Below are 72,089 nucleotides of genomic sequence, written 5' to 3' on the forward strand. Positions count from 1 at the left end.
TGATGTAGGGGAGAAGGGGAAAACCTATTTAACCCCATTGTCACTGTTGAAACTCTTTGAAGGACCCTCAAGAATTCATGATGTATCCTTTATTTTCTCATATAACATGTAGACTATTTCCCTACAACTATTTCAAATCTCCATTTCTGTTAACCTGTCCCATAGTTCTTCCTCAATATGTCATTTAAGACCTTTTTGAAATAGAAAAAATGACACTCTAATTTTTCTCTTTTGTTGTCCCAAGTATCTCTTATTTTATGCCTAAGTATAGGACAATGGTTAATGGTGGAGTGTTTTGGTAAAAAATCAACCTTTTCCTTTGAATATTTTTCTCTTTTGCTCTACCCATTTACTCAAATTTTCTCCATAATCCCTCCTACAATTGTCACAAACACTAGCTTGATCCTAATGGTTTTGTAGTTCCCCCAAGTTGTTTTTGTCTCCTCCTTTGAATAAGGGAAAATTAGGTTCATTGTTCAATTACTTAGGAACCTCTATTTGACCATCCTATTGAGTGTGATTGTGATATGTTGACTAAGGGAATACTTTTGCCATTTTAGGAATTCTCCTTGCATCTCTTCGACTCCTTTCACTTTTTCCCAAACTATCTTTTTGACACGTCTTGCACATCCTCATCCATGAAGTCATCTTTCTCTATGCAAATTTTCAATAATTTACTTTATCTTTGCTAGATGTTCATACATATTTATCATATGAGATAGTCGTAAAGTCTGGGTGATACCATCGACTACCTGTTATTTTGGGGTTTGAAGTTCCTTCTAATTTATTTATTTATTTTACCTTTGGTGTCTTAAATATTTTTATTTTTGCCTTGACCTCACAAATTTACCTTTCCATTTCTTTAGAATTAACTTATATAGAATTATATTCTCTTTTTTCTCATCTCTCCTCTACATTGTCAACCACCTTACACTCTTCCTTGAATATTGAATTTAGTGCAAAATTGTTTTACATTTCCCTTCCTTTCCCTAGATTGTTAGTTTTACCATTTGTGATACTATTTAGATGTTGTCCATAAGTTTCTTCAACAAATCCATTTTTATCTTGATTTTGTTCACCAAACTTCTTTTTTTGTTGTTTTTTTTGGGGTTGGGGGAGTGTTGGTGGTGGTGGAGGGTTTGTTCGTTAAGTTTCCGCTTTGAATATTTCTACATTTTCTATGATAAAAGCTATTACTTCTTGTGGTAATTGTGTAAGCCTCATGGTTAATGGCATTTCCTCGTTGTAATTGTGGATTGTGAAAATTGTCATCGTGTCTATATATCGGTTGAAATCAATATGTAATCTATTAAACTTTAATCATTATGTGTATGATACACACTGAAAATTTGAAGGATCCATAACTATTTCAAGGTGTAGAAATGTTGGTGAATCTTAGTAACTCTTAATATGGCAACTATAATGGTGATTTTTTTATAAAAATATTGAAATTTCTATAGTTTGTAGAAAATTTTGATGGTTTTTAAATTAAAATGATTTTATCTCATATAATTTGCAAATTATTTAATAAAATAAATGGAATTGATGAATCTTTTGTGGGGAAAAACGATAAATTAACCCAATAGCACAATATAACCCCCAATATGTTTCATGGACTAACAAATGGCCTTCATTGGCCCTTTCCATTGAATGCCATGATATATAATATTGCAATGTACATGACACAAGTGTACAATATCTTCACCGAAGTGTGAGACTTCCTTGCTTGTATTAATTGATTCCTTTTTACAAATGCCCTCATCTTTAGTCCACTAAAGGGAGGTAAGTGTTTTCTACAAAATTGTTCATTTAAAGGTTCATCTTTCCTCATTGAATTTTCCTACTAACATTACACAAACCACCTCTTTTTTAAATTCAAATATATTTCTTAGTAAAAAAATTAGTAGCATTATCCCTCTTTTCTCATTGAATTTTCCTATAATATTCAATAATTTTTTTTATCATTCTTTAAATAGGTAAAATAAAATATTATCCAAAAATATTTGTATATTTTAATTTAGATATATTTTTTTTACAATTTTTTCTTTATAATACATCTATTCCCTAATATCCTCCATAATTACTTAATCCTTGTAGTAAACAAACATATTATAATATAACATATTTTACCCAACCTTTTTTCACACCCCAACTTTATCATTATAATATACATAATTTTCTCTATAATTACTTAATCCATTATGAAAAACATATTAAATAATAAAAAAATATTCTCACATTAAATAAAAAAAAATGTCCTACCTAGACTTTTTTTTAAGTGTTTATATACATAAAACAATAAATACTTACTTGAATAACCTCAATTATTGCACTAACCTGTAGCTTGAAAATAAATACTTATTTGAATCACCTCAATTATTGTACCAACCTACAACTTTACATATATAATTTATATATATCATGTCATGATTGCAGGAATCTACAACTTTTTCTAAAGTTTCTTATCCATTTCCACAAATCTGCCTCACGTACCCCAGTTTCTTCGACATTTCAATATTATTCTCCCATCACGTACCCCTTTAAATAAAGTGCCTCTGTAAAACAATAAAAATATTGTTACATGTCATATGAATGACATGCACTTTCATTTCAAATGTCCTCCATCATTACGCTTTATATAAAGTTTGATGCGCAATTTGAAGTTTTTACTTGGAACGACAAATTTATTCAGTTATTTATCTCGAACGACAATTCTTGTCGACGCATAATATAAATGAACTGTTTTTTTGTACGTATTGGTTCCATGTAGACTTAGAAATCAGTTTTATGATTTATTTATAATGTTACGATAATTAGTTAATTGGAAAAGATAAGGTTTGTTAATTGATATTCAGATTAATAGATTCACAATTATAATTAATTAAGTTATTGTTGAAGGCCTTTTATTTTAGTGGATGAGGATTGTTGATTTTTTATTTTTATTTTTTTAATTGAGGATTAGATTGATTTTCAAGGGAATATGTTCAACATATGCTTAGTCTTAATGCTTATTAATAGTTGTAGTGTATTAAAGAGTTTGTTAGGTTGCATTGACTTTTAATAAATTTAAAAAATTAGATTCATGCCACATGGCTCCCCACCCATTAATTTCTTAGAGATTTGAGATTATTCCAATTCTAATAAGTTCCTCCATGATAAGTTTCTCATTATTATTTATAACATTCATTTACAATTCTTTTTTTTCTTAAGTTAAATTTGACGTATAACATTTTTATACATGGTTAATCAAATAAATGTGTGCATTAGTAAAACATTCTTCGTGTTGCAATAATATTTTTGATTATATTTATGTTTATGAAGCCTTAGTTATATCAACTACATTAATATTTTTAATGTGATTGTACTAGTATATTAATATTTCAAAATATAATCTATATATTAAATAAATATCAAAAAAAAATTAACATCATTTTTTTTTACTTAATTGAATTTCATAACATTAAAGTATTGCATTGCTTTATCCTTATTGCTTTGTCAAACATATTTGATAATACTAATATGAATTGACTATGTTGGATAATTTTAAAACATTTTCTTAGACTACTTTCTAAAAATTAATTTTAAATTTACTTTCCAGGTTTTAAAGACTTTTTGTTTAATATTTATTCATTAAAGTTTAAATTGTTGAAAAGGCAGAGGGGTCGAAACACAAATTTCACACAACACACACTCGACTCTTCTATTCATTACACAAAAACTTGATTATTACATTGAAACCCATGAAAGGTATTTAAACTTTTCTATTGATCACACAAAAACTTGATTATTACAATGAAACCAATGAAAGATGTTTAAACCTTTTAGACTAGCGATTGGCCTAAAATAACTTACACACTTAACTTAGTTAACTTACACTCTAAATATAAACTACGCTTAACTTTTCATCTTTCACTCCTCTTGAATCAATACGGAATTAACTAACTCTCACTTAACTAATTCTCTAATTTTAACCAACTCCTAATTACAATTTCTAATAAATTAATAAATAATAATTCAATCTTTATTTTTTAGCACTCATTTCAAAATTATATCATTCAATACCTTATATATGCATCGTCATCTCGCGTTCGAAACACTGTATTATGCGAAAGTTTTTAACACGTATTGGAAAACATGTCTTCCATTCCCATTTGAAGTTTTTGGAAATTCACATCATGTCATGAATTTTTAAAACATGGAATGTATTTTAGCCCTCACTACGTGTGCGCAAGTGGATGGTTTGTTGATTATGAACTTGAATTAACTGTACTTTCTTCGGCGTTATCTGAATCTCTGTTTTCACGCATCGGATTCTTTTCGATTGATGTTGTCGAACACTTCAATTGTGGCGGACCACTTCATATGTGACGGCGACTGCAGTCACAATGAAATATACTTTAATCGACTCTGAATTTCTTCTCGAGAAGGACGTGGCACTGAATTGTGTGTTGCAACTTGCGATACACCTGTTGTTGAATGGGATGCCCAATATCGCCTTACATTGGATTTCGTCTCCAGAGATATTCACTTTACATGTATCGATCAGGAAACTCACGTTAACATTAACATTGTTTTTTGACTTTTATTTTTCTTGCAGGGTGTTAAGTGTGAAGCCAAATTCACGCAGGATTCTAGATCTTTCTAGATCAGAGCTTTCTAGATCTCCACACTGCCATTAGTTTCTAGATCTCCAGGATTCTAGATTTTTCTACACTGCCATTAGTTTCTAGATCATCCCAGATCTCTATTTAAATCACATATAGGATTCTAGATCCTTCTTCTGCCTCCATAAATTTGTAATTTCTCTGGCCAAGAAAAGCAAGCCAAGGCCCAAGCTTGTTATGTAATGCAAAGTGATATCTGTTCTCCAGTGACTGTTTTATCTATTCCGAGTAATCTTGTTGTTTCTCCATTTCTCTGTATCTGAGTATAAATCCGCTGTGTGTTATGTATGCTCTGAACTAACAACTGGTATCAGAGCTAGGGTCGAATATCCACTGTGCAAGCCACTTAGTGCCTTATTACATCTGGAATTATTGAAAGATATGTCCAGGAAATCGCTGAGGAACGCTGGAACTAAAAGGTCATGGATCTATGTTGACTGGAGTTTGAAACGTGGAGATCCATGGAGTTTGGAGTTGAAACGTGGTGTTCGTACGTTTTGGAACTAAAAGGTCGTGGATCTATGTTGAAACGTGTTGCTAGAGTTTGAAACGTGGAGATCCGTGGAGTTTGGAGTTGAAACGTGGTGTTCGTAAGTTTTTTTTTTCACATCAAGCTTGCACGTATACGTCAAGTTTTTTCTCAAACCAACATATGTATGTGTGAAATGTGAAAAGGTTAAAACATTATATATGTTTTTATATTTATTATGAAACATATATAATTATATGTTGGAATTTTGAAAAGCATATTTTAAAAAGGAGCACGAATTTTGAAAAGGGTATTTTAAAAGGAGAAAGAGTAATAATTAAAGTTTTATTTTTAAGTGGAGTTTTTGTGTTTTACGGCGTGAATTTGATTGAAAAAGGAGACAACAATTACAGATATGGAGAAGTTGAGCGGGGCTAATTTTTCCCTATGGAAATCACAGATGGAGGATATACTGATTTTAAAGGATCAGTATTTGCCGATTGAAGGCACAACAAAGAAACCCTCATCAATGACAAATGAAGAATGGAATAAGTTAGATAGAAAGGCGATTGCAACAATCCGCTATTATCTAGCAAAAAAATGTGTATTTCAATGTGTCTGGAGAAAAGACGATAGAAAGATTATGGAAGAAGCTCCATGATCTATATGAGAAGAACACAACATCAAATAAAGTGTTCTTGATGAAGAAGCTTTATAATCTCAAAATGAAGGAGGGTGCTTCAGTTGCTGAGCACTTGAATGCATTTAATATTATTACTAATCAACTTGCCTCTGTTAAAATCATTTTAGATGATGAAATTAGAGCCGATGTGTTCTATGTCAGACAGTTGGGAAAATTTAACTGTAGCTATGAGCACTTCAGCAACTACAAGGATCCTGAAATTTGATGATGTCAGCAACAGATTAATGAATAAGGAACTGCGGCGCAAGTCAATTGCAAAAAACCAGGGAGGAGAAGCTCTAGCTCTCGCTGATGGTGGTAGGAGAATGGATCGAGGCCGACAAGGGCGATCAAGATCGAGAGGCCGATCAAAATCAAGGAGAGGCAGAATCATCTGCTTTCATTGTGGCAAACCCGGGCACATGAAGAAAGAATGTCGATTCTGGAAGAAAGGACAAAAGGATCAGAGACCGTCCAATACAAATCACAAGTCATCCAGCACAAATGAAGGTGAGACTACTGCTGTAGCCATAAATGGTGATGTGTTGTTTACTATTTCAGTAGAGGATGCATGTGTATATACATCTAGCAGTAGCTTTGATTGGATCCTTGACTCTAGGGCATCTCACCATGTAACCCCATGCAAAGATAGTTTTGTTTCATATAATCCTAGTGATTATGGTAGAGTGCATTTGGAGATAATCATTTTTGCAGTATTGTTGGAGTGGGAGATGTCCAGATCAAGATGAAAGATGGACAAGATATATTGTTGAAATAGGTCAGGCATGTACTAGAAATGCGCATGAGTTTAATCTCTATGGGACGACTGGATGATGAAGGATATTCGACAAGCTTTGGAAAATGAGGCCGGAAAATTAGCAAAGGTTCATTGGTCGTGGCCAAAGGACCCAAGACATGAACATTATACACATTGAAGACACTGATAGGAAAATCAAATTTGGCTGCTGTCACAAAAGAAGGAAATTCAACAGATCTATGGCATAAGCATTTGGGTCACATGAGCGAGAAGGGCTTAAAAGTCCTTGTTGGTAAAAATTTATTGCCAGGTTTGAAATCCTACAATCTTGATATTTGTGAGCATTGTATATATGGTAGACAAAGAAGGGTTTCATTCCTTAGAGGTGGTCATGACAGAAAGAAAAATGTGTTAGAATTGGTACACTCAGATGTTTTTGGGCCTGTTAACGTCAAATCATTAGGAGGAGCATCATATTTTGTAACATTTATAGATGACGCATCTAGGAAGGTTTGGGCATATCCTATGAAAAATAAAAGTGAATGTTTGGAATATTTCAAAAATTTCATGCTGCTGTTGAAAGAGAGACTAACAAATTGCTGAAGTGTTTAAGAACAGATAATGGTGGAGAATATTGCTCAAATGTATTTAAAGAATATTGTAACAGGTTTGACATAAAGCATGAGAAGACTGTGCCTGCTACTCCTCAACAGAATGGTGTTGCAGAAATGATGAATCACACCATTATGGAAAAGGTGCGAAGTATGTTGTCTAATTCTGGTTTGGAGAAGAATTTTTGGGTTGAAGCAGTCAAAACCGCTTGCTACCTCATAAATAAATTTCCAACTATAGCCTTGGGTGGCAGTATCCCTAAAGAAGTTTGGATTGGTAAGAATTTGAATTATTCTCACTTGAAAATATTTGGACGTGAAGCATTCGTACACATTCCCAAAGAAAATAGAACTAAGCTAGATGATAAATCTATGAAATGCATTTTTTTGGGATATGTGGATAAATATTTTGGTTATCGTCTATGAGATCCAGTCAAACATAAAATTATTAGAAGCATGGATGTTATATTTAATGAGTTAGAAATGTTCAAAAGCACTGTAGGTGAGTTGTAGGTCAAGAAGGTTATTGACAGGTTTTGAAGAGCAGCAGAAAAACATACCACCAATACAAGAAAATGAACAGCAAATTCAGGAGCATGAAGAACAACAAGTGGAAATGATGAACAACAAGAAGAAGGAATCTTGCAGGAACCTTTACAAGAGATTCAACCTGATAATGCACCACCACAGTTGGTTCGCAGATCTTCTAGGCCTCATAAGCCTTCACAAAGGTATCCTCCTTCAAACTATATTTTGTTGACTGATGAAGGTGAACCTAATTGTTTTCAAGAAGCTTGTAAAGTCGAGCACAGTAAATAATGGAAGAAAACAATGGAAGAAGAAATGAACTCTTTGCAGGAAAATAAAACTTGGGAGTTGGTAAACCTCCCAAAAGGTAGAAAGGCTCTACAAAACAAATGGCTGTACAAGATTAAGCATGAAGGTGACGAAAAGAATGAGAGATATAAAGCAAGGCTGGTGGTGAAAGATTTTGCCCAAAAAGAAGGTATTGACTTCACTGAAATTTTCTCACCTGTTGTTAAAATTTCATCCATTAGAGTCATTCTTGGTCTAGTTGCTGCTTTAGACCTAGAATGTACACAGTTAGATGTAAAAACTGCATTCCTTCACGGTGAATTGGAGGAAGAAATTTATATGGAGCAACAAAAAAGCTTCATAGAAAAAGGCAAAGAAGGCCCCTTTTGTAGGTTGAAGAAGAGTCTCTATGGGTTGAAATGGGAACCTCGACATTGGTACAAGAAATTTGATTCATTCATGTTGGAACATGGTTTTCAGAGGTTGGAAGCTGACCATTGTGTCTATATCAAGAGGTATGATCAAGGAAAATATATCATATTATTGTTATATGTGGATGACATGTTGATTGTTGGGCATGATAAGAATAAGATCAATAGGTTGAAGAAAGATTTGGGTAGAAAATTTGCAATGAAGGATTTGGGACCAGCACAATAGATATTGAGCATGCGGATTATGTGTGACAGGAAAAACAAAAGGTTGTGTTTGTCACAAGAAAAATATATCAAGAAGGTGCTTGACATGTTTAATATGAAGGATGCCAAGCCAGTTGGTACACCCCTTGCAACCCACTTCAAGCTGAGTACTGAATTATGTCATAGTGATGACAAGGAGAAAGAAGAGATGACCAATATTCCTTATGCTTCCACAGTTGGCAGTTTGATGTATGCCATGGTATGTGCACAACCAGACATTGCATATTCAGTGGGAGTAGTGAGTAGGTTTCTTGCCAATCCAGGAAAACAACATTGGCAAGCAGTAAAATGGATTTTGAGGTATCTCAAGGGTACTAGTCATTATTGTTTATGTTTTGGTCATGATGAGATTGTGCTTGAAGGATTTACAGATGCGGATATGGCTGGAGATATGGATACCAGAAAGTCCACTACAGGTTATTTGTATACATTTGCAGGTGCAATAGTATCTTGGGTGTCAAGGCTACAAAGAATAGTAGCCCTCTCTACAATAGAAACAGAGTACATAGCTGCAATAGAAGCTTGTAAAGAGATATTGTGGATGCAATGATTCCTAGGAGAGATAGGAATAAAGCAAGACAAGTATGTGTTATATTGTGATAGTCAGAGTGCCATTCACTTGGCAAAAAACCGAACATTTCATTCAAAAACCAAGCACATTGACTTAAGGTACCATTGGATCCGGCATGTGTTGGAGGAAGAACAATTATCCTTGGAAAAGATCCATACAGATAGGAACCATGTTGATATGCTCACTAAGATTCTACCACGAAATAAACATGAGTTATATAAAGGCATGGTAGGACTCGGTGTGACTTGATGACTCTTATTTGGCTTGAAGTGGGAGAAGGTTAAGTGTGAAGCCAAATTCACGCAGGGTTCTAGATCCTTCTAGATCAGATATTTATAGATCTCCACACCGCCATTAGTTTCTAGATCTCCAGGATTCTAGATCTTTCTACACTGCCATTAGTTTCTAGATCATTCCAGATTTCCATCTGAATCACATACAGGACTCTAGATCCTTCTTTTGCCTCCATAAATTTGTATTTTCTCTGGTCAAGGAAAGCAAGCCAAGGCCCAAGCCTGTTATGTAATGCAAAGTGATTTCTGTTCTCCAATGATTGTTTTATCTATTCCGCTGTTCCTGATTGAGTAATCTTGTTGTTTCTCCATTTGTCTGTCTCTGAGTATAAATCCGCTGTGTGTTATGTATGCTTTGAACTAACACAGGAGGTGATGGAGATCTAGTACATTCCTTCTCTTTCCGTTTGTAGTATGAGAATGTTCCTGTTACTTGTTTGTTTGTTTCTCCTTGGCATTCCCTTTGGGTTTGCCACAGTTCGATTATCTAATGGTTCCGGTGCTCATCTAAGCAATGAAACCGACCAAGAGGCTATGCTTGGATTTGTGTATGTAATCAGGACTTATGATCCCTCCCAGCGATTAGCCACCTCCTGGAAGCCAAATGTTTCAGTCTGCGAGTGGAAAGATATCAGATGTAGTGGTCACAGAGTGGTCTCCCTAAATGTTTCGAACATGGGATTAGAAGGTACAATCTCTCCTCTTCTCGGAAACCTCTCATTTCTCGTCATACTCGACCTTAGCAGTAACAACTTTCATGGTCACTGTTAGCTCTGCTACAAGCTTCAATGCTTAAAGGTCAAATTCAAGTCTAGTGGTTGGTTTGTACCGAAAAGGTGCTTGGAGCAATCTTCTCCTCCTTCCTTCTTCCCCGTATTCTCCTCATACTCTCTTAATTCCTGCTTAATCCCTTAAACCCTGCTATCCCTGTTTTACCCCGAAATTCAACCTAAACCCATATTTACTTAACCCCCTGCTGCATGCGTTTCCCCCGTTTCACTTCTATTTTGTTTTGAAAGCCTACGTTTTTTCGACCCCCGAGCGCCACTTCTAAACCGCCATATGACTGTAGTAGCATAACTGCGCGCCTACCTCACTATCCCTCTGTCCTTCGTTAACCTGCACCGTCGATCGCATCACGATCCGACGGTTTCCGCTTTGTTTACCGCACGTTAAATCGTGTGTAGTTTCCTTGCCTTCCGACCATCTGTCGCGCCCTCAGACGACTGACGCTTCCCCCGATCGCGCGACCTGCGCACGCGTTAACCTACGGGGGTGGTGGTTTTCAACTGCCACGTGTTGCTTTTTTATTCGATCACGGTGGCTTATACGGAAACCACCGAGCCTTCGTAGGTGGTGCAGGGAATATCGCCCGCCCACGAAACCACCGTGTCCTGTGCATTATCATCCGCGCATCTTCCTCGTGCGATGGCCGTCGGATCCACCGCACCCTGATCTAATGACTCTCGTCTATCCCGATTTTATAACCTCCCGATACTCCTTATCAACTGATCCCCACCGTCGATCTACGCAATCTGACGGTGGAGCTTCGTTCCTCCATTCAAGTCTGCTTCGCCATACTGTCTGTAATTCTCCCGACTGCTCTCTGCTGCCAAAGAATTAAGGCAATCAGCCACCCTGTACCTGCATAGTTAATATCTCAGCAACCGCATTTAACAAGCAGCATGGCCGAGGAAGAAAAGTACAAGAAAGAGCAGTTAAAAGCATTTAGCAGGCATGGAATTTCATCCATAATTCACTCTAGCTTCCCGAGAAGGACATCAGAATATCAGAAAAGATCAGATTTGTCCATTAAAACTAGCAGATCGTAGCAGAGGCCCATTTCAGATTGTAAATGTGGTTGGTGGTCATTTATGACCCTCCACGCATAGGTTAGCAGAGATTTTTTGTAATCAACCTCCATATATACCCAGAACCGGAAGGTTGATGGTTGATGAATGTTATTTTGTTGTAAGGTTCAACTTCTGGAGACTATAACTACTGTGATACCTGCAGCGTCTGGTCTTCAGTTTCAGCTAATGCAAGCTTCTTTTGCTGTTAATTGCTCACTTTCCACTTTTTCTTCTTTGTTCCAGGCTATGCCTATTATGCATTTATTAATGTGCTGTAGATTTTTAGCATTAGAGGGGCTGTCATCCCACATCTGTGTTAGAATCTAGTATGTATCACTGAATTTGTATGTAGGTTTCTGTTGTTTTAATGCCAGAGAGCTGTCATCCTGTCTGTGCATTAGGAAATATATTTACAGACCTTTTAATTGGTTGCAGCCGGCCATCACAGGGTCCTGTGCATCTACTGGTGTGGTTAGTCTTCTCCATCATCACATTTTCCTTAAACTATGAGTAATTGGTGGTTTAAAGCCTTGTAGTCTGGGGGTGTTCACCCATGTCTGGGGTTAAGCACAGTAGAAGTGGTTATCTGTCTTGAATATGCAGCATTTCTTTTATTCATCCACCATTTTCCAACATTTTTGTTGAGTTTGTAATGTTCCCGAGCATCCCTAATATACAACCTAGGAGAGTTTCTTGGGGTGATAACATTAATTGGCGCTGTTACCAGGAAGAGGGGAATCGAAGCTTAGCTTCCCTGGGAGAATGACACAGTTCCAAGCTTTGATGATAGACAAGGTTTGGACACATATTTTGGTTGTAATCATCTATCTAGCGACTCCACTGGAGGAAGACCATCATTTGGCGACTCCACATTGCAGTTCTGGCGCAGCTGGTGAGGTATGCTTGGAGAAATCCTTAGAAACCATCAGCTGAATCAGTGCTTTACCCTAAGAAGATCGTTAAGCAGAAGAAAATATCGCAGTAAGGAGCATCAGGATCAGGTAAACCTTAAAAGTTCCATGTATCTCTGTTAGTGAATGTCACCTTTAGAGATTTATAAAGCTCCTTAGTCATTCATTTCCCTTTCGGATCTCAGTCCAAAGAAACCATCCCTTACTATTAATTCATATTCATCTGTGTCTGTCATCCATTACATCGATTCATATCACTCAGTCTACCAGTATCTTTTCATATACCCCAGTCATGGCAGGTCAACAAGCTCTCACAAAGATAGAACGAATTGTTGCTGCTAGGTATGGACCTTTGGTCTTGCCTGTCCCTTTGAAAGCCATGCCTGCAGGATACTATCAAGAATACATGCCTAAGTTTACTGTTACAGAAGGAGTATCAGCTGAGGAGCATCTAGAGCCTTTTTATAATTATGCTGATAACTTAGATATTTATGAAGAGGATGTATGGATGAGGGTTTTTGTCCAGAGCCTAGAGGGAGAAGCTAGAAAATGGTTCAAAGAATTACCCCCTAGGTCTATTGCAGACATTGAGGCCCTTGATGATATGTTCTTAAAACACTGGGGGAATAATAAATATCTGCTCTACTATCATACTGAATTTGGGAACTTGCAGAGAGAAGATGGTGAGCTGCTGTCTGATTTCAACAAAAGATTCAATCAGATGTACAACAGAATTCCAGCTGACATAAAGCCTACCCCTACTTCTGCTATGATTACTTATGCCAATGCCTTCGATTCTCAGTTCTGCCTACTGTTAAGAGAAAGGTGATGCACTTCTTTGGTTGATATGTAAGATGTAGCCTTTGAAGTTGAATCAAACATCATAGCTGCAGAGAGGCTCGAAGGTGATGCTGAAAGGAGAAGATAGGGGGGTGAGTCCTCATCATCCTCAGATCTTAAGATCAATATATTGGCCAGGATGATAGAAGCATTAGCCTCTGAAGTTTCTAGACTAGAAGCTGAGCAATATTCTGAAGAAGCAGGAGCTCCAAATACCTTTGCTCTTCCAACTCCAAATCCATTTAGAGGAGCACAGCAACAAGTGCAGATTTTGCAAAAAAGAAGAGATATAAACGAAGACAAAAGGGTGAAAACCCTTTTTCAGAATATAGTCATGGAAGAAGAGCTATATGAAGAACAGGAGGAGTTCCATGGTTTGGAAGATGTCCCTTTCCTAACCAGAGCTGCCTATGAAGAAGCATTATCAAGAGGCACTGCTTGTCAGTTTGTTGTGCCTGCAGAACAACAAGCTTATCAACAGCAGTAATCAGCAGCTGACCCCTTTATCCTCTAAGAATCTGTGCTTGAAGCTAGCTCAGTGTCACATGGCTATGAAGATCTGCAAATTTTACAGCCTATTTTGGTCCCCAGTCTAGTGATTAAAGAGGGAGAGGAATGCTCCCCATCATCTTTTGCTTCTCTATCTGCTCAAATGACAATCCCTCAAGGTTTCCCCTGGAACACTGAGGTAGAACAAAATTCAATGCTCAAGGCTGAAACTGATCATCTCAGTCTTGATATTTTGATACCTGCTCAGTTGGCCCCCACACAGAATAAAAGGGCAGCTTATCAGATGACAGAGGAAGAGGATGCACAGTTTTGGGACCCCTCCTTGGATGTGGACTGTTTTAAGCAAGATGCAAGAGTAGATGATGTCTATGAGTCCTCCACACAAGAATACATTGGTTTGCCCTTCATATTAATTGTGCAGGCCACATAATACACAAAAAAGTGCACAGCAATCATGGTTATTCAGTAGGTGTACAAAGGCTCCCATGAAGAACGTCCAAGCAGGAAACTACACAGAAAGGGGATGAAATTTGATCCATATCTACCTATTAAGCTCAAATGTCCTAAACTGTTTGAGGTAGATGATCAAATAAATCCAGTTTTGCTGATCTATGATGAACCAGCTGATAGACAACAATTTTGGTGGCCCATCAGTTGGCCAATTTTTGAATAATTATGTTGTCTAAGGTCCTCTGGCCTTAATGATTGTAAGCAGTTTTTTTTACAGGTTTTAGGAGTAGGCTTAATTTGACTCCATGCCCAATGGATACTAGGAAAATGGTTTTTAACGCTGATTTTGTACGAAGGCATTGGTCTGCAGGTTCTTGAGACCTCACAGGGAGGATCTCATCCCCAGAAGGAGCCAGTGTTAGCTCTGCTACAAGCTTCAGTGCTTAAAGGTCAAATTCAGGTCTGGTGGTTGGTTTGTGCTGAAAAGGTGCTTGGAACAATCTTCTCCTCCTTCCTTCTTCCCCGTATTCTCCTCATACTCTCTTAATTCCTGCTTAATCCCTTAAACCCTGCTATCCCTGTTTTACCCCTAAATTCAACCTAAACTCGTATTTACTTAACCCCCCACTGCATGCATTTCCCCCGTTTCACTTCTATTTTTTTGAAAGCCTACGTTCTTTTGGCCCCCGAGCGCCACTTGTAAACTGCCATATGACTGCGGTAGCATAACTGCGCGCCTACCTCACTATCCCTCCATCCTTCGTTAACTCGCACTGTCGATCGCATCACGATCCAACGGTTTCCGCTTTGTTTACCGCACGTTAAATCACATGCAGTTTCCTTGCCTTCCGACCGTCCGTCGTGCCATCGGACGGCTGACGCTTCCCCTGATTGCATGACCTGCACACGTGTTAACCTACGGGGGCGGCGATTTTCAGCTGCCACGTGTTGCTTTTTTATTCGATCGCGATGGTTTATATGGAAACCAACGAGCCTCCGTAGGCGGTGCGGGGAATACCGCCCGCCCGGGAAACTGCCGTGCCCGCGCGTTATTGTCCGCGCATCTTCCTCGTGCGATGGCCGTCGGATCCACCGCGCCCTGATCTAACGGCTCTCGTCTATCCCAATTTTATAACCTCCCGATACTCCTTATCAACTGATCCCCACCGTCGATCTGCGCGATCCGACGATGGAGCTTCGTTCCTCCGTTCAAGTCTGCCTCGCCATACTGTCTGTAATACTCCCGACTGCTCTCTGCCGCCAAAGAATCAAGGCGATCAGCCACCCTGTACCTGCACAGTTAATATCTCAGCAACCGCATTTAACAAGCAGCATGGCCGAGGAAGAAAAGTATAGGAAAGAGCAGTTAAAAGCATTTATCAGGCATGGAATTTCATCCATAATTCACTCCAGCTGCCCGAGAAGGACATCAGAATATCAGAAAAGATCAGATTTGTTCATTAAAACTAGTAGATCGTAGCAGAGGCCCATTTCAGATTGTAAATGTGGTTGGTGGTCATTTATGACCCCTCCACGCATAGGTTAGCAGAGATTTTTTGTAATCAACCTCCATATATACCCAGAAATAGAAGGTTGATGGTTGATGAATGTTATTTTGTTGTAAGGTTCAACTTCTGGAGACTGTAACTACTGTGATACCTGCAGCGTTTGGTCTTCATTTTCAGCTAATGCAAGCTTCTTTTGTTGTTAATTGCTCACTTTCCACTTCTTCTTCTTTGTTCCAGGTTGTGCCTGTTATGCATTTATTCATGCGCTGTAGATGTTTAGCATTAGAGGGGCTGTCATCCCACCTCTGTGTTAGAATCTAGTATGTATCATTGAATTTGCATGCAATTTTTTGTTGTTTTAATGCCAGAGAGCTATCATCCGGTCTGTGCATTATGAAATAGATTTAAAAACCTTTTAACTGGTTGCAGAAGGCCATCATAGGGTCTTTTGCATCTGCTGGTGTGGTCAGTCTTCTCCATCATCACATTTTCCTTAAACTGTGAGTAATTGGTGGTCTAAAGCCTTGTAGTCTGGGGGTGTTCACCCATGTCTAGGGTTAAGCACAGTGGAAGTGGTTATCTGGCTTGAATATGTAGCATTTCTTTCATTCATCCACCATTTTCCAACATTTTTGTTGAGTTTGTAATGTTCTCGAGCATCTCTGATATACAACCTAGGAGAGTTTCTTGGGGTGATAACAGTCACATTCCCTACCAATTGGGAAACCTCTTTGGTTTATATATGCTTATCCTCCATATGAATAAACTCCAAGGTTCCATTCCTCCTAGTCTGGGTGGGTGTCGCAATTTAAGGAGCTTGTATATGTCCACTAACAATCTCATAGGAAACATTCCCTCATAACTATGTACTCTCTCTGAATTACAATACTATAACTTAGGAGAGAACTATTTGTCGGGTACAATTCCCACCTGCTTTGGAAACATGTCCTCTTTGGTCTACTTAAATTTGCAAAGTAACAACCTTCATGGGCGCCTTCCTTCTGATTTGAGTATGCTAAGTGGTCTCAGCAACATCAATTTTTGGAATAACAATTTGATGAGGAAAATTCCTTCTTCCTTTTCAAACTCCACAAATCTCTGAAATTCGACTTTAAGTGACAGCCATTTGAGTGGATACATTCCATCGGAATTGTGTACCAGGCACACCCAATTGGTGGGATTATATCTATATGGTAATCATTTGAGTGGAAGCATTCTTGCTACCTTATTCAATTGTACGAAGCTTCGAGTCATCGAATTTGGGGCAAATAAGCTCAGTGGGGTAGTGCCCATGAAGTTGGGTAAGTTGACACAGCTCCGACGCCTTCACATGGGCTTTAATCAGCTGATTAGCAACAGCAACACGAGCTTTACCATTCTTACTGCTCTAATAAATTGTACCTCCCTACGAGAACTTGTTTTATACTCTAATAATCTCACTGTATGTTTGTCCTCTTCTATTGGCCAGCTCTCTAAAAACATGAGTATGCTAAACTTGTGTTACAATGATGTAACATGCACAATACCTCTGCATATTGGAAGCCTAACTAGTTTAATGTACCTTGACCTAGGGGCGAATCATTTTACTGGAGCAATTCCTTCTTCACTTAATAGGCTTCAAAGGTTGGAGAGGTTATATCTGGGTTCCAACAATCTGAAAGGAAACATTCCGATGGAAATCTACAAACTCAAATGCCTAGGGATCCTATCTGTTGGGGGGAATAATCTCACTGGAAGAATCCCCAAATCTATTGGCTACCTCCAGCAGCTAGAATATCTTAATCTCATAAATAACTAGTTATCAGGTACTATCCCTGCAACTTTAGGGAAATGTGTGAAGTTGCTACTTTTAGACCTATCATATAACAGGCTCAAGGGCACATACCTCCAGAGTTGGGAAGTCTTGTAAATTTGGCTCATGGTTTCAGGATTTCAAACAATTTATTAGAAGGCACAATACCTTTGGGACTAAGCAAAATAATTATGGTTAAAGTTGTAGATCTTTCTTGCAACGCACTTGAAGGTTATATTCCAGCTTCACTTGGTGAGCTTCTAAATATTCAATATACAGATTTTTCTTCCAACAATTTGTCAAGTGAAATACCTATGTCTTTGAAAAAACTTAAAATACTCTCCTACTTAAATTTTTCTTTCAACAAGTTATCAAGAGAAGTCCCTAAAGATGGAATTTTCAAAAAGCTCAGTGCCACTGCATTTATGGGAAATGTGGGCATATGTGGAAGTTTGGTAGGATTGCCACTCTGCTCTTCTCGTGAACATAAAAGTCATTTTCATGTGGAAAGGGTTATCATATCTGTTGGAGCAGTTTTTGCTATCGTTATATTGTGTTGGTTTTTGGGTATCCTATGGAGACGAAATCACAAGGGACTAATGGCTATAGTATCTTTAAAATTGGGTCATCAAAGAATTTCTTATAGGGAGCTTGTCACTGCAACAGATGAATTTAGTGACTCTAATTTGTTGGGGGTTGGGAGTTTTGGTAAAGTGTACAAAGGGGTTATGTATGATGGAAAAATTGTAGCAGTTAAGGTTCTCAGTTTGGAAAATGAAGGGGAAAATAAGAGTTTTGAGAGAGAGTGCAATGTTTTGAGTAGAGTTCGACATAGGAATTTGATTAAAATTCTAACTTGTTATTCAGACCTGGATTTCAGAGCTATAATATTTCCATTCATGGAAAACAAAAGCTTAGAAAAGTGGTTATATCCCAATGGTGAAGAAGGTTCAAGTGCTTTGAGTTTGATTCAGAGGTTGAATATAGCAATAGACATTGCACATGGTTTGGCATATCTCCATCATCATTGTTTCATGCAAGTGATTCATTGTGATCTAAAACCCAACAATGTGCTTCTTGGGGATGATCTCACAGCATATATAATAGACTTTGGAATTGCTACCATATGTTTTGCAAATTTCAATGAATCAGCGTCCATTTCTACATATGCACTCAAAGGATTTGTAGGCTACATTCCTCCAGGTATAATTTGAACTAGATAACATATTTTGTCTTTAGTTTTCTATTTTTATTGAAAATTGTGAATATTAAAACTTAACAGTGTCTATGAAAATACAGAATATGGACAAGGAAGACAGGTCACAACAAAAGGTGATGTTTATAGTTATGGAATAGTGTTATTGGAGATGCTCACAAGAAAGAAACCCACCCATAACCTGTTTGTAGAAGGAATGGGTTTGAAAAAAATGGGTGAGTGATAGTTTTCCAAATCAACTAGAAGAAGTGGTAGACAAAAGTCTATTGAAAACTAGTAACACAAATACCACTGAAGAAGATAAAAAGCTAATGTGCCTGGCTCAACTCATAAGAATGGGTTTGCTATGCACACAATTGTCCCCTCAAAGAAGACCTAATATGATGGATGTTGTAGACACATTAGAAAGCATTCGAGACACTTTTCTTGAAGCTACCCCAAAGTCAAATTCAAATCAAATATCATATGAAAAATTATTGGGCAGTTCAAGTAACAGTGCCAACAAGGCTGGTACAAGTGCTACTAGCAACAATGCTGGCAACAGTGACAGTTCATCATTCTAATGTATTGTAAATAATTGTGTACCAATGTACATAATGTATTGTAAATAGTTGTGTAACAATGTTTGAACAATCTATTATATTGTATATATCTGTGTGACCAAAACATGAAATGATGTAAACCTGTTAATTCCATCTCATACTAAATGATGGAAACTTATACTTGTGTGACTAAAACTTTGGAATAACGCGAGCTTGTTGATTCCATCTAATATATTATGCTGCGGAAACTTTGACTATATTGTGAAGTAAGCTATGCTGCTTCGAATTTGTTTGAAATCCCGGTCATTCATTTTTAAGTCTTGTTTTATGTAAGAATTTTCTAACTATTCGTCATTGGTTTAAACTTGTCTCACTGCCTATGAAATGCGTGCCAAGGATTTTATAATTATGGTGAAATTAAATATGGTTTGTTAGGTTGGAATTCTATTAAGTTATACCATAAAATGAAAGTGAAAAGGAGATATGAACATTCAAAGCTCACAGTGAGTAAGAAAATGGTCGTGGTATATATTAGAGTTCACAGCCGTGTCTTGCGCGCATGTCACACAACGATTCACAAAAGGATAAAATGTGAGCATCAATGTAGTTCAATGGACTGGAGCTTGAGCTTGTATTCATGGATTTAGTGTTTCAACATAATATCAAAGTTGGGGTTTAATCACTTTAAGCGTGTTGGAATGCTAATTGACAACCAGTCTGGCCAAATTTTCAAGCACAAAGATTCCAACGGAGATAATATGAGGCTAATCATGAAGAGAACAAAAGGAAATACATGAAAAGGTAATAAACGTCTAGATCATGGACCATCAAACAATTTTGTTGACTCAATTAGGACAGGCAGTGCAAGTTATAAATTAGTATTTATTATAACTGAATTATATTCATACTGTAATTGTTGACACAAGCTGGTAGCCGCTCACCCTATCGCTAGGATGAATCAATTGCTACAAGTAAATAAGTTATAAGTTCAGCTTCATTGTAATTGAATTTTTGGCTTCTATTAATATTAATGACTAGTAAATACATAGCAATTATATCAAAAACTGCAGAGTGTCGAAACCCAATAATGCATGTAATCCATATACTTATACTAGTAGCAAATATCCAGATAAAAAGACTATGATACTGATTGTCTCTACAGAAATGGTATTCAAAAGTAGGAAATCAGAGTTCCAGAAAGTATCAATAGGGCAGGTTGACTTCATTAGAATGCGCTGATCTACTATGTGAGTTTGAAAGACATGATTCCATATAACCCTAGAAGGCTTGCCTTGGAGAGCTTGTTTGCTTCCACATTGAACTCTCTGAATACATGTTTCATAGAATAGGAAGTAATCTACTATGTGAGTTTGAAAGGCATGATTCCATATAACCCTAGAAGGCTTGCCTTGGAGAGCTTGTTTTCTTCCACATTGAACTCTCTAAATACATGTTTCATAGAATAGGAAGTAAGGGAGGCCAGTACCTGTTGTATCATGTTTATCCATCCAGCAAGTAGAGGTGGATGGAATGTATGGTGACCCAGAATACCTCCAATGAGGGATTGTGAGTCTTCATAAATATTAATTTTGTTCAACTGCTTTTCATTGGAAAACCAGAGAAGCCCCCAAAAATCCATGGTTTCTGTTCTAGTGTTGGTGCCAGGACCCCATTCTAGTGTGGGATGTAACTAATATTGTTCTCAGGTTTGAAAACCTTTTTTCTTGTGAAGCTCCATCAAACCATCTTGCTGGTAGATTGATTGTAGGAGAAGATCTAATCTTTACCAAGTTTCGATTTGAATATGTAGGTGAAGGAGAGGCACCCACCCAAGTGATCACTTTGTAGCAGATTCTGTTTGTGTCAATTGGAATGCCTTCAAATATGTTTTTATTTCTAGGATTCTAGATCTCCCAAATTGTATATAAAAGTGTTGCAGAATCCCTAGCAGTGCATGCAGTCCATTGAGAAATTAATTCTTCCAGATTTGTAACTGAGAAGTGTGGTATGTTCAATAAACATGCAATCTTCCCCCAATTTCAAGCAGTGGAAGAACAATGGAAGAAAATGTGATTTGTAGATTCTAAAGATTGTAATTGAATTACCATCAAGATGTAAATTGTAATTTTATTTTAATTGAATTAATGTTTATTTAGAATATGTTTTGTAAATTTTTAATTTAGTTATTATGAAATAAAATATGGATAGTAATAATTTGACTTTTACTAAAAAAAATTAGTAGTATTTAGGATAGAGGATTGAGATATGTAGTTATGACTTTTTATTAGCACAACCACATTATTAAATATTATTGTGTTATAAACTATTCATTTTATAAATCTATCTATTCACACGATATCATTTCTTATGCAATAATTTTCATGGTAACTTCATAATTGTATTACATAAAAGTGAAAAGGTAAACAAGTATTCACATGATTCAATTTGCTATTTGATAATTTAAATTGTAATTGTATAATTGTATTAGATAAAGGTGAAAAGATGAACATGTATTCACATGATGCCATTTGTTATTGAGTTGAGAGGCTCATTCTACAACCCAATATGAGGGGATGTGTAAGCTCAAAATTAGTCTTTTTTTTGTTATTTTTTATTTATTTATGGTTAAATTTTTTATTTGGTCCTATATATGTTCTATTTATCATTCAAAAATACAATTTAAACAATGAAAAATAACACATCGATTTTGCCTTATAAAAAAGTTTGCACATGAAGAAATTTGATCCTTCTTGGCTCATGTTAGATCCATACTTAATGGATCTATGTTGGTTTGATAATTTGCATGGTAATTTATAAATTGTATTAGGTATATGTGAAAACATAAACATAGATTTAGAGATGTAAGTTAGTTAATATTTGGAATTCTATCCATTGATATAGAGTGGAAGAGAATATGCCAACAATTTTCATTTATGACCCTAAGATAAAGATTTGTATTAAAGGAGAGATTAAACCGTCAATATTCAATAGAGGGATGTGTCATAATTAAAAAACTGTTATAAAATTAAATATATATATAATATTCAATAGAGGGATGTGTCATAATTAAAATAAAATAAAATAAATAAATAAATAAAAGTTGTTATAAAATTAAATTTATATGTATAATATAATATTTTCACTGTGAAATGACTTTATGTCTTTTTGCATATGGTATTGATAAGACATGGTATTCAAAGCTTATTTATAGGTTAAGAATTTCCATGGTTAAAAATATTGTTACGTGTTTTTTTAAATGTGTGTGTGTGTGTGTGTATATATATAGATATAGATATATAACTCACACACAAACACATATATGTTTCTTTTTTGTGAATTAAGATTGTATTACTTCAAAATTTCAGTATACATCATCAAAAATATCACTTTTATGTAATGTTCGGTCTCAATTTACCTTTAGGGAAACCAAATATGTTCAGTGTTAATTGAAGTTAAAGTATCACAAAATATAAACATCTGATGCTTAAAACTGCTAAAACTACCATATAATGGACTACACAAGGAAGTAAAATAGTTTCCATAAGGCATATCCTAATATCAAGAGTTGAAGAAGTGTTTGGAGTTGCGTCTTGAGCACTCATACGAGGAGGAGTAGGAGGTTTTATTTCACATTGAAGATGTCATTCAAGTGAGCTAGAAGAGCATCCAAGCTAGTTAGATAGGAATGTTGATATCATTGCACCACTTAATTTCATTCAAGGAAGAGATGGCATCATTGTGGATTTCATGCTTCTCCTTCAAGACCCCACCCATAAGAGTTTTCATTAGCTATTGAAGGGTGATAGAGTTTAGGTACCTACTCCATATTCTCCTAGTATGGTTGGGGCCAAGAACCAATTGGCTAACTCTAGGATTTCAACATTTCAATAAGCTTGACAATCATTAGTGGTAGGGCCTTTGTCACATGGGTTAGGTTCAAATTCGAGTTTGACAATGATTAAGTTCGGTTCAAATTTGAATTTTCTAATAAAGTTTGAATGGGGTTTGACATTAAATTCAATCATATAATTTTTATTTCTTATAATATATATATATATATATATATATATATATATATATATATATATATATATAGATATATATTCATTATATACTATATATATAATATAATAATAATTCTACATCAATATAAAAAAACTGTGAAATAAATTATCACTTCATATAAAAAGATATAAGTTTATATATAAAAAATTTATGTCATAAATTATATATTTATGTAATATATTTTCATCTTATAAGTTTGATAGTGGTGACGCTACACCATGGTCATGTCCAAGAATAACACCTGAATAGGATAGAGAATTGAATTAGTGACTTAACATCTAAGAGTGCCTTAACAGCGCACTCGATCACCATCTATCCAAGACCCCATGGAAAATTATGCACTATAATTTATTAGCGTACTCGATAATATATTTAACTATCACTTATTAAAATATATAGATCAAAGTGATAGAGTCCCAAGAAAGGGCCCCAACTATTCGACAAAAAAATTTAAAGGTTTCTCTTCTTGAATATAATACTTGGGTTGATTCTCACCCCTCACAGTGTTTGCATCTTGGTCAATACGAAAGGAGGTAGGCCCTCGACTCGAAAGCATTATTATTTATTCAATCCAAGATATATTGTGCATCTAACACAAGCAACGACCACTTCACAACCTCTTTAAAACAAATCTCATATATATATATATATATATATATATATATATATATATATATATAGATATATATATATATATATTCTAAAATGTAATGGGTAAACCACATAAGTTAAAGCTCATTTGTGTGTTCGTAGAGGGGAATGATAATTGGCCATGTCTCTCGGTTTAGTAATGCCTAGAGTTCTCTTATATAAGGTGTTTTTGGACAAATCCTCCAAACTCCACATTTCTCCTCCTCTTTAACAAAAAAACCTTCAGGTGAGATCTTTACCATAAGTCATTTTCTTTTATCTTTAAAAGGTTGGTTCCTAGTTCATGAGTCATTAAAATTCATGGGAAAGTTTGGATAATTTTCATGTCCTTCATGATGCATTTGGGCATATAAAACACATGCACGATAGGAGGATCTACAATAACCCATCACAATGTATATATAAACCATGAAGGCACAAATAATGTTGATATTCACTCTGGATCTCTTCTCTTCCCAAAGTGAAATTGGAAGCTTAGAATTTTCTCAAAGATATGCATGTAGATAACCATCAAGCTAGACTTGACACTGTACAAAAACATGATTAGGGAGAAACTATTGGCTGCAAAAAACTAAGGGTTTGAGGTTCTTTACCTATAGAGTAGGGTTTTAGGTTCACACACATATTTCTAGGCCGACTTACCTTCTTTTAGAGTTCAACAAGGTTGAACTACACATAGAAATCAAACCTAAAGTGAACTTGAGATGAATCTAATCTTTGTTGGAGGTTCGTCGAACTTCAAACCTCAAGGTTTAAGGTTGGAGGTGAATGCATGAAGATGGGTTACACTTTTGGGCCAAATGTGACGATGAAATTTCAAAATTTTACTCTTTTATCAAATTGAAGCCCTCAAAAATCATATAAGAATTGTGAATTTTGATTCAGAGTTAAAAATACAATTTGTGGATAATTATGTTGATTTCCTAACAATATTTTTTACAAAAAAAATTAGTGTCATATAATTTGTCAATCTTCCACCAAATGAAATGCTTATCTTTGCAATTTTTTTGCACATCTTAACAGGTATGTGTGTGTTCATGTAACATAACTTAGTCTAAAATGTATAAGTTTTAAAATATATATATATGAGCATGATATACACGAAGAGAGCTAAGTTTTTCATATTAAAACTTCATTTTATTTTTTTATGAAAAAATTTATTTTTTATTATTTTTCAAAGTTGCGAATTAATATTTGATTTACATTTTCCATACACATTTGTTCATGTAGTATTTTTCTTACTATTTAAATAAATTCAAAAAACCAAGAGTACCCTTTTGAAGAGGAATCATAAATAAATATGGTGGCATATATATATATATATATATATATATATATATATATATATATATTATTATTATTATTATTTTGAGTTATTGATTTTTAATTCAACCCCTTTGAAATTGTCCAAAAAAAAATTCAAGCATAATGTTTAAAAAAAAATAGATGAAAAATATCATATAACTTTAAAAATGTGAAAATCATATGCCATTGGATAGAAGATTCCTTCATGAATCCAACATGATCAACTTTGCCAGCTAAGGACAAATGCTACCTTAACTCCGATAGGCTAGAAAATGGTGTTGCAAAGAAATCTACAAAAGGTGGGCTAAAAATATATATTTTTAAGGCTCTTAGTAGCGCTATCAAGAACTTAAAACACTCTATCGAGCGTTTAATATAAAAATTTACCTAATTGGATCAAAGGTTTTAGAAACCCTTGATTGAGACCTTAATATGGTTAAACAATGGCTCAATCAAGCCACCTTTTTAATTCCGTGCCCATGATGTATTGGCAGGGAATTTAAAAAAAATGGCTCCATCAAGCCCCTTACCTAAGGTTGCACACAAGCTCGATCGAGGGTTTTTTTTAATGCTTTATAAAGAAATCGTTAAACCCTCAAATAGCTCAATTAATGGCTTAAAGATTGCTCGATCGATGACTTAACAAGGCTTGATCAAGCTAATTTTTTTCACCCATAACGCACCCTCGCATGCCAAAAATGTAACCCAGCTCCATGTATAGACCCTCGACAAACCATATGACATTACCTGGGGGCCTCTGCCCTTAGCTCCCTCATGACTGCGCATTCGTTGTCAAGGCATATTGCACCAAAATAATGGTTAGGAAAGAAATCTTGCCCATAAGACCCTAGGACTAAAAGGAATGAGGCCGAGAAAGCCAAAAATAAATAAAAACCAAGGGGTTTAGGGAATAAAGGGTGGTCCAGGCCAAAAGAAAAAGGAGGACCAATGGAACAATAAGGAAGATGAAAAAATCCCAGCAGAGGCTAGATCTGACCAGGAGACATCGTAATGCAAGCCATAACCCACCCTAGTAGAGCTTAAATCATAATCACCAAGCTTCCACTAGTAAGAAACAAAACCCGAGAATAAAATAACTGAGGTAGAAGATTAAGACAATACCCTAAATTGTCCAACCTACCAAGCCTAGATTAGTGAAATTATGTGCACTGAAGACAAGATAATGCCATCAAATCCTACAACATCCATCTCCAATGTAGACAGGGGAACCCCGAAATTTGTGACCATTTCATGGCCATAACCTATCTCTAAACCATTTCTCAACAACTAGTGCTTATATCGAGGGCCTCCAAACCTAGAAGCCAGGGTGTATTACATGTAGACGTAGGTGACTTCAACTCCATATCCAAAGGAAAATGAAAAAGCCTATGAAAAATCCAATGAATTATGTCATGGCACTACAAGTTTTTTACCACACGCAAACCTTTATCTGTTAGATGCCCAAGGGAATTGTCCCATCTATGGCAGGGAAAAATCCCAAGCATACCAAAAAAATCCAAAGAGAAATGTCTCCCCTCATGGATTTGAATTGGGAATAAATATAGTGAATGGGTTTCACATGTGTGTTACATGGGGAGGGTTGGCCACACCACCCACCCTCTTAATTGGTGTGGGAGGTAGCAATGTGGTGGGCTCCCCCCTGACTTTCGATGTCCAATTGGGTAACACCCGAACTGGGGGAATAATAATAATAATTTTAAATCTAGTTATAATCTAGTTAATTTTTATGAATTCCTTTTTTAATCCTCCCAATGTGAGATGTATCATGAGGTAAGTGTTTTGATGCTTATTAGTGTTTAAGAACTATTTAATTAGTATATTCTACACAAACATGTAATGGGTGTCATAATGATCAAATTTAAAGGGCTGATTTTTATTTCAAGTTGAAGGGTATATTTCCATTCAACCATTCTATGATGGAACTTTTTAAAATACTTGTACTTCAATTGACAATAATAAACTAAGACATATTTCAAAATAAAATTATTTTTAATAAAATATTGTCTTTCCAAATTTTACAATGTTTAAAATTTACAAAGGAAAATAAAAGTCATTAATGTCGATCCATGTTGAGTCTTGAAAATGTCATTCATTTCCATTACACTTTCACTATTATGTCCATTATATCACCTCCATTTCACCTCCATTTCACTACTATGTCACCACATTCATCCCACTTTCATTATCATTGGGCCACATTTATGTTTTTCCAAACTTTATTAATTATAAGCTTTTTAAGTGAATTTTTGGTTAAAAATTAGAAAATAATGTGCATATGCTTATACCTAACAAATGGGTTGAGATTTTTGACATGTGTAGGTTGAAAGGAGGCTTCTAAAAGACCCTTATGTGGCATTCTAAGGCCAAATTCGAATTTGAGTGGAAAGAATCATGGGATCATGAGGATATGTGTAACATCTCCTAATTATACTGTAACTCTAAGAAGACATGTGTCTTATCAGTTCCTATTTTGATTAGGACTCTAGAGGTAGAGGGAGAGATTCATGGACTCTCATTAATGAGATGGCTTCTCATCTTTTTTTATATATAGGAGATCTCTCTCCTTTATTTGTTAGTTCTTAAGTCTTAGCTTGTTAGTTCTTAAAGCTTGTTAGCTTGTGAGATGGCTTTGGAAGCTTTAGAAAGCTTTGTTGTACTTTGTAATTTTGAAGAATTTGAATAAAGCTTTGATGTTCTCAACATGGAAGGAGATGTGAAGTAAATGTCATGGAGCATATTAGAATGTAAGGTAGAGTAGATTTCATTTTGTAATTTTGCTTTGATTTCATTATGTCATTTGATTGCTTTCAAGTTTGATAGATTAGATTTTCCATTCATGCAATTTTAATTCATGTAAGTGTGTTCAATCGGTTGATTGTAAATTAGTTTTGCATCAACTAATGACATGAGATTAACCTCTCTACTGACTTTGCTTTTCTTAGTTTTTTTAATTCCAGTTCTGTTTTGATTTCACTCTTCTTTACTTGCTTTGTTAGTATTCGAAAGCCATAGCGGGACTACTGGCAAGGGATAGAATTATGAATGTGTGATTTGATTTTAGTTTTACTTTTCTACAATTAGATATTAAATTGCTTATATCATTGATGGTTACCTCCGAAATCCATAGCAGGACTACTGGCGAGGGATCGAATTATGAATGTGTAATTTGATTTTAGTTTTATTGTTCTGCAATTAGATATTAAACTACTCATATCATTGACGATTACCTCCGAAAGCCATAGCGGAACTATTGGCGAGGGATCGAATTATGAATGTGTAATTTGATTTTAGTTTTACTTTCCTTGCAATTTTTTATTTCTTTGAGTGCAATAGCTTAAATCGCTTTTCTATATTTAGACAGCAGCAGAGATAATAGTTTTATGATCAGTAGTTCATTATTTACTTGTTTAAATAGTAGCACATTTTCCATTCTTGTTCAAGCATCACTGTTATCACTAGTATATTCTTAAGACCTTAGAATAGGATTTCCATTTGCATTAGACACTTTAGGAAACCAACAAGAACAAAACCCCAAAAACAACATAAACTATAAAACAACGAAGTAAGAAAAAGGTTAACTAAGCACATATGGTGCACCACACTTCATCAGTTTACGATACCCGGATTGATAATTTATGTAGAGCAATTTAAGACGTTAAATTGACTAAACATTTTGGCGCCGTTGCTGGGGAAGTGTAATTAGGAGACCTTATTTCTTACATCTAAAAATAAAAAATAAAAAATTCTTGAGTATGCTCTCCTCCTGCACTGTGTGATTCAGAGGATCAAAAAAAGGATTTTTATGTAAAAAAATATAAAATAAAAAAATTAATAATTCTTGAGTATGCTCTCCTCCTGAACTTTGTGTGATCTAGAGGATCAGAAAAAGAATTGTTATGTTTAAAAAAAAAAATGAGACAAAATAAACTTCATCATTTCAATTGATTCAAAAATAAATAAATAAATAAATAATGAAACCCAACTGCTTTGATAGGTTCAACTGTCCAAGATTGACTGGTTATGGTTTGTAGTGGTCCTCAAAACACTGTATCCTGTTTTAATAAGGTTTTGCAACTTAGTTGCGGAATGTAGCCTGATTCTGCAGCTAGTTGAGAATTCTGCAGCTGATTTCAAGGTTTAGCAGGTTACAGGCGTCCAATGAAGAAACCGACCACATGAGCATCTCCAGAATTGTCCTAACATGGATCCTATCCTAATTGCCCAGCCCAGATTGATAAAAAAAACCAGCCTAAGACCTCAGTCAAAGTCCTGCTTTTAGCATGTTTTCCTTGAAGTCTTTGCTGCCTGAAATTGAAAATCATTAATCCTTCTTATAAAAATTTACAATTTTAGAGAGAAAAAATAAAAACAATCAATGGCTATCTTGAATCCTAGCTTTCACTGTGGCTTCAACAAGAAAATTTGCATCCCTGTTCAAGTTTTGACCTTAAAATGAACCTGAAAAAACATTTAAAATAATAATAATAAAATCTGCAAAAGCCTCCTCTAGTTGTTTGCCTGACTCTTGTAATCAACAGTGAAAATCCTTCATACAGCCAGAACATCCCAACTGAGAACATACCTATGTGGAGATGCCTACTAACATTTATGAGAAAGTCACGACCTTTATGGAGTGCCATCTCTACTAGATTGTCCATACTTTTTGAAAAAGCGTGGCTTATCTGTTAGTGCTAAAATTGGGTTGGGTTTCTCTGCTGCACTGCTTGTTATAATGCTGCTCTCAGTATTGTATTGGTACTTCATACGGAGGCACGGAAATGACTATGACTTTGGTCTTGGCCTGCCACATGATCTTATCTCAAAGACCAATAAAAAAACAAGATGGTTTTTTTTACTCCTTAGATCAGAACTTGAAGTCTTTTCCAACCTCACACGGATTTGCATCAAATTTGAATCCACTGTTTCTTTAGCAAGCGTTTGAAACAAACTTCTGAGCTGCTCCAGCTAGAATAGATCTCAGCACTTGCTTAATATGATAGGAAACATTTTTAACAACGTCCTCTCCCTGAAACTGACTAATTCATTTGCTGTTGATTGCATCTGAAAACAAATTTTTCCTGAAATCGATTTTACAGGCCGAATGCAACAACTCAGGAAAAACGTAAAATAGAGAAAAATGTCAAACTTTGAGAGCACGATTTGGCCAAACGGAGATGAATTTGGAAAAAATAAAACATGGGTTTTTTCGCTAGTAGGGTCAATTAGATAACCCAGAAACGGTTTTTAGAAAATCGTGGCGGTTTGGGAGATATCCTCGGTTCTTTGGAGCGCATTTTTGCCTGCCGCATGAAAAAAAACGGAATTTTAATTAATGAACAGGCTGTGATTTAATTCGGCGTGCCTGAGAAAGGGGAATTCTAATTTGATTATGTGCTGGCACTTACTCTACCACGTCTTCTGCCCTTGATGCCACCTGTTTGTAACTCATTAACACCTGTAATCCCAATTGAAGACGGCTCTGCTAGTGAATTAATTCCATTACGTGAACCAGTTGAGTACGCCTCTTCCAAACTGATCTGTCATCTTCAACTGAACTTCTCCACTCCACCTGTTTAACAGCTAAATTGGATAACTTGACCAAGTGAATACGACTCTTTTACATCCATATTGCTTGGACTATGATAGTGGAGTTTGAGTGCATAATTATTCTGTGTGGAGGAGTGATCGCTCTCGGTGGTAGAACTGCATGGTATAATGCACTGAAATTTGATTTTATAATGCGTTAAAGAGGAGAATGTGAGTGCATTTCAAAGACGTGAATGAAATCATTATCATATTTATTTTCTCATTTTATACTCTTAAAAAAAAACCATTCACGTGAACTTTATAAACAAATGAGTGGTGAAGAAGATAATTAGTGGATTATTCATTCAACATAACTCTGTTTTCAATTGGTGATTACGGTAATGGGTAGCGCAGAGATAAAGAGATCCTATTACAGACCCGACAGACTCAAAGTATGATTTAGATGGTACTTTCAAATTCTCGCTGGTGAAAATGTGAATGAGGTAGACAAAATTGGCCAATCCGGATGATTATCCATATTTTATAATGAACAGGGCACAGACAATAGAAAATAGAAGCATGACAACAAAGGGAAATGGGTTGTTTTATGATTTAGAAACTGGAAGGAGTGGAGGTTTTATCATGATGTGCCTTCAGTTGTTTATCAAACTATAAGTTGAAGCTTTGTTGCTCATTTTCCTTAGCAGTCTTGTGTATTTCAGAAGTCTGATATAACTGCTACAACAGTGTAATCCTCGAAGTTTAGTCCTGAAAATAAGTTATGATAATCCTAATACACTTAAAGGCTCAATAAGTATTATCTTGTTTGTTTTTCAAGTGAGATTTTGGGACTGTTTGCATGCTAATTTTGGGCTGATCTGAATCATATCAAAGTCTGGTGCATTATAATGGTATTCTTGAAATCATTGGTTTTCGTTTGATCTTGAAAATAATCTATCATTTCTGCATACTAGCTCTTGCATATTTGCACTCTTGCATAAGCATCTTTTTGATAGTCGAAGTGCTCTAAAATTGTTCCCGTGCCTAATTGCTAAGTAACCAAAAGATTAAATTCATCTTCAAGGTTTATGATTCAGAAGGCAGTAGGAAAGTGACACTTCGGGTATATCTCAAAAAAAAATAAAAATATGAGCAGCAAAAGAGTAGGTACCCTGGTATTCCATTTCCATCACTAAAACTATTTTGCTCCATATGCCACTACCATTCACAGAGTTCCTACATGCAGACAATGAAGAAAATAACTTAAATCAGAAAACTGATGGTTGACTGTTTCAGCCACTTTCCGCAGCTGATTCAACTTTCCGCAGCTGGTTCAACTTTCCGCAACTGTTTTTGTTAAACTCTAGGTTGCAGGTGTCATCAAGCAAAACAAGCCACATGGGTAGCTGGGAAAATGTCAGTACATGGATGGTGTCCTATTCATTTGATCCAATTCGATGAAAAAGACCCTGGTCAAAGGGAAGTCAAGTTGTGTGTTATCACTAAGTCGCCGCATGTCAAGAAAATATAATAATTTTGAATCAATGAAATGAATAAGTTATTTGCCTACTTTTCTGAAGGTATTGATTAATTTTGAACTGATGATGAAAGATGAATGGCTAACTTTGTATTCAAGATTTTTAGCTACAGAAGTCGTACACATTCTGCAGCTGAAGTCCAATTCCGCAGCTGAAAAAAACCTCATTGTTCAAATCAACCTAACTTTTTCATACGAAATCAGATTTTGATGATTTAAGTACCATTAGAAAGATCTCAACAAGATCTACACAATGAGAAATCCATCATTAGAGTTTTAAATGGAAAATAATGAAATAAATTGCTGAAAAGAAGCAACATTCAACTTGGGGCACCAATTCCAAAGCAGATATAAATTCTTTCGATTTTTCCTTTGAAGACTTGTTTCATTAATACAAATTCTTAGTTTTGTGTGTAAATATCTTAACTAGAGAGATTGATCACCTCTCTCCTTTGATAACCTTACATTCCATTGCAGAAGAAGTATTAGTTTTTTTGCAGGTTTCAGGAGGAAGGACAAATGACTACAAGAGAATGGTGTCTCTCTAAGAGACCAATTTGTTTCATAAGAGGATGATCAACGACAAAGAGGAAATATGCTGATGCAAAATCAGATCCAAACACTTGAAAAACTTTCAGATACTATTGTCTCCATCACATCCATCCATCACATCCATACTTCATAATAAACCATTCACCTCATTTCACTCCATATTTTCCACTTACATTCACATACACTTTCCATCTCTTTTTGTCCATTCATAACCCACAAATAAAAGAAAGAGGCTCATTCACATGCTTATTTCCCATTGCCATTTCTACTCTCCATTTCCATTTTCCATTTTCATCTTCCATTCCTTGTCATTTTCATTCCGCAAATAAGCCCTGCTTCAATGCAAATTATTGAGTCCATAGTCCTTTGAGTCTAAGTTCTTTGTAAAAACACCTTGAGGCTTGCATGCCTTAATGGCAAGTCCTCATGCTGACAAACAATGGGAATACATTAATGTCCCTTGTTCATCAGATCTTCTAGGTGACTCGACATCGACAAATTCATTTGTACCTAGCAAGATGTGTTTGGGCATCTTGACTCTCATTGTCATCAATGGTGAGAGTTCTCGTGTTGACTAGTGGCATCCATTAATGGTCACTAAGTCAACAATTTCCTACTATGTTTGACATCAGAACATCTTTTCACATAGTAGGAATTGTGCCAATGAGTTTTGAAGACATGAAGATTATTATTTTCAGCATTTTGGAGCAGATTCAACAAGTTTTAGTAGAAGCAATAAAAAGTCATCTTATCTCTTTATCCATGACTCCTCTTGTTCAGCCACTTGAAGAAGAATATGATCAGAATTTTGCAGCCACCACACATACAACTCATCCATTCCAAAGGGTAAGTGAAGGTACGTCATTTTCTAACTTTTGACCATAGAATTCCATAAAAAACTAGAATGATAATTGTTAGAAAAACATTTCTTTTCCTCATTTCATAAAATTGCCAATACCATCAGTTGGGGGGGAATACATTCATATTCATATCTTGTCATGTCCATATTATATTTAGGAGCCCACATACTTCCAACATATATTAACTATTACATTGCTATTATAAGCATACAATGGCTTTTAAAAAAGTGCTTAAAGGATAAATTGGATACAAACAAAATCATGGTTGTCACACAAGAACCAACCATCATGCAATCCAATAAAGATATACTTTACAACAATAATCAAAACATCATTATGCAAAGTTCAAAGATCAAAATAGAATGCAACAACAACAACAACAACAAAAATTGGTTGTAACACAAGAACCAACCATGTTGCAATTCAAGTAAAACACTTTGCAAAAATATGAAGTTATCAAATGATATCATGCAAAGTTAAGCCAAAGCTCAAGGATCCAAAGAGTTAATGTAACATATATTGCATGAGGACATGCAATAACTTCAGTTGGGGGGTATGTTGAGTCTTGAAAATGTCATTCATTTCCATTACACTTTCACTATTATGTCCATTATATCACCTCCATTTCACTACTATGTCACCACATTCATCCCACTTTCATTATCATTGGGCCACATTTATGTTTTTCCAAACTTTATTTATTCTAAGCTTTTTAAGTGAATTTGTGGTTAAAAATTAGAAAATAATGTGCATATACTTATACCTAACAAATGGGTTGAGATTGTTGACATGTGTAGGTTGAAAGGAGGCTTCTAAAAGACCCTTATGTGGCACTCTAAGGCCAAATTCGAATTTGAGTGGAAAGAATCATGGGATCATGAGGATATGTGTCACATCTCCTAATTATATTGTAACTCTAAGAAGACATGTGTCTTATCAGTTCATATTTTGATTAGGACTCTAGAGGTAGAGGGAGAGATTCATGGACTCTCATTAATGAGATGGCTTCTCATCTTTCTGTATAAATAGGAGATCTCTCTCCTTCATTTGTTAGTTATTAAGTCTTAGCTTGTTAGTTCTTAAAGCTTGTTAGCTTGTGAGATGGCTTTGGAAGCTTTAGAAAGCTTTAGAAATCTTTGTTGTACTTTGTAATTTTGAAGAATTTGAATAAAGCTTTGATGTTCTCAACATGGAAGGAGATGTGAAGTAAATGTCATGGAGCATATTAGAATGTAAGGTAGAGTAGATTTCATTTTGTAATTTTGCTTTCATTTCATTATGTCATTTGATTGCTTTCAAGTTTGATAGATTAGATTTTCTATTCATGCAATTTTAATTCATGTAAGTGTGTTCAACCAGTTGATTGTAGATTAGTTTTGCATCAACTAGTGACTTAAGATTAACCTCTCTGCTAACTTTGCTTTTCTTAGTTTTTTTAATTTCAGTTCTGTTTTGATTTCAGTTTTCTTTACTTGCTTTGTTAGTTAGTTTAGAAATCAACTTGCTCATATCATTGACGGTTACCTCCAAAAGCCATAGCGGGACTACTGGCGAGGGATCGAATTATGAATGTGTAATTTGATTTTAGTTTTACTTTTCTATAATTAGATATTAAATTGCTCATATCATTGACGGTTACCTCCGAAATCCATAGCGGGACTACTGGCGAGGGATCGAATTATGAATGTGTAATTTGATTTTAGTTTTACTTTTATGCAATTAGATATTAAATTTCTCATATCATTGACGATTACCTTCGAAAGCCATAGCGGGACTACTGGCGAGGGATCGAATTATGAATGTGTAATTTGATTTTCGTTTTACTTTCCTTGCAATTTTTTATTTCTTTGAGTGCAGTAGCTTAAATCGCTTTTCTATATTTAGACAGCAGTAGAGATAATAGTTTCATGATCAGTAGTTTATTATTTACTTGTTTAAATAGTAGCACATTTTCCATTCTTATTCAAGCATTACTGTCATCACTAGTATATTCTTAAGACCTTAGAATAGGATTTCCATTTGCATTAGACACTTTAGGAAACCAACAAGAACAAAACCCCAAAAACAACATAAACTATAAAACAACGAAGTAAGAAAAATGTTGACTAAGCACATATGGTGCACCACACTTCATCAGTTTATGATACCCAGATTGATAATTTATGTAGAGCAATTTAAGACGTTAAATTGACTAAACAATCCATATTTATTTTTTTAAAGGAATTTCAAAGTATTAAAAATGACAGTGTAATTATTTAGACACAAGGTCATAATGAAACATTTTTGTGACGCCCATATTAGAGATGATTTGTTTTATGTATCATATGATGATTGAGCAATACATCTTAGATTAATATCTCAAGCAATTCATGATCATGCTTAAACATAGGAGGTAAGTTTGTTTTAAAATGCTATTAGAAAAGAATAAATTTTCATATACACTAAGGCCTTTATTGATGGGTGGTAACTCTATCGAAACACTATAAGAGCCATGAAAAGAACATTCTTGCTTTATAGGGCTCTAGGAATGTGCAAACATAGTTTGAATGCATCAATTTCTTATTATGTAATCTAATACCTCCATGATAATTCCTAAGGCCAATAGAAATACAAAGTGAAGGGAAATTATTCATCAAGAACATTAATTATGTTATTCTTAGTGAATACATTGATTGTTCACTTTATTTCACTAGCGAAGACATTGATTGTTCACTTTATTTCCCAAACATTATATAATTTTTCCCAAACTAACAAATGGCCTTCATTGAACCTTTCCATTGAATGTCATTATATATAATGTTGTGATGTACATGACACAAGTGTAAAGTATCTTCACCAAAGTGTGAGACTTCCTTGCTTATATTAATTGATTCGTTTTTCCAAATGCCCTCATCTTTAGTCCACAAAGAAAGATAAATATTTTCAACAAAAATCTTCATTTAAATTTTCCATCTTTTCTCATTGACAAACCACCCTTTTTTAAATTCAAATATATTAGTTAATAAATTTTCTTAATAAGAATTGATCCTCTTTGTCACTTCTAAGATCTCATTTTGCGGAGACAGAGAATTCACCAGAGCTCGAAACCCTCGCATTCATGGAAGCCGCCGCCGGCGTTTAGAACGGCCTGTTATTTTGCGCAGATCTTTTGCAGGGGAATTGCAACGCAGGATCTCTAATGCCCATCTCCCCCTCTTCCCATGCCATGGACCTGGAAGGGTGGAGTTTCGATACCAATGATTCTTTGCGGGCATCACACGATTTTCCTGTAAATCCCACTCAGAGTTTCCAGCCCTCTCTAGTTCATGAAGTCAGCGAGCCCCTGAGAAGAAACGAGACTTAGAATTTTACGCAGAATCATCCCTCCTTTCAATAGAATAATCTCTATGGCGATTCTGCTCCTCAGGGAAGAGTCGACAGAAAGGAGCCAAATTGTGGATATTTGTCCGACGAAATGGATGATTTGAAGGAGGAATTAGATGAGAACGCACAGCCCAAGGCATTGGTCTCCCCTAGTGCGGATCCCGGGATCTCTGTCTCATCCTCATCCCATTTTCGCGGCCGGAATGCTCCAGATCTCCTCTCTGCCGGAAGCAAGCAGCGAATCTGCTCCTCATTCTCGCCAGATTTGCTTGCAGAGGTTCCTCTCTTGAATCAGCCAGATCTGTCTGAAGAATCTCAGGAATTTCAGATCCAAGTCAAACTCTTGGGCAAGACGAGGATGCATTGGGTTCGAGCAACAGATCTCGTGCAGGATCTTCTGCAAAAACTCGAACGCCGGCTGGGGATCCCCTCCTCTTTCCTCAGATTGTTATATAAGGGTAAGCAACTTATGAATCCCCTTCCTCTCTCCTTTTACAGCATTCATAAGGACGCCTCTATTGGGGCTTCTTTTCGTTTAAGAGGTGGTTCCTTTGGGCAGACCTCCTCTGCCCCTTCTTTCTCTTATAAAGATGCAGCTCGCAAAGACGCTGCCCAACCTCAGTCCTCTTCGAAAGTAGCCCATCCAAATGGGGCTCCAAAGCCGTTTTTGGTAGACAAATCAGAGGAAATTCCTTCCATCAATTTCTCTCATCCTGAGATTGAAAATCGCTTACAGATTTTTGCAGAATCAGCACTCATATGCAGATTTAATGGGCTTTGGCCTCGCACAGCAGATCTATACCAATGGATCCACTCCACTTGGACAAAAAAAAGCAAGATCTACTTATGCTCAAAAGGATTCTTCATAGTGGTTTTTGAATTAAATGAAGATTACCAGACGGCCTTAACGGGAGGCCCCTGGTTCTGGGGCTCGGCTGGGCTCTTTCTCACCCCTTGGTTTCCAGACTTCGACCCTTCTACAACAGTCATCACCAAGCTTCCCATTTGGGTCAGGCTCCCAAATCTTCCTGCTCATCTATGGCATCTCTCAGTTTTCTTGGCCATTGGAAATACTTTAGGACGCTACCTGGCTACAGACTCCTCAAGAAAGGAAAGTGGGCTCTACACCTACGACAGACTTTGTGCAGAGATAGATATTAGCAAAGGACTGCCGGATCAGATTAATCTCAAGATTGGAGATTTCCACTGGACTCAAACCTTGGATTACGAGAATACAGCCTTCCGTTGCCGCCATTGTCATCAAACGGGGCACCTCCAGAGTACATGTACCCAGTTCCTCGATAAAAAGAAAAATCTGAAACGCAAACCCAAATCCAAGCGTTGGAATCCTTGTGAGCCTCCCCGTCCTATGGACGATTTAGATTTCTCCAGCTCGGATGAGGAGGAATCTGAAGCAGATGTGCAGAATGATGAGGATACTGTAGCAGATATGCAGAAGGATATGATTCAGATGGACGCTCCCTCGGTCGGTCCGGAAGTCCCCTCTGACCCTCAGATTTCTCAGAAACGTTCTCATTTTTCTTCGTCCTCAGACTCTGATAAGGATATTCCACCGCCAGTGCAGAATAGTCTTCAGCTTGTTATGGCTCAGCCAAACTCCTCTGGGTGGGTCAAAGTAAGCAAGAAAAAAGGCAAAAAATGTCGTGTGGCAGGAACTGACCCCTCGGGGTAGTTCTCTCAGCTTAGTTCTATCTTTTTGTATTCCTGTGCTCTCTATGGCCCTTTCCTTGACTGTCTCTATGGAGCGAGGTGGATAGCCTATCACCTGTGGCTCCCTTGCTTTTCTGCTTCGCTTGCGTGCAAGCTTGATTGTACTATACATTTCTTATCTTAATAGAATTAGTCTTTATTCAAAAAAAATAAAAATAAAATAAAAATTTCTTAATAACATCATCCCTATTTTCTGATTAAATTTTCATATAATATTGAATATTTTTTTATCATTCTTTTAACCAATAAAATAAAATGTTATCAAATATTTATTTATATATTTTAAATTTAACATTTTTTTTTTACAATTCCTCTTTTATAATATATCTAATCCCTACTATCCTCTCCTCTATAATTTCTAAATCCCTTCTTATAAGGAATTATGGAATTAAAAAAAACATATTATAATATAACATGTTTCACCTAATTTTTTTCCACATCCCAACTTCATCCCAAATCAACTTCATCTCAAATATATAATATCAATGAATCCATTATAAACAACCTATTAAATAATAAAAATTATTCTCGCATTAAATGAAAAATAATGTCCAACCTATCCACCTATACAAAAGGATCAGACGGTAATAAAAAACTTGACACACAAAATTATCATACCAAAATGTAACTTTTTTTTGTGTTTATATATAACCCAATAAATACCTATGTGAGTCACCTCAATTATTGCACCAACTTATAACTTTACAATCAATACTTATTTGAATCACCTATATTACTATATCAACCTACAACTTTACATATAAAATTTATACATATCATGTCGATGATGACAGGAATCTACAATTTTATGTAAAGTTTTTTTTGTCTCTTCCAATCAAGAATAGAATTTGATGGACAAATTGCTCGTCATAAAATGATTTGTTTCTTAAATATAGTTATAATTTTTTTATAATTGTCGATATTTTTTGGTTAAAATGACAAAAATAAATACTAAAATTGGTTAAACTATCAAATTTAATGTTATTCAAATTTGTAATTCCACCCTATTTCAACTATTCTAACCCCAGTTTCTTCTTCATTTCAATATTATTCTCCCTCCTGTACCCTTTATATAAAGTGCCATTTTAAAAGAATAAAACCATTTTTACATGTCATATGAATGACATGCACTTTCATTTCAAATGTCCTCAATCATTACACTTTATATAAAGGTTGATACGAAATTTCAAGATTTATCCTTTTTAACTTGTAGCAACAATTTTTTGTTAGTTATTTATCTGGAATGACAAAACGTGTGACAATTCATGTCGAAGCATGAATCGTTTCTAGTATGTATTGGGACTATGTAGATTTAGAAATTAGTTTTATGATTTATTTATAGTTAATTTTAATAGATAAGGTTTATTTATCTATATTGATAAATTTATATGATTAATAAATTCACAATTATAATTATATAATTTACTGAGTTAATATATTAATATTTTAAAATATTAATTTTAATTAAATATCAATTTTTTTTTTTAACATTTTTTTTTCCATTTGGTTATATTTCATAGTATTAAAGTATATTGTTTTATTCTATTTTTTGGCTAGATATATTTGATAATATTAAGATTTGATTTTAGATTTTTGTAATCCATATTAATTTTGATAATGTTTTTTGAATTAATTACATCATAAGTTGTTGGTCGATGTTTCAAACGATTTAATGTGGTTCATCCTCAAGAAAAAGGTGAAAAAATCAATTGATCTAAATGTTTAAATAACAAAAATGTATCTGGTACCATAGTTAACCATTAAAAATTAGTTATTGAATTAATAAATTAATAAATTTATTATTATTATTATTATTATCATCATTTTGTTTTGTTTTATATTATTTTTATTGTCGAGAGGAGCTCTACAACCTATTATATGAGGGAGATGTTGTCACATAACGTGACATTAAAAAAAAGTATTAAAAAAATATGAGTGAGATGTTGTCACGTAACGTAACTTTACATTAAAAAGATATTAAAAATATGAGGGAGATGTTGTCACGTAACGTAACGTTACATTAAAAAAATATTTAAAAAAAATATGAGGGAGATGTTGTCATGTAACGCAACGTTACATTAAAATAAATATTAAAAAAACATATGTGTCAGCTAATATATATTGTATATGGGGAAGATATGTGTAACGTTACTATATATGTGTCGGCTAATATATATTGTATACGCTGAATATATGTGTAACGTTATTTTAAAATAAAAATAAAAATTAATTATAAAAAAATATGAGGGAGATGTTGTCACCTAACGTAATGTTACATTAAAAAAAACTATTAAAAAATGGTGTCGGCTAATATATATTGTATATGTGGAAGATATGTGTAACGTTACTATATATGTGTCGGCTAATATATATTGTATATGCTGAAGATATGTGTAATGTTACTTTGAAATAAAAAATTTAATTAAAAAAAATAAAAATTAATTTAAATAACATGTCGGCTAATTTCTAATCCTATTTGATTGCTTCCACTAGATGCATTGATTTCATTATAGATGTTGATTTCTAATCCTATTTGTTTGTTTGCACTAGATGCATTGATTTTAGTGTAGATGTTGATTTTTGATTTGATGCAGCAAGATGTGTGATGTACATTAATTTCAAAGTAATTAGATTAATAGGGCGCATTGATTTCAGTGTAAGCACATCTCTACCTCCTCCATCTATATCTCTATCTCCCATTCTCTCTCCTTCTTTATCTCTTTATCTCAGCCCTAAACATACACTCTCTCTCTCCATATCTATCTATCTCTCTCTCTCCCTCCCTTTCCCCTTGCTCTCTCTCTCTTCCCCTTCTCTCTCTCTCTAACATTTCTCTCTCCATATCTATATCTCTTCCTCCCTCCATGCCTTTGTCTCTCTCTTCTTCCCTCTTCGCCCCCTCCCCCCTATCTATATCTCTATCTCCCCTTGTCTCTCCTTCTCACTCCCAAAACATACACACTCTCTCTCGATGTAAGCACATAAAAAATATTCAACCATAAATACAATACTTGAATTTTCACTCTATTTTCATCCTAAATAAAATGTTTTCTTACCCCAAATGTTTTCTTCTTGAAACTATAAACTATTTATAATTGGGTACATTCTTATTATTCCCATGTTCCATCATTCGACTTTGTTAATTACTTTGCATTTAAACGCGGTAATAGAAAAAAAACTACCATTGAAAATTATTTGGGGTTTAACACTCCATAAGTCACAATGTTTGAATTTCGAGAAAACTACTATTAATATTGGAGATAAACAGAGACAAGGTATGTTGTTTACTACAGTAGCTCGAGTTAAATATTTGAATGATCTATGATTCCAACTACTCTTTTCATATGATCAATATGAGAAAATGGAAAAACTAATAGGTATGACAATAGGAATGGTAGAAGAAAATAGTTTCATATTGATTGCAATGAAGATTGTTTGTAATTGATTATATTCTTAGTATTCACATTTTCTATATATCAAAATTGTTACATTGACACTTCGCACTAAAAATTTGTATTTCATCATTTTTCATCATTCAAGTTACTAACAGTCTCTCTCATCTCATCTCAACAAACTGAGGTAACTAAGCAAATTTCAAATTAAATTGACCAAATTAATCTTAGACATATTTAGCATGTTTAAAATGATCAAAATAATTAGATGTTTAGCAAATTTGTATGATCGCACACGACTGAAACCAGCCTAGATCCATCTTAACACCAAATCTATCAAGTGTCGAGAGGGATCAAATTTCTCGAGGTGCAAACCTTTCCTCAAGTTTTGCACTCAAAAAATAGGTTTTCACCTCGAGAGATTTGATCCCTCTCGGCGCTTGATAGATCCGGTGTTAAGATGGATCTAGGTTGGTTAAATAACAAAAATGTATCTGGTTCCAAAATTAGCCATTAGGTATTAGCCATTAAAAATTAGTTATTGAATTAATAAATTAATAATTTTGCCCATGGGGCTTTGGATTGACGATGAATGGGTGCACTGTTAAGGCACTCCTTGCGATAGGTCACCGGTTCAAATCCCCCGTGGGTGCTTAGGTAGTATTATATAAAAAACAAAAAAAAAATTAATAATTTTATTACTATTATTTTTATTATTGTTGTTTTGTTTTGTTTTATATTGATTTTATTTTTAATTAAAATCATATTGAATTCAATTAAACTAAATTAATAATAATAAAATAAAGAATCTATATATTTGTAAATGTTATTATTAATTAAAAATAAGTTTAATATATATTATTTTATCAAACAAATTTTAAAATAAAGATTAATATTATTTAATAATTAGTTTAAAATGTTATTATATTAAAATATTGGATAATATTTTAATAATAAAGTGAAAAAGAGTGTATATATATATCTATATATATATATATATATATATATATGAAGAGAGGGCATGGATCTAACTCTTACTTAACTTCCAACCATCATCCTTGTTAAGATTAATTGTGTGTTTTTCTGTTTCAATGGCCTTTGTAAGATTCCTATGATGGAAGTGATCAACCCTAGTGATGACTCAAGAATCTTCAATGCAAACATGTGTTTGGATTTCACCGCATGTTCAGCTAAATCTAAGGAACATGAACAATTGTGCTTATTATCTATTGCATGTTCTTGGATTCTTTGGTTAAAGAAGTGACCAGTTTCCCCGATGTGAATCCCATAGGAACAAGGGATTGAGTAGACCTCTTTCATGTCTTTAGGGTTTACATGGTCTTTAATAGATCTGAGAGAATTTCTAATGGTATTAGGGGGTTTGAAGGTAGCATAAACTTTGTTCTTTTTGAGAATATGATAAATCTTATTGGTGGTCCCTTGGATAAATGAAAGATAAACAATAGAGATTTGATCATCACGAGAAGGTTTAACCTTTGATTTTTTATTGGCTCTTTGAAAAGCTTTGAGGCCCTAATGCCTGCTATAGCCATTTTTTTTCAAAAACTTTCAGAAGATGAGATTTTTCCTCTTTTATGATGGGACCAGCCCTGAACACCTACGACTTATAATTAATTGTTGATTGTATTGTTGATAGCTTTGTGGTTGGCTGACTTTATGGCACAGTACTGTGGTTTAATTGATTTGAGGACAAGTGTCCTGGTCTTGGGGCTCACTCCTCCCGCCTCTTACTGTAACCAAGAAACCCTAACTCGGCTCATTCCACTGTTGCTCCGGTCTTCTGTTGCACCATCGAGGTGAGTGTTTCCACTCTGTCTCAGGTCACTGCTCCTCAGGGTTTTGCTTACACACTCGGCAATGTCCTCTGTTCTGCACCCTGTTCTGAAGTTTCGGGACCCCTGGTCTCAGTCGTGGGTTTCTGTTTATTCGGCTCTGGTTATGGTCTTGGGTCCTTGTTGTTCTCTGGTTTCGATTATGCTACTGGTTTTCAGATGTTCGCCTCGCTGTTTGACTGTAAACTTGGTTCTTTTTTGCAGGTCATGGTTGTGGGGCAGCTCGACTCTCAGTGTTATTCCAGGACCTAAACAGAGGTAAGCTCTCCCCCTCCATGTTTTAACATTCTGCCTCGTTTTCGACTATCGTTGATTGTTCTTGCTCCTGGCGAGCAGTGGGCGCTCTGCGACTGTGGCCTTGTCACACGATTTCTTTGCTCTGTTAGCAGAACTCGTCTCTGGTAAGTGAACTCTCCCTAACCCTTGCCTCTGTCTTCGGTTTTCTTGTTTCACAACTCCATCTCTTGGTTGCTGATGGCTTTGTTTTGGTGGTCGTGATAGGAAATGGAGTTGGGCTTGCTGTTGGTTGGTTACGTGCCCTGACACCTACGCAAGTATCGGGTAGGGTCACACCATGTTGTTCCTCTGTCGATTTGTTTGAAGGGTTATGCTTCTTGCTTGGTCTTTTTTCAAGGGTAGTGGCTTCGGCCTCCCTAATTTGTAGTCTGTAATTTAAGCCTTCAGGCTGTTGTTGTATATGTGACTATATTTATGTTCTTAAGAGACTGTGCTCATGTTGGTCCCGTGGGAAACTCGAAGTTTTGTTTGGCACTGTTGTACAGGACCTCTATTCTGTGACTTAGTCGTGTTTTTGGGAAGCTGTATCTTGGACTGTAGGTGTTCGGTATCGATATATATATATACACAGTGATTTCTTTTTGATAATTAAATAGTGAAGGAAAATGTTATGAGTTCTGTTGGTACCTATAGAAATTGTATGTTCCTTCGACAATGATTCACTTGATTCTTCTACAAGCTCGCTCCTTTGTTTTTCTGAACTTGTCCGCGTACTCTGTCTGCTCCTGTGTTAGTTATTCATTCCCTATCTTCGTTATAAAATAGATCAATGGTCTTTGTTAAGTTAGGAAGAAAATATTCAGGCTGTAATATATGGATTCTGATTTTCAAAATGATTTCACGCTTGTTTCTATTCAATACTATGATGGTAAAAAAATTACAGTAATTGTTTCCTTTCTCTGTTTTTGTAAAGATCACTGTACAGTTATTAAACTGTCAGTAGTTACATTTGGTTATTCCTTGATAACTGTTCTTTCTTGACTGTAATCTAAAAGTAAAGTTTAAATAAAAATAAAAAGAACATAAACAAAAAACTAACAGTGGGCTGAGACAGCCGTTCCTAGAAATTTAAATGAAAATAAAAAAACTAACTGAAACATATCTGTTTGCAAAGACAAACACTCCAGCCATGACCTCCCTGAGCTGGATGCTCCTGCATCATTTTAAGTGATTCTCATCATAAATTCTTAGCGCACGGGTGGCAAGGGTGTTGAGAAATTCTAGTTTTTGTGCCAGAAAATGATGAAAACTGGCATGAAGATATTGTTCCATGTGTGCTTTTTGCGAAAAAATTGGTGAGAAATAGAACCATCATTCATTCTAGAGAGGAGAATATCAAGAAAAAAAAGGCACCCATCTACCTCAATTTCCATTGTGAATTTGATGGAGTTAGATTGGGAATTAAGATGGTTGAGAAACAAATCTAAATTTTCACGACCATGGGGCCAAACGACACAAGTATCATCAACAAACCTCTTCCATCGCTTGGGGCGGAATTGATTAGAGGCCAAAGCTTTGGTCTCAAAATATTCCATGAATAAGTTGGCAACTATCGGGGAAAGAGGAGAACCCATCACAACCCCATAAGTTTGTTCATAGAACTCACCCTGGAAGTTGAAAAAGGTGGAGGTAAGGCATAAACCAACCAATTTGGTTGTGTCATCATCAGTGATCCGATTAATGACATCGTCGACTTCCTGAATAGGGATATTAGTATATAGGGAAACAATGTCAAAGCTTACTAATAGATCCCCAACTTCTAGCCTTATATCCTTCAACTCTTTAACAAAGGCTTTAACAAAGGAATCAGTGCGAACAACAAGAAGAATACTATGATTTTTTATTTAATCTTTATTCATCATTAAAGTTTAAACCAATAACTTAATAAATATTAATTCTATCCTTATTTTTACGGTGTAAGGCATTTTCTATATAGAGTTGGTTGGGCAAACACTTTCCATCCCGGCCAACCTCCTCCCAGCATTTTCGTCGCTCCCTCCCATCATAAATCAACACGTGAAACCATTTTTTCCTTCTCATGGTCCTTCTTCCAGTCGTTGGTCCTTCGAAGTTGCGCGTTTTGGTTCGATTAATGTGTGAAGGGAACGACTCACGTGGAAAGGTAAACCCTATTGGATAGCTAATAAACACATAAGAGAACCTCCTCTATCAACCAAATTGCATTAATGTGCTCCTTGTAATAAAAGAGAATGAGGGTAAGAGTAAACTTATGTGGACATACGATTGTTGATTGTGATGAGAGGCATGCCAGGAGCCCTGGATTTGATGAGGTGGAGAAAAGTGTCTGCATTGTGGACTGGGTATAATTGAGATAAGAGGTGGTGAGCTTAGCAAAGGCACCAACCGTGCTAATCACCATTCTGCGAGGGATGGCCCCTAGATGAGTCGCCTTTGCAACCCACTCCATTGTATTGCTCCCCATTCTCCCCTGCTTCCTTCTACTGCTGGTCCACAAGACATTCTTCCAAATATCATAGCTGCTTATTGCAGTGATATATGTTTGTATCCTGATTTCAAGAGTTGGTATAGATGGCTTCCCTCTATTAATACTATAAAATAGAGTTTCAGGTTTAATTTGACCTGTGAAACTTGCAAACTAGTGGCATTGGTGTTTTCTTCCTTAGAGCGTGTGGTCTTGGAATTTTTGGGTATAACCTCAATATACACATACGAAGGTGTGAACGGGTACTAGGGCAGGCCTTGCTGAAAAACATCTACGCATTTGCTTCGTTATGAATGGGAATGAATATACCACTCAGATTTACCGAGTGCGTGGGATAGGGGTATTGGACTCCGAGACAAGTAATAACACGCCCATTAGAGCATGCGTAGGTATTTTATATAATTGGTTGGATAATTAGGAATGGGAATGAAAAGTGTATAATTGGTTGGATAATTAGGGATGGGAATGAAAACACCGCTCGGATTTAGCTTTCCCCAGTGCCTGTACTCTGGCCCATTGACTCAAGGAAAGCAATCAGGTCAATCTTCATGCACGCTTATGTTGTGTATCATCTTCATAGATAGTAAATAGGTATTTTTAGTTGGATGATAAGATTATACCTAATCACGCCTATCTTATACCTAATTACGCCGAAAGGCGTTTTCTATATGGAGTTGGCTGGACAAACACTGTTCAGCCCAACCAATCTCCTCTGCATTTTCGTCGCTCCCTCCCATCATAAATCAACACGTGGAAACTATTTTTTCCTTGTCGTCGGTATTTCTTCTTCGAAGTTGCTTGTTTTGGGTCGATTAATGCGTGATGGGAACGACTCACGTGGAAAGGTAAACCCTATTGGATCGCTGATAAACACATAAGCGAACCCTGGCTGGTTTCACGTGGCATAACGTTGACCTAAAATTTGGCGATGGTGGACTTAGCATCGATTTAGCTAAGACTAGGCTTATTGCTTATGGCGGAACTCTGATAATTATTTTCAGAAGTTTGGTCTATGTTCTGGTCTCGTTTGCTTGGCTGCATTTTGATCAGATTTGGTCATGTGACAGAGGCCCAACCATTGTGCCACTAGATAGAATGTATCACTGGTCACAAAATATTTAAACAATGGAAATCCGGTCAGATCCTTATGATTGGCAAAGCTCAATGATAACCTAGCGACGCTTCTACTTCAATCCTTAGTTGATAGATTTCGAGTTTTATATCTATACTCCACTATAAGATTGATCATAATTTAAAATACCTTATGTGAAATAAGTCATAGGATGGATCAAATATGTTTTGTTAACCAAATGGATTTCACCGCCCGTGTTTGACATGGAGAATGCCCAATGTAACATGGACTGATATGAGCCACATAACCAGTAAGTGATTGGTTGTGTGGACATAGATGCGAGTGCAGTACACAGTTTGGTGAATGAAAATTATTTCATTAATAATAGTCTATTTAAATAAGTTAACCTTTTGTTAACCAAATGGATTTCACCGCCCGTGTTTGACATGGAAAATGCCCAATGTAATATGGACTGATATGAGCCACATAACCAGTAAGTGATTGGTTGTGTGGACATAGATGCGAGTGTAGTACACAGTTTGGTGAATGAAAACTATTTCATTCATAATAGTCTATTTAAATAAGTTAACCAAAATTCAAAGAATAAATTGCCACTTGTAATTTTCATTTTCTACATCATAATGTCCCAACATCACAACCCAATTAAAATTATCATTATATATGTAATGTGTAATAAGGCATTAAATTAGGAAGTTCGAAGGAGTATAAAAGGTTAAACCCAAAAAGATAAAAAAAAAAAAATTCAATTAAAAATGAAATAAAAGAGATATATCAAAGTAGAAAATATAATCTAAGATCACTTTATAAAGAAGCAAGGATCATTGTAGTGAATTGTGTGTAAAATAGTTTGATTATGTACTGTGATATGCCCAACCTATTCGGCACTGCATCTTACCTTCCCAAATGAAGATGACTTTAAAGTTACTGATAAAGTAGTTTCAGATCTTACGAGTTGATTCTTGTAACCTGCTTCTCAGCATGTGTTGAACTCACAATATAGGTGAGTAATATAGAAGGTTTCGGTTCTTGCACTATCCATTCCATTTGAAGTTATTACGACTGATCCTGAAACAAATGCCTAGGAGTGGTAAGTAAATTCAAGAGAGTAGAAGGAAGGAATTTATTAAGTGACTAATGTAGCATTTGTTTCTTTTGACATGTAAATTAATGGAATGAACTATAACAACGAGGTGAATTTGTGGAATGCCACAAATGAATTGAGGGCATGGACCATCGCAGGGTGGGTAAAGAAGACGACTAGTTGGAAAAGACAAGTTATGAAGATTATAGATGTAAAAGATCCTGTAGATTCACAAGCTAAGAGACAAGAATCTACTTCGACTCTTTACAACGAAAGCCCATAAACATCGAGAAAACAATAATCGATAAGAGGAAGATAATGAATAGCATATAACACAATAAATATCCAGGGAAAGCCACAACTCAAAACCCCACTATTTGTTTTGTATTAATCCAGAAAATCAAGATGAAATTACAATGCTTGTTCTCTCTAGAAAAATCTCAATACTCGACAAATTCAATCTGCAACTCATAAGAAATCTCAAGGCCAAAGCTTAGCTTCTTCACAAGCTCTCCAAGTCTCTATTCCAATGTGTAATTCCTATGAAGGATAGCTTGTATTTAAAGGGAAATAAAGACTCTAAAAATAGCGCAATCCCTCAAGGATCAGTTACTAAATGTATGCACTATCAGTGCAACTCAGAATAATTTAAAACAAATAGTACATTGTCCCTGCACTCAAGTCTCAATTGGGTCTTTTTCAGAATCGACATACATGAGTTTTTGATGAGTAAATATTCAGTTAACTAGAGTAGCATTGGTGGAGTTCATTAGTGTCACCATTCACTGTTAACTCACTATTAGTTCTCTCAATTAGTTTGAGAACTAATTTCACTGAACTGACTCATGAAACTGAGTTTTCTATTTTACAACTCACAATTAACTTACATTTGACTCCTACAAAGTAGGGAGAACATATACATGACTTCCAAAAGACTTCCAACTCGAATTTCCTAAGTTAAGTAAGTTTAATAATCTTAATTTAACTATTTTAAGTTTCTATGAGAATAGAATTCAAATTTAATTCACAGTTTAATTCAAGGACAAATTAAACTGGAATTTCTTGTTGCCATTTCTCAACAATAGATGGCAGATTTAATGACGTTCCTAAGGAGAAGGCGATGCATATGTTCTTGGTAGCTCTACTTTGCACACAATAGCAGCCCGTGCACAAACCCAACATGGCAATATAGTATTTATGCTCACACATTGTAAACCCAAGCTATAATTTTGACGTTCCCATGTGCCCAAAGAATGACGTCGTTGTCCATGCTACCAAGTAAATCATTGGTGACATCGTCCGTATAAACTCATGACAAATCGAATTAGTGCCAACTCGTTGGCCGTTTATCATTGTGTAAGATTCTTGTTTTCCCAAATTTGTATTTCATTTTATGTAAAGGTAATGGAATCTATGAGTGTTTTGATTAATAAAAATGAATTAAAAGGCTTTCTATATATATATATATATATATATATAAAAGTTTGAATATTATGTAACAATGGAAAATGAAATCTTAAATATAGTTGTGATTTTTCATGGGTTTAAAGTTTGTAACCATGAGGAATGATACAGTGACCAAAGTGTGAGCAAGATGACAGTGTGAGAATTGTTATCAATTATGGAGATATTTATGAAAATATTTGCTCAGCTTGACAACCACGTGTCGAAGCAAAGAAAATTTGTGAATCGCCACGTATGAATCGAATTAAAGGACAAACACCAGAAGTTTGACTGCCAAACTATGCCACTGAGGTTCCTCTTCTTCACATCCAACGCCAATCCAAATTGAATCATTGAATGTAGACTTTAGAGACATGAGGATTATTCAATGAAGAGGATGTTGTGCTCTCAGATTTTTCCTTTGTACTCAACGCGTAAAAGTTTGCACTATCATGAACTCCTGTATCATTTAGTGGAACTCGTGAAGATTTCAACCGTTCTCTGAAATGTGAAATCTTAAAATCTGTTTCAACACATGATCACTGGTAGAGACCGTAGCTTGATTTTAGGGTTTAAATTTGAGTTACGTTTCAAAAATAAAGAATCCCAGTGCAAATACCAGGTCGATTGTCTGCTACGTTGCATGGTATTTCTCTCACCACGATCGCAGATTAGACTTCCAAAAATTTGAAATAGGATGTTGATTTAGTGTATAAGAGGGTTTCCACCATTAGCCACTCACTTCTCAGTTTGAATGGTAGAGTCACTCATGGCCGTGCAATTGAGTCATCAGAGGGTGGTGATTGTATAACATGCAAAGATTTTCGAAGTCCCTTGGAGTACGTAAAAGCTCTAGGTCACAAGAATTCTAGCGTTGTAGACAAAGGTGAAATCTTTGCTGCAGGTCAATGCTAGAAGAATGGGGAACATCCCCCAAGTGCCTTACGACAACACTTAAGCAAGGAGGTGGATAAATTCAGTAAGCCTTCTCTTTTGTCCACTGGGATTCAAGGAAGGAGAACTCTCAATCACTGTTTTGGGCCATATTGGACTCGAAGTATAGGGTAGGAAAGGCGATTCTACTATGTGGATAGATAAATTGTACGACACTTTAGACCAAGAGGGCCATGACAATGGATTGACAATCCACGACAACTTTTGGTTATCGTAACTTAGCTCAAGTCTGATTTCTACTATTTATTTCTCAAATTTGGAAATAGTAACATATTCTCATCGCAAACATTTCATTTTGATATCCAATGAGATGGGAAAAAAGATCGGCGAAAACCAATTTGAACAGGTAAGCCACTCTTCTCCTGATACCATTGGTGCTCTGTTATGGTAAAATGGTTGAAACTTGAATGTATAGATTTTTAGGTTATAATTCTAGCTCCCCTTTGTTTTGGGTTGGAGTTGAGGTATTTCTCCCACTAGCACTATACCGGTCTTTTAATTGCCTCTTTACCAAACTCCTCCAAGCTTGAGTTGGCTCAAGTCTGACTCTAATCTTTGGGGAAAGACTCAAATCAGACCCATTAAGAGATAACTTGGTCTAGAGCGTTGTTGCAATATTCAGATTGACTATCAAACTTTATTCTATCTTTAAAAGGATAGGAAAAAATCATTACCCTTGTTTATTTATCTGATTTCATAACTTAGTCTCATAACATACAGATGGAAAACCACTTGTCGATACCCAAAATCCATGGCATTTTTTTGGATGTGCTATCATCTATAGCATCTGTGGGTGCAATAGAAAAGCAAGACTCAAGTAGAGATCACATCTATTGACACAACCCCTTTTGATTGCAAGCACTGGAGTGGTTTTTGAGGTCTAGAGGCTAGAAAGTTCTCCCCCTTAAACGTAGCATTGTGCACCCCATAAGGTGACATTGATGATGTACCATGACATGTAACACAATGAGATAGTTTCATTCCACACCCTGACTCCTCCTTTCGACGTTCCTTTGCACTATCGATGCAATTGCTAGTTACAACTCATTTCAAAATTGTATCATTCAATACATTATATATGAATCACATCTTGTGTTCCAAACATTGTCTAACGCGAAAGTTACTAACACGTTTGGAAATTGGAAAACAACTTGTGTTCCAAACACTGTCTAACGCGAAAGTTACTAACACGTTTCGAAATTGGAAAACAATTCTTCCGTTTAGGCATTGTCTACTCAGGCTACAATTTGGTTGGGACTAGTAATTTTTTGTTAGAATTTGTGATTTTTTTTCTTCAAAAAATCTAATTCTGAAAGTGTTTGAATCGTTTTTTGATGGTGAAAATGGATTTAGCATCATCAAGAATCCCTCCGCACTCCCAGGATTTCCAAAAATTTCTGTTAAATTTTGTCAATATCCTGTGAATATTTCCATTCTTTTCTGTTGGAGAAATTTTGGCCTCGTTGGAGTACGGCTTCCATATTCCCATTTGAGAGTTTCGTAAAATTCATATCATTAATTCTAAAAATATAAAATGGAACTTAGTAATCACTACGTGTGCGCAATTGGATGGTTGGTTGACTATGGAGTTGACTTAACTGTGTTTTCTTCTGCGTTATCTAAAACTCTGTTTTCACGCATCGGATTCTTTTCGATTGATGTTGTCGAACACTTCAATTGTGGCCGACCACTTCATATGTGACGGATGACTGCAGTCACAATGAAATCTGCTTTATTAACTCTCAATTTATTCTCGAGAAGGACGTCGTACTGAATTATGTGTCGCAACTTGCGATACACCTGTTGTTGAATGGGACGCCCAGTATTGCCTTACACTGTAGTTCGCCTCCAGAGATATACTCACTTTATATAGGTATATCGATCAAGAAACTGCGACCCTTCCTTATCCTTGCAAATTTTATTCTCTTGCAGGAGGTGATGGAGATCTGTTACATTCCTTCTCTTTTCGTTTGTGCAGAGAGAATGTTTCTATTACTCGTTTATTTGTTCCTCCTTGTCATTCCCTTTGGGTTTGCCACAGTTCGATTATCTAATCGTTCCAGTGCTCATATAAGCAATGCTACCGACCAAGAGGCTGTGCTTGGATTCATGTCTGCAATCAGGACTTATAATCCCTCCCAGGCATTACCCACCAACTGGAAATCAAATGTTTCAGTATGCGAGTGGACAAGTATCAAATGCAGTGGGCACAGAGTGGTGTACCTAAATGTTTCGGGCATGGGATTAGAAGGTACCCTCTCTCCTCTTCTTGGAAATCTCTCGTTTCTAGTAAAACTTGACCTTAGCCATAACAATTTTCATGGTCCCATTCCCTATCAGTTGGGAAACCTCTTTCGTTTACATGATCTTTTCCTCAATATGAATCAACTCCAAGGTTCCATTCCACCAACTCTGGCGGGATGTCGTAGTTTAACAACTTTGAGTTTGTCCGGAAACTATCTGAGAGGAAATATTCCCTCAGAGCTGTGTGTTCTTTCCAATTTACAAAACTATGACTCAGGATACAACCATTTGTCGGGTACAATTCCTGCCTGTTTGGGAAACATGTCTTCTTTGGTCTACATAAATTTGCAAATTAACAGTCTGACGGGGCTCCTTCCCTCCAATTTGTGTACTCGGAGTTTTCTCCGCAGCTTCATTGTTCGGAATAACAGTCTGACAGGGCAAATTCCTTCTTCCTTTTCAAACTGCACACATCTCCAAGAATTGATTTTAAATAACAACCATTTGACTGGACACATTCCATCGGAATTGTGTAATAGGCACACCCAATTGATGGGATTATATCTGTATGGTAATCATTTAAGTGGAAGCATTCCCGCTACCTTGTTCAATTGTACGAAGCTTCAAGTCATCGAATTCGGGGCAAATCAGCTCAGCGGGGTAGTGCCCATGGAGTTGGGTAAGTTGACACAGCTCTGGCGCCTTCGCATGGAGTTTAATCAACTGATTAGCGGCAGCAGCTCGAGCTTGCCCATTCTTACTGATCTAATAAACTGTACCTCCCTACGAGAACTCGTTTTATACTCTAATAATCTCACCGGACGTTTGTCCTCTTCTATTGGCCAGCTCTCTAAAAACATTAGTATCCTAAACTTGGGTTACAATCATTTAACAGGCGAGATACCTACACAGATTGGAAATCTAACTAGTTTAACGTACCTTGACTTGGGGGAGAATCATTTTACCGGAACAATTCCTTCTTCACTTAATAGGCTTCAAAGGTTGGAGAGGTTATATCTGGGTTCCAACAATCTAAAAGGAAACATCCCGATGGAAATCGGCGAACTCAAATCCCTTGGGATCCTATCTGTTGGGGGAAACACTCTCACTGGAAGAATCCCCGAATCCGTTGGCTACCTCCAGCAGCTAGAATATCTGAATCTCAAAAATAACCAGTTATCAGGTACTATCCCTGCAGCTTTAGGGAAATGTGTGAAGTTGCTCCTTTTAGACTTATCATTTAACAGGCTCAGGGGGCACATACCTCCAGAGTTGGGAGGTCTTGTAAATTTGGCTCAGGGTTTCAGGATTTCAAACAATTTATTAGAAGGCACAATACCTTTGGGACTAAGCAAAATAATTATGGTTCAAGTTGTAGATCTTTCCTGCAACGCACTTGGAGGTCATATTCCAGCTTCACTTGGCGAGATTCTAAATCTTCACTATATAGATTTGTCTTTCAACAATTTGTCAGGTGAAATACCCATGTCTTTGGAGAAACTTAAAATGCTCTCCTACTTAAATTTTTCTTTCAACAAGTTATCAGGAGAAGTCCCTAAAGATGGAATTTTCAAAAGGCTGGGTGCCACTGCATTTATGGGAAATGTGGGCTTATGTGGAAGTTGGGTAGGATTAACACTCTGCTCTGCTCGTGAACATAAAAGTCATTTTCTTGTGGAAAGGGTTATCATATCTGTTGGAGCAGTTTTTGCTATCCTTATATTGTGTTTGTTTTTGGGTATCCTGTGGAGACGAAATCACAAGAGACTAATGGCTCTAGTATCTTTAAAAGTGGGTCACCAAAGAATTTCTTACAGGGAGCTTGTCACTGCAACAGATGAATTTAGTGATTCCAACTTGTTGGGGGCTGGGAGTTTTGGTAAAGTGTACAAAGGGGTTATGTATGATGGAAAAATTGTAGCAGTTAAGGTTATCAGCTTGGAAAATGAAGGGGCAAATAAGAGTTTTGAGAGAGAATGCAATGTTTTGAGTAGAGTTCGACACAGGAATTTGATTAAAATTATGACTTGTTATTCAGACCTGGATTTCAAAGCTTTAATATTTCCGTTCATGGAAAACGGAAGCTTAGAAAAGTGGTTATATCCTAATGGTGAAGAAAGTTCAAGTGCTTTGAGTTTGATTCAGAGGTTGAATATAGCAATAGACATTGCACATGGTTTGGCATATCTCCATCATCATTGTTTCATGCAAGTGATTCATTGTGATCTAAAACCCAACAATGTGCTTCTTGGGGATGATCTCACTGCATATTTAATAGACTTTGGAATTGCTACCATATGTTTTGCAAATTCCAAAGAATCAGCTTCTGTTTCTACATATGCACTCAAAGGGTCCTTAGGCTATATTCCTCCAGGTATAATTTGAACTAGATAATATATCTGGTCTTTAATTTTCTATTTTTATTGAAAATTGTGAGTATTAAAACTTAACCATGTCTGTGAAAATGCAGAATATGGACAAGGCGGTCAGGTCACAACAAAAGGTATGGAATAGTGTTATTGGAGGTGCTCACAAGAAAGAAACCCACCCATAGCCTATTTGTAGAAGGAATGGACTTGAAAAAATGGGTGAGTAATGGTTTTCCAAATCAACTAGAAGAAGTGGTAGATAGCAGTCTATTGAAAACTAGTAACACAAATACTACTGAAGAAGATAAAAAGCTAATATGCCTGAATCAACTCATAAGGGTGGGTTTGCTATGCACACAACAATCCCCTCAAAGAAGACCTAATATGATGGACGTTGTAGACACATTAGAAAGCATTCGAGACACTTTTCTTGAAACTACACCGAAGTCAAATTCAAATCAAATATCATATGAAAGATTACTGGGCAGTTCAAGTAACACTGCGGACAATGCTGGTACAAGTGCTCCCAGCAACAATGCTGGCAACAGTGACAGTTCATCATTCTGATGTATTGTAAATAGTTGTGTAATAATGTACAAACAGTGAAAGTTCAAGATTCTATTATATGTACACTTTTCTTGAAGCTACCCCGAAGTCAAATTCAAATCAAATATCATATGAAAGATTACTGGGCAGTTCAAGTAACACTGCCGACAAGGCTGGTACAAGTGCTCCTAGCAACAATGCTGGCAACAGTGACAGTTCATCATTCTAATGTATTGTAAATAGTTGTGTAACAATGTACAAACAGTGAAAGTTCAACATTCTATTATATTGTATATACCTGTGTGGCCAAAACATGAAATGATGTAAACCTGTTAATTCCATCTCATACTTAATGAAGGAAACTTATACCTGTGTGACTGAAACATTGAAATAATGTGAACTTGTTAATTCCATCTAATATATTATGTTTCGGAAATTTTGACTGTATTGTGAAGTAAACTATGCTACTTCGAATTTGTTTGAAATCCCGGTCATTCGTTTTTTTGTTTTGTTTTATGTAAGAATTTTCTAACAGGTTTAAACTTGTTAATTCCATCTAATATATTATGTTTCGGAAATTTTGACTGTATTGTGAAGTAAACTATGCTACTTCGAATTTGTTTGAAATCCTGGTCATTCGTTTTTAAGTTTTATTTTATGTAAGAATTTTCTAACAGGTTTAAACTTGTATCGCTGCCTATGAAGTGCCTGCCAAGGATTATAAACTTTTTATAATTATGGTGGAGTTAAATATGGTTTGTTATATTGGAATTCTATTAAGTTTGTCTAACAAGTTTCACCATAAAATGAAAGTGAAAAGGAGATATCAGCATTCAAAGCTCACAGTGAGTAAGCAAACGGGCATGGTATATATTAGAGTTCACGGTCGCATCTTGTGCGCATGGCACATAACGATTCACAAAAATGTGAACGTCAAAGTAGTGCAATGGACAGGAGCTTGAGCTTGTACTCATGGATTTAGTGTTTCAACCTAATATCAAAGTTGGGGTTTAATCGCCTCAAGCATGTTGTAATGCTAATCGACACCCAGGCTCCTTCATTGTTTGAGGTGGCCGAATCTTGAAGCACAAAGATTCCAAGGGAGATAATACGAGGCTCATCAGGAAGAGAACAAAAGGAAATACATGAAAAGGTAATAAACGACAAGTTCATGAAACATTCGAACATTGCCTGACAACATCACTGGGATGACTCAATGGCTACAGGTAGTGCAAGTTATAATCTAGTATTTACTATAGCGGAACTATATTCATACTGTAGTTGTTGAAACAAGGTAGTCACTCACTACTATCATTGGGATGAATCAATTGCTACTGCAAATAATATGAGTTATATCATTGGGATGTAAATTGAAATTTCGTTTTATTTTAATTGAATTAATGCGTAATTGGAATAGAAATTTCGTTTTATTTTAATTGAATTAATGCGTAATTGGAATATAGATGTTACAGAATTTTAATTTAAACCATAATTAAGAGATGAATGATAAGGATTTAATTTTTATTAAATATTTTTTCGAGTGATAGGGTTAGGTGGTTGAGATTTGTGTAATTATGTAATTAGGTGCTTGAGATTTATGTAGCATAACTACATTATTAAATGTGGTTGGGTCATTTTTTCCCTTTCATTTTTTGTATAAACCATTTATTTTATAAACTCATCTATTAGCATGATGTTATTTGTTATGTAATAATTCCATGGTAATTTCATAATCTTATTAGATAAATGTGAAAAGGTAAACTTGTATTCACATGATATTGTTTGTTATTTGATAATTTTTATTGTAATTTGATAATTGTATTAGGTAGAGGTAAAAAGATTCACATGTATTCACACGATACCATTTATTACTTGATAATTTGCGTGGTAATATTATAATTGTATTAGGTAAATGTGAAAAGGTAAACATAGATTTAGAGATGCGCACTAGTTAATATTTGAAATTCGACCCATTGATATAGAGAAGAAGAGAATATGCCAACATCTTTCATTTATGATCTTAAGATAAAGATTTGGATTAAAAGAAAAGTTATTCTATTAAAGTTCAAGAGAGAACTTTGATGTAATTAAAAAATGTTATATATATATATATATATATATATATATATATAAATAACTGTGAAATGAGTTATATTGTTTTGGGTTGTGGTATTGATAAGACATGGTAGTTTAAGGAAGTTTATTTACATTTTAAGAGTTTCCATGGTTAAAAATCTTGTTACATGTATCTTTCATGTATTCTCATTATAACTTATTTGATATATTTATAAGTGGGCGTTATAACTTTTAAGTATTTTCATGTTTGGATTAAAATAAAATATATAATATTATAAAGAAAAGCATATATTCGGTTCATTAAGTTCACAATATTATAGCATGTGGGTTTACATAAATATTCAAAATTCTAAAAATGAAAGCAATACATTGACTAGTATATAGAAGGTTAATGGGCATTTTAATATATTAAAAAATTGTAGATAGTTTGGTTTATATTTAATTGTTGAGGGAAGGTGGTGGGAAGGGGGCTTAGGTGGGTAGGATTGCAGGAAAAGAGGAGCCATTAAAGTCATGTATCAATAAGGTTGGTGGGCATTGAATAGATTCTTTGGTCTAGATTGGTTCACATCCTTTTAAGATCTATAATGATGTATTTGTTTTCCTCATATGCACTTCTTTCACTTCATTGTTTGATGCCTAGAATCCTTGCAACAACTCAAGAAGCTCTCACATCTACAGTTGTTTATATGATTACTTGGATTTTAAAGGGCTTGTAATCCCTCAAGTTTACCTTATCAACTTTCTACATGTGTTCTCCCAATAATATAAAATCCTATGAGATTAATAGTTGACCCAAAGTTCCATTACAAATCATGGATTTGATCAAGACATGAAAAATATACCTAGGGGAAATATTTTGTAATGAATCCTCATTAGGTATAAACAAATAAAGGGTTATAAGAATATAAACATGTATCTTCAAGAATTCATTTTCCTCCACCAATTAAGGTTAATGTAGTCATTCATATATTGGTGACTCAAAAGGCAACTTCTCTACTACTAGTTTCATTCTTTGGGTGCTATTTTATAAACGAAAAAGGGGGCATGATTTGGGTAACTTGGACCCTTTTGATCTCGTTTGTTGATACAAAGTAATTAATGTTATCATAATTTCCATTACTCTCTAATAAGATCATTGATTAAATACAAAAAGAAAGTTAAAAAAGATAGTGAATCAATTTGTGTAATCATCATCAAAGTTTATAGGAGTTGTGTCATGTCATCATACTAGGAGTAGAAATACAATTCATATTAAAAATGCCATGGAAAATATGGACACCTAAAATATATAGCAAAAATAAAAGTTATTTTATTATAATGGCATGTTCAAAAAAAGTTTAACAAAAAAGACTCTCAGAGATATTCTTTAATATCCATTAAATTAAATGTGTTATTTAATATAACCCAAATACAATTTCCATATCATAAATTCACTAGATAAATCACACATATATTATATACAATATTAAAAGTAAAATTCTTCTAACAAAATTAATATTCTACTAACAAAATTAATTCTATTAATAATCAAATGACAAAAAACAATAAATATAATAATTATACGCAACAATACTAAAATGATGATAGTTCATATATAAAAAGAGATGTGATTACTATATATATTCTTAAATTTCTCATAATAAGAGGGTGGAAACTACGTTTTATAATAATGCAAAAAATCATGGAAAAGAAAAATTCTAATAGGTAAGAACCTTAATCCTAGAAAGAAGTTAAGATAAATTGAAATATGAAGGAAATATATATTTGAGTTGTTTAAAAATAAAATATTTATATAAAAACATATATATTATTTTTGTACATAATGTTACGTTTTGGGTCTTCTTTAATTTGTCTAAAAGAAAATTAAAAAATCGTCGCGTTACGCACAATTTTAATGTAAAAATTATGAAAAAACATATTTGAGTTGTCTTTAAAAAAGAATTGTCTTAAAAAAATGGAGTATTGGTATAAAAGCAATTTATTTTTACATAAGGTTATGTTTCGGCTTTTCTTTAATTTGTATAAAAGAAAATTAAAAAATCGTCGCGTTACACAAAAATTTAATGTAAAAATTACGGAAAAAACCATGGGAAAGCTTTAAAACAAATAATTTTCAAATCATGGCTACTTTACAATGGTATTAATTAATCTGCAGTTTCAAACTTTTGAGGTTTTATTTGTTTTGCAGACAAAAAATTATATGCTTGGTTTCTCTGATAGATGGTTTATCGGACAAATAATTTTCAATCCGTTTAGTTGGTGAATTGTCAAATATATATTTCTTTAAACAATGGGTTTCTTATAGTTTAAAGTAAAAAGAGTTGTAGTGTATATCTTATGACTCTGTAATTATGTAATAGGATATTTGGATGATGGATAATGCAGTAAAGAATATGAGAAGAGTAATAATGGTTTTGGTGGAGGTCTAAATTCTATAAAAGTTGAAAATTTCGATATGTAGTATGAATAAATATAATTTATAGATGTGATTGATTTAGTTATATATTTAATAACTATTTAAAAGTGAATTTGAGTAGTAATTGCAAAATTATATAGACATAAATTGTTATTGTATTGTGTTATTTATAATACCATGGTATAAAAGGGAAATGGACGACTTCTCCTAAGGTCACATCGATTCTTATTTTAATAAGACAATAAGATGGAATAAACGGTTTTAGTTTTCTAATTATATGAAGATAAAGTCTCTGATTTTGGGGCCTCGTTGCATAAATCAACAAGTCTCATGTTAGACAAGTTAATTTTAAAACCTTCTTATTAATATTAGCATAGTTATTATGGAAAAGATTGAATTTCTTAGTCAATTTGTCTTTTTCATTTCAATAACAAGAACATAACACAATTTGGCATGTTACTAAGCAAATAATCTTTGTAGTAGTTTTCTTACACAGCAAAGACATTAAGAGAGGCTTGTGTGTTCATTATTAGTAAGATGTCTTTTTATTTAGGGAATTCCATGAATGAATGATATGATAATAAATAATTAGTTTAGATGTAGAAAAAATAATAGAAAATTCCATAAAAAGTAAGAGGTAAAAAGAGAAACTCCTAGACTAAAGGCTAGGAATGTTTCCTCCTTGAATTCAAGTAGCTAAAGGAGAGCCCCTAAAGATATAATAATTAGATGTTCTACTATTGATCTTCTCAATAGTTACCCTTATGCTTTACCACTGCATTTGATCAACTATCCCTATGGTATACATCAGTCATACACATGGTAATGTCGATATAATATAGAAGAAATAATGAAAAAAGTTCCAACAGAAACTACAAAGAGTAAAACTCAAGTACAATCGACTCTTAACATATTACATAAATTAGTATCCTTGCAACTTTTTTTTTTTCTCGGCAAAGCTAACTAATCTATTATATTATATACAGGTAAACAGTACATTCAAAAAAGACTGGCTTCCCAGGGCCAACTGTGGCTCCTTGGGTGGCTCTACTAGACTCAGAATTCTCCCTTGCAGGACAGCATTTCCATTTTAAACCAAAACACATGACACAGAGATGTTCCCAGGTAGTAACAAAATGGCCCACGCAGGGGCAACCAACAAAAAGACGCATAACAGACTTTGCCTAGCTTACTTCCCAAACTATAGTAACTGTGAACATGACCAAGAACTGAAAGGAAACAAACAAAGATATTAAGCATAATCCAGATACCAATTGAGACCTCGAACCTATCCCCGACCTGAGAGAGAGAAGTGTATGCTGGAGAGCGCCTCTGAGAATTAGTCTTCTGGTTTTTCTTCAAGGATTCTGCACTAGCCTTGGCCTTCTGGGATGCCATCCCACATTGCCATAGGATCTTGCGCGGGGGCCGACAGCTCTTGCTCTTGAGGTTGGGTGGGGGCTTGCTGAAGCTCCCCTTCTGAACTACCCTCTGCATTAGATGGCTGCCCCATTGGGCGTTTCTCCCTGTTGCCCTTTGGAAGTACCTCAGCAGGGACCGGATGCGTTCCTTATCCAATCTCCTCCGGAATTTTGGTGAAAAGAACTGAGATATGTGCATTAAGGCCAGCATTGTCCCATGAGCTGCCCAAGGTAAAAATGGCTGAGCCGAACGCTGGGAGCATGGGCGCACCATCATTGGAGCTGCCAGCCTCCAGAAACTGACTGGCTGGAATTGGTGTGGCTCCCGCCCCCCTGTAACAATAGCAGCAGCAGCAGTGATGGTGAACATCTGCTGCAGGGGGACGTGAGGACTCACCACGCCCAGTGCCTCTTCTACACGGCATCCTTTCACGCAGTCTCACCATGGTTTCAACGACGCCCTTAGCTTGTTCCAGATCCGTGCTTGAGGGCATGTTGCTACTGCGTTCACTCCCAATTGAGTGCTGTCCACAAATTGGCTCGAGGCAGAGCTCAACTGAGCACAAAAAAAGGCCCGGACAAACAAGCAGAGAGCAAACCTCGTCCGAGTTAATGTCTTCACTCTCAGCATCAACAGCGCAGCATTTTCTCGCAGAGATCTGAGTGGCTTTCTCAGCATTCTGAGCCCAAAACAGCACCATTCCATTCTTCTTAAACCAGCTAACATTCTCTTGAAACTTGCCCGCATTGAATGCTCGCTGCAGGCTCGCCATCGTTTCCAGTGTCTTCATTAAGGCTTCCATGGTGCTTTTCTCGTCTTAACGTCTCGGCGGCGAGGAGCATTGAAGTCCTTTGATCCTCACGTGGCAGCACATGCTGGGCATGTGGCTCTCCAGGTCCTAGCTCGATGACACCCGCATCCAGGGGTATCCTTGCAACTTAATCTAAAAGTAAAAGTTGCATTATTTTTCATGTCACTTCTCTTGGAGTTCACTTCTCAAAATTTTTTGATCTATTAACTTTGAGCTTTATGTACCAGAAAAAGGATGACAACTAATAATGTAGACAAAAATTGTGTACATGTGACGCATGTAATAAAGAAGAGAAAAAACCTTGACTTACAAAGTTTCATAGGTTCAACTCTACTTGGCCCTATGCTATTAGTATAATTAATCATAAACAAGGTACAATGACTAGTGAATGAATGGCTTGATTTTTTTGAGATTTTCCTTTAAGCATCACTACTACTCCCTATTATTTCTCACATTCTCACTTGGTGGAAGAGGTCTTAATTTAACACCTTCAAAGATGACCCAAGTTTTTAGTTGTGCATATTATAATTTTGAAGGTGTTGGATACATACAATAGGGAAGGGGGTCTCCCTAATATGAAGTCCCAATTAGACCCCACCCGATTTGGAGTAGGAGCCCCAACCGAAAATACGACCAATTTCCCTAACAATGATCTCAAAGATGTGCGTTGGATGCAATAAACACATAAGATGATATAATCATAGCTTTGGTGAATGCAAGTGAATGAAATTTGTGAGATATCAATTGTAATGCATAAGAGGTTCTTTCACACGAAAGAGAAGAAAGTGGGTCTCTATAAGAAAAGTAATAGTACTATCCTAAAAGTGATGCAAAAACATATGAAATAATTGTTGGTTATTCTACAAAATAGTTCACAAGATAACAACGATCATGTAAGAAAATACAACACACATTCAACAAGATACATACTAAAGTTAACGAAATAGTTCTCTGACAATAGAATGAATGAATTCACATGTGCCGTAAAAATTTAAAGAATAATATTACAACATCCATGATAAACGCATGAAAGTGTGTTGGATTTGAGAGCTTATGATCATTAGGTGAAAGTTCTAAGTATACAATTACAATTATATGACACTAGCTCCAATTGTGGAACTTGAAGCCACCACCTGCTTATCTAAAGAATATCACTCAATCCTATGTTAGGCTAGAGAAGTCAAGGCTACAAATCCCTAGTTCCAAGCCCTTTGCTTGAGTTATGAGGGCTTATTTATAATAAATGATATGACCTTTCATCTCTCCTTGTGAACTTTGAGTTTCCCTCACGACTCTTAAACTTCTTTTGTCTTTACTATAACTAACGATTCTTCACATTCCACACTTGACTCTTGGAGTTCCACTTACATTTACACTTTTATTATTTCCTAAATACAATAAGACAAAACTGTACACATAAAACAAAAACAAAACTTTGTACATTATGCTTGATTTTGAGGAAACTCTATCTCAATAATTCTAATTGGTATGTTGTTGTAATATATTGGTTCCAAGATTTATACTATGCTGCTATGTCCTCAAACTTTGAAGGAAGATCTAGCTTATATCTGACTCTAACCTCCATAACATTCGAATAGACATTTTTGGATCCAGTTTGAGCTTCATTCCACAAAGAGAACAACTTCATGTTTACTTTGGCAGGTCTGGCTACATACAACTACATGTTTTGCCTTATAATCTCCAAATCTTCTTTAGTAGTGACCTGCTTCAAATTGTCCAAGTATTCTTGGATTTCCTCATTAATAACATTTTCTCCCTTTGTCTCTATAAATTCTCCAACAAAAGTAATCTTGCATGCTTTGGCCAAGGAGTCTAAACCATTATACAATCATCCATAGGAATTTATAATGTTGGCCACATAAGCACCGAGTTTCATGTTTCTCTGCATAAGCATTCTAACCTCGACCTTCTCCAAGTCTGCTTCATGTCTTGTTTTCCTAGCAACTTTGGTGGTGCATTCTTTTACATGATGCCCCATTCCTAGATCACACTGAAGACTTCATGAATCACCTTAAGGAATTTCACATTCTCCCACATTCTCTTTTCCACTGCATGAAAGGGCACTACCAACTTGTGAAGGGTGATCATCTCTTCATAAAGTTGTCTCATGGTGCCTCCTAGTGATTGGATTTCATCATATATTGCTGCTTGTATCTCCTTCAAGTGAGAACCAGTGGAAGACAATCTTTGGTTCTCATCTTGGAGATGATCAATTTTTTGTCTTGCAACAACTAAGTCTTTTTCCAATTGTTTGTTTCCCTCCATCAAAAAATATGTGTTCACTTTTATAGCTCTTGAAAATATTTTCTACCACGACTCTCCTTGGATTCCTCATAGTGTCAAACATAATCACTCTCTATATATGAATGGAAGAAGGATGAACCAAGTCATTGGAAAAATATTTCCGCCTCTCTTATACTATTTTGTTCTTTATCTGATCAAAGGTCAAGTTCGAAATATCCATGACCATATCATCATATCGAGGATATATTCCCATTTCACTGAATGTGATGTTGCCACTTGTAAGAGGAGGTGATGACTAACTGTTGGCTTGTTCTACAATAGGCACAATTTCAACCCCTTGATTCTCCTCCTCCCACTCAATATCCATGTCTGGTGCTTTAACTGCTCCTCAATTTCTCATGAAAACTCCTAATCATGCTTTTTCCTATTTTCTTCATCTTTCGATTATTTCTATTGTTCTTCCTTAGGTTGTTTATGTCTCGCTTCTTCATATTCCTTCTTTTTCAACTCTTCCTATGTCTACATGTCTTCCTTTTCTTCCCTTTATTTCCTTGCTTTCTCTTCTTCCATATATGTTATTCCTCTTACTTTCATTCCTCCTCCTACCTCTTCTCTTCCTCCTGTTTCTTTCTCTTCAGTTATTCTAATTTATTTCTCCTCTTCTCCACTACCATGGCCACTCTAATAATAATAAGATATGCTATGAACTTGCGGCTTTGCTTCGCTTCTGGATTATGCAAAACTTTCCTCTTATACTTGACTCTCACGTGAGTGTGCACTTCATAATGTTTTCCTTCCTAGGTAACACTCAACTCAATTACTACACTAGAAGGGCTTGTCTCTTTGTCTTGTGCATGCGGTTGGGAAGAATTATACCAATTATTCTTTTTCTCTTCCTCTGATCTGGAATAAGACTAATAAGCCCAAGAAAAGTGCAACTTAGCACAGTGCCTCTTGCGTATTCCTCCGGGATCATACATGTGAAATATCATCTTACTGAACTTAAGGATTTCGAGTGGTTCTACTTCTACTTTTGTGGCCTTTAAGCTCTTTAGCTCATATGATCCCACTTGCAAAGGGAATCAAGGCCAAGGTACCTTCTTCTTCTTCTCCAGTAGCTGAGAGACACCTATGATACAATGATAGGAAATCTCTTGAATGACCACCTTATCTATTACATACCTCAGTAAAAGATGAGGAGGCTTTTGAGAACCAAATACCCTGAGGTATGTGCCATTAGGTGAGGCAAACTAATCTGTTACTTCTCCCATTGCCTTCATTTCCTCACAGAACATGTAAGGAGCTTCTTCCTCTAATATCATCTCATACAAAACCTTGAAGAAGTTCTCAACACATTTCTCAAACACTCCCCTATAACTATATTCTGACAACAATTTGCATTAAATATGGATTGGGGGGTCTTTGGGGGTTCTCCTCCAATCTAGAATTGGGAACTCATGGTGATCACATATTCCATCCAACAAGTAGGAAGACATGTAAAATTGTGGTTTCTTTCGCTGTTCAAATTGATCTCCTATTGATGAGGCAATCAATGGGACCAATTGAATATCTTCCCTTCTGTGACGATTGGATACAACATATAGATCCATCCTTCAAGGAAGGATTCAAAATGCCTTTGTCCATAGAATTGAAATCACATAGCCATCAAGTACTAGCATATTTTTCTGAGAGACTTGGTTTTCTAAGTACTATCAAGATTCTAGCGAAATATGGTCGGTTCCTTCCACCATCACTTGATCATTTCTTTAGTATTCAGATAACTCCAAGTTGTATATAATTGAGAATCCAAGTGTAGCTCAGGCTTGGGTAAGTTGTAAATCAAGTGAATTTCATGTGGCCGATAGGAGGCAAGTTGCAACCCACTAACACTATTTAATGCCATGCTTTTGGTGTCTAGACCCTACAATATCCACTTGATAACATCTGCACATGGTAGTTGTAGTGGCCAACCTAGGGTGCTAGATTAGACTAGATTTATTATCAACCAGGGTAAGTAAACTTCGAGGCATGCATCTAAAATCTATAGACATAAAGGATTCCTAACTAAGTGTTTATTGTGATAGGTTACAGTACTTCTTTACAGAAGGTTAAGATATGTTTCCTCTCACCTTAACACTCAGATCACCTAACTTATCTAACTGTCCTAAAGATACAACGTATTGCTAGACTAAGATTTTAATCCTCTTACAAGGATGCTATGCACAAAAGCTCTGTCTAGTTAACACTTGAGAATTCATGAAAAATCAAAAGCACACTAAAGTTTAAATGCATGAAAACAGAGTCTATGGAGATGCTTTAAAATATAACGATGGATCAAATCTCTTACAAGATATGGTTCAATGATCTAACGATAAAATCTTCAAGCTATCACCATAAATACCATTTATGAGAATTTCTAATCAAATCGACAAAATCATAAACATGGAAATAACACTAAACACTATGCGTTCTATTCAAATTCAAAAACTGCTAAGGAAATGAAATTAACAGTATACCAATCCACGCAGGGCCCGTCCACGTTTCAATGGTACACTGAAGTAAACTCAAGCAACGAGAGTATTAACGCATAAACACTGCTGGAGTAAAACTGTGACTATATTCAAGTGCTGAAGATTGCAATCACATACAAGAGTTCTGTTCTCAAACGATGTACAGAGATAATAATTGTAACTGTAACTGTTCTTGAAAACAAAATAATACGCAGTCTTTATCTGCCTGTCCCTATCTGAATCGAATGTACATTCATTAAGCAGATGTTTCTGCTTTTACAATGGAATGATTTTTGGTCATTTCTAATCTAAACCGATTTCCAAAAAGAAAACAAAACGAAACCGGTTTGGGAAACCATGGCTTTTACTGCCTTTGTAACCAAAAGGCTGGGGTTTGACCAGCGTGGACCACATAACCAGGAGCTTTTGATTTGCTGTAGAATCGATTTTTCACCATGCTTGTACATTCCAGGTTTCGTTCCTATCCATTGCTTTGGCTTGCCTGTCATGCCACGTGTCAGATGATAAACCATTTACAGGATGTTATGACTTCCTGTAATCTTTTTATTGAAAATTCCTAATTTCTAACATAAAAATTCATAAATTAACTTTAATGCAAACTAACAACTATAATGCTATTAATTAATCAATTTCGAGGGATATAAGGGGTCTATGGAGGAAAAAGGTAGACAAATGATGGTGTTTCTAGAAGAAAAAGATGGTAATGGAATGGTACCAACATCTCCCCCAAGCTTAATGACTTAGCATGTCCTCATGCTAATCCTGATGTGCTGCCTCTATACTCTATTCCTGCCTGTACCTCTGCTGCTTTTAACAATGCATCTATGTTCTTCTTAGCTTGGGCATCTTTCTGAATGTGGAGCTCATGTTTCAAACTCTTGTATTTCTCCTTGAGGGCTTTCTTTTGGGTATACCATTTGGTTGCCCACTTGCAAATGTCAGTTTGTTCAGCCTCGAGTTCTTTGATTTGCTCCTTCAACTTTTCATTTTTTTGTTGAGTCTCCTTACTCTGTGCTCTCAACATTTCATTCTCTTTCTTGATGACTTTCTCTAGCATGTTGGCCTCCATCAGTTCTTCTTTTAACCTTTCAATTTGCTTTTCCAGCCTCCTTTGTTTCTTAATTGCAGGTGGTGACTCTTTTCCTTGCCTATTGTTGCTCTCAACCTCCATTTCGGCTTCTGGTCCAGGCTGTGAGTGAGCACTGCTCTCGATGTCCATTGGTGCATGTGCATTTGATTCTGGTTGATCTTCTTGTGGCTGGGTCTTTTGTGCTCTCCTGGATCTTCTTGTATATGTAGTGAAAATTTTATCTTGCTCCATTTTCTAGGCAGCCTCTTGTCTCCTTTTTCTCGTCCTCACACTACTACCGAGTGGAGGGACATTGCTTGATTTGCGTACATGGATCTCTTCATCAATGTCAAGCATAAATCCTGAGTGCTCTTGCTGTTCTTGCTCGTCCTCTTCATCTTTGATTTGATTGGCAGCCAGAAATTCCTTCCATGTTTTTCCCCTTCTCTGTAATTGAAATTCAATTAGAATCTTAATTAACCCAAAATGACATAAACTTTTGTCTTCATTACCCTTTTTCTTTTGGATAGTTTTTGACATCTTGGTCAAGCTTTGCAAGAGGAAATATGGTAAACTAATGGTGCACTACCCTTTTAAATGTAACAGGAGTTTGATGTGGTATAAAAAGACTATGCTGTAACGACCCTCACACGTAACAAATTTTTGAATGATATACACCATTTCGTCCCATGGATGCATCAGCCAACTCCTAGGGACACCCTTCTTCCAGTTAACAGATGAAACCCTCGACCTGGACATGAATTGGGTCCATGATTTTTCTTTGAATTGTTTTGTTTTGGAGTATTTTTCTCCTTCTGGGCTGATCCCCAAGGATTGTGCTATGGTGTCTTCTGAGATCCTAAATGAGAAATTGCCTATCAATGCTTTCTCCCCATTAAATGTAAAGGCAAACTGTTTAGTTACTTCCTCATTGCTCCCATTAAACTTCTCCAAGAAGGGTAGCCATTGTTTTTCTCTTAAAATTGCAATGCAGTCATCGTGGTACTGAGAACTATCAAATGTGTTTGGCTCTACTCTATTAGTCATTTTGACAGAGAAACTCCTGCTCTAACCCTCTTCGTTTATGCTTACTAATTTAACAAGGGTATTTTGGTTTGTTACCTCTGCTTTTTGCTCCACACAACTGACCTGGTGGCGCCCTCTGTTCTTCAAGATCAGCTCCTTCAATGGCTTAAGCAGTGACTGGATGACTGTCCTTGAATTATGGCGGAGGTGGAAACTTGTGAGCCCAATTACTGTGCTTTCCTTTCATAGCACTTGCTGTTCTCGGCCTTTGTTTTTGAAATCACAACACTTGAATTGCTAGTATGGAACGCCCTTTTTACAATTGAAAATGAAATGAAATTTTAACAACCGACTTGACCCAATTCACTATAATAATAACAGAGCGTATTCATATTTCAATGACAGAGGAGTAACTGTACTGGGTTGTATGAATATCATCATGAGAACGCCGTAAGCATGTATGGAGTACTGGAGTATAATAACGGATAGTTGTTTGCATGAGTCGACTTGGTCGAATGATCATGTTATAACTTAGCCAATTCAAAAACAATGAATGAAACCGTGTAACATTTGGCTTTCCAATAGTTCACCACCTGTCCCTTGCTCATTGGTACTTGGCCGAATAGGGAGATGTTGGACCGATAGTAAAGTTTGATGGCCGATAAGGAGTTAATAACAAGGCTGGGAGGGTGGTATAATAGAGGATTTAAAAATCGTAGGAGGAGTATGGGGATAGGCTAGAGTGTTGGGAAATGATAGGAATTAGGAATATGACAAGGGTGATGGATATGTGGGTGTTTTTGAAATTGATCATAAGCAGTCATAGTCATCACATTTAACACTAAAATAATCTAAGAATTTAAATGTTAAAAATAAGAATTACAACAATACATTATACTTTTATTAGTTGATCAAGAGTTGAGTTGGCATGCATAGGTAGGACTGGTCTTTCTTGTTCAGATATGACTAATCTTTGTTGTCCATAACAGGTCCCTCTAAGATGAATTTGGATACAACAGGTCCCTCTGAGATCTGGAGAATGTTTGTGCAGCTTCTTTGAAATCTGGAAAAGAACTATATGTGTGCAGCTTCCTTGATCTTTGGTGTTTGATGGAGCCTTGGTGACGAGCAACCTTTGAATCTCTGTTGAAACTTTGTTGAAGCTTTGCTGAAGCAACTTGAGATAGCAGTCTCTAACAGGTTCCTTTTATGTTTGCTGAACAGGTCCCTCTAATGTTGGTGCTGGTAACATGGTCTTCTGAACAGAACAGGTCCCACTGCATAGTGCTTTAAACAGGTCCCTCTGATTAGAACAAAGACAAAAACAACTTCTTTATTGAAATACTGAAATGCTGAAACAAACTCTTTGAGAATTTACAATGAGATGTGATAAAAACAAAAATGCTGATGCTTCTCCCCCTCTAAAGCTTTGACTTGTCCTCAAGTCATTATTCAATCGATGAATCAAATAGGAAGCAAAAAGAAAAGGAATTCTTGCCAGCCAATGAATTGGTTTTCATGTAAGAATTTTGGGTTAGAGTGTGCCAGAGTCTGGTTTTCACATCTAAACCATTATTATTTTTTTGTTGTTGTTGTTGTTTTTTTTTTTATTATTTTGTTAACTTTTTTTTTTAAATTATTATTATTATTATTTTTAAATTTCTAAATTGAAATGAAATGAACTAAGGTAGAGATACTATAGCTGAAGGCTGCAATATCTCAACCTCCCTTGGCTGAGATACAGTTTGAAGAAAATCTTTCTTACTGATGGGCTTATGGTAAAGTTTCAACCAATGGCCATTGACAAGAAAGGGGTGGCCTTTTCCATCAATGGTAATAAGCTTGATTGATCCATTGTCATAAATTTGAACTATTTCGTACGGGCCCATCCAATGTGTGGTGAATTTGGCTTTATGATCTCTGAATTTAGAGTCAAAGAGTAA

At 35.6% G+C, this 72,089-nt stretch overlaps 1 protein-coding gene across 1 annotated transcript; it reads left to right on the plus strand.

Annotated features, from left to right (window-relative positions):
- Positions 1–37,151: 37,151 nt before the first annotated feature.
- LOC149177103 (uncharacterized) lies at positions 37,152–56,126 on the plus strand. The gene is made up of 8 exons (XM_089421666.1): positions 37,152–37,602; positions 38,443–38,696; positions 44,025–44,197; positions 44,241–44,294; positions 44,373–44,437; positions 44,538–44,590; positions 53,130–55,986; positions 56,083–56,126. The coding sequence occupies exons 1-8, from the start codon at positions 37,152–37,154 to the stop codon at positions 56,124–56,126; spliced, it is 3,951 nt and encodes a 1,316-aa protein (XP_089277792.1).
- The last annotated feature ends 15,963 nt before the right edge of the window (positions 56,127–72,089 follow it).

Source organism: Pinus tabuliformis, chromosome 4_1 (genome assembly GCF_031772625.1).
Source record: "Pinus tabuliformis cultivar Carrire ecotype Pingquan chromosome 4_1, CPIR1, whole genome shotgun sequence".
Classification (NCBI taxonomy): Eukaryota; Viridiplantae; Streptophyta; class Pinopsida; order Pinales; family Pinaceae; genus Pinus; species Pinus tabuliformis.

What these genes read in the sequence shown, in the direction of transcription:
- LOC149177103 (XM_089421666.1), top strand. Translation starts at nt 37,152, where the DNA reads ATGGATGATTTGAAGGAGGAATTAGATGAGAACGCACAGCCCAAGGCA. An exon ending in TATGCTACTGGTTTTCAGAT is followed by an intron (nt 44,198 to 44,240) that starts GTTCGCCTCGCT and finishes TCTTTTTTGCAG; the next exon opens with GTCATGGTTGTGGGGCAGCT. An exon ending in GTTAGCAGAACTCGTCTCTG is followed by an intron (nt 44,438 to 44,537) that starts GTAAGTGAACTC and finishes TGGTCGTGATAG; the next exon opens with GAAATGGAGTTGGGCTTGCT.